The 71,669-nt window shown below is 45.7% G+C and overlaps 1 protein-coding gene and 1 long non-coding RNA gene across 4 annotated transcripts; one reads left to right on the top strand and one right to left on the bottom strand.

The window, feature by feature from the left end:
* Nucleotides 1–38,794: 38,794 nt before the first annotated feature.
* Nucleotides 38,795–43,191, bottom strand: LOC136381364 (uncharacterized). Its single transcript, XR_010747060.1, has 3 exons — nt 43,062–43,191; nt 42,253–42,324; nt 38,795–39,056 (listed from the first exon to the last, which is right to left on the bottom strand). It is a non-coding gene; the product is annotated as an uncharacterized lncRNA (long non-coding RNA).
* A 1,542-nt stretch (nt 43,192–44,733) lies between these two features.
* Nucleotides 44,734–59,357, top strand: CXCL12 (C-X-C motif chemokine ligand 12). Of its 3 annotated transcripts, none has more exons than XM_066350083.1 (4): nt 44,734–44,891; nt 48,832–48,949; nt 51,080–51,166; nt 56,347–59,357. In XM_066350083.1, the coding sequence occupies exons 1-4, from the start codon at nt 44,831–44,833 to the stop codon at nt 56,360–56,362; spliced, it is 282 nt and encodes a 93-aa protein (XP_066206180.1). In that variant the 5' UTR covers nt 44,734–44,830; the 3' UTR covers nt 56,363–59,357. The 3 variants fall into 3 exon arrangements, with proteins under 3 accessions (XP_066206180.1, XP_066206179.1, XP_066206178.1); XM_066350082.1 differs by lacking the exon at nt 56,347–59,357 and adding an exon at nt 54,479–56,340; XM_066350081.1 differs by lacking the exon at nt 56,347–59,357 and adding an exon at nt 53,769–54,472.
* Nucleotides 59,358–71,669: the final 12,312 nt, after the last annotated feature.

Below are 71,669 nucleotides of genomic sequence, written 5' to 3'. Positions count from 1 at the left end.
ATGCTGGCATATTCAGCTGTTCAGCCATGGGTTATTCAGGGAGGGAAGAACTGGGGAGGGGAGGAGATCCAAGCAGGCCCCATGGGTCATGCCAATGGCCTGGGTTGTGGCACTGGCTAAACATCACCTCAGCAACAGAAGAGAGGACAACATGGTGGGGGAGAAGCAAACTCTGTTGAGAGGGGTGGCCTTTGGGGGCAGTCACAGGGGTCCTGAGGTGATGAAGATGTGAGCCAGGAGACACGTGCAGGGACAGGAGGACCTTGATTGAGCCACTTAACTAAACCTGGAAGCAGAGAAGGATGAGTCCGTGTATTGCTGGGTAAGCAGAGTTGTTCATCAAGAACAAGAACATGGGCCTGACCAGGCAGTGGTGCAGTGGATAGAACGTCGGACTGGGATGCAGAGGACCCAGGTTTGAGACCTCGAGGTCACCAGCTTGAGTGCGGGCTCATCTGGTTTGAGCAAGTCTCACCAGCTTGGACCTAAGGTCACTGGCTTAAGCAAGGGGTTACTTGGTCTGCTGTAGCCCCACAGTCCAGGCACATATGAGAAAGCAATCAATGAACAACTAAGGAACCGCAACAAAGAATCGATGTTTCTCATCTCTCTGCCTTTTTGTCTGTCTCGATCTGTCCCTCTCTCTGTCTTTGCCACAAAAAAAAAAAAAAAAAAAAAAAAAAAAGGAAAAGAAAAGAACATGGTGAAGAAGGAAGATGCCAGGGCCTTAATGCCAAGATTGGAGGCAGACCCCTGAGTTCCCTGGGAGGCTGCAAGCTCAGTGGGAAGAGCAAAGAGCTCCAGTGATGGGGGTGGGGAGAGTGAGTGGAGGGGCTTCCTTCCAGCCTGCGGGGCTGCCTCATGCTGCCCCCTGCAGGCTGTGATGGTGCTGGAAGACATGCTCTTTGCTTCCCAGAGAGAGGGGACTCAGCTGTGCTGTAGGAAGGTCACTCCTGGAGATCAGGGCCTAATGAGAAGGTGTCAAACAGTCCAAGTTGGGGGAACCCCTAAGCCTAAACAATGGAGAGGGCAGTGGGCAACACTGGACGGGGCTTCTCCCATGGTGGAAGGGGCATGCTCAGACCTGGCAAACAAGACAAGAGGAAAAGGACAGAGCCAAGGTACCAGCATTTGGGCTCTGTGAGTCCTGAACACCCAGTGGTTTACCAACGGTGCACAGCAAAAGCCAATGAGCAGGGACAGCCTGGACAGAAGCTTCTGGTACCGGCTCAGAGCCTGGCTGCTTGGGCCATGGACCACTGAATGCCTCCCTCAGCCCACGGGCATTTATACCCCAGGTCAGTGATGCTTTGGGAACAGCAGGCAGTCAAGTGAGTGGGAAGAGAAACTGTTTTCCTCACTTCTTTAGCTGATTTCTCACTCAGGGGTTGTAACATTTGGGACATCCCAGTAGAAGGGGAGGCTGAAGCCAGCTGCATGCCCGAAGCTGAGGTGCTCAGTGCTGCTGCAGAGGGTGGTCAGCGAGAGCAGAGCACTGAGCCCTGGGGTGCTGCCCAGGGCTGGACAGACAGCAGCAAGACTGAGGCTCCTCTCTTTGCCTTCATCTTTATTGCCCCAAAGCCACACAAAGGAGAGACCAGTCAGCAAAACTGCACATAAGGCACCCATTTCCCTCCTCAGGACCCAGGCACTGATGAAAGAGCACTGTGGATTCTCTAACAGAGACACTCTGAGGTCCAGAACTTTGGGAAGGTCACCCCCAGGACCTATTTAGGGTTGGGATGCTCATGGCCCCATCCAGGGTTCTATTAGATGGGTCCAGAAGCAGATGACCAGGTGATAAGAGATTCATCATGCCACCAGATGATCAGGCACAGACACTCAAGGATCAGTTTTTTGGGGGACAGGACCTTGGCCACTGCCCTTAGTGCACAGGACAAGACACCTCATCATGAGCAGAGGGCAGAAGGCAGAGGGCAGAGAACGTGACCCTCACTGAGAGGGGCCTCCAAACCTGGGGACCTGGATTGAGACATTCACGCAGACTGCAAATAAGTCTTAGGAGAAGGACGAGGTGCACCATGAGCCTCAGGCACTGGAGACCAGGCTCTGGGCCCAACACCAAGTATCACCCTGTGTAGAGAGGAGCATTGTCTGAACCCCTGCTGGGTTGGGGTGGTTCTAAAACTGTGCCTGCAGTGGGGAGGCCATGCCTGCCCTGAGGTGAGTTTAGGACTGCCGGAGCACAGCAGAGTGCACTGTTCACTCTCCAGGAACATTCAGGATGGACAGGCCATGTGGTCTCCAGGCCTCCCATAGCCACTTGGAGCTACTCCTCTATGGCTTAGCTTCCTGGAGAGCAAGGGGAACCAATGTCTAGATATCTCTGGAAATGTAGACGGCCACAAACTGAGGAGAACACATCTCTAACTCAGGAGTAGGGGTCTCCCGCAGTTCCCCTTCCGATTTTATCTGGGACATAGGGCATAGTTCACGCAGGTTCATGTTGCTGACACAACACAGGAAAGAGCTCCAGCATGCCCCCTGTTCATCAGAACCTCTCTCCCAGCCCACAATAGCGGCCTTGCCCCAGCACTTCAGTGCCTGACCTTCCGGCATGTGTCCAGTTCTCTTTCCTCTTCCCTGGCCATCTCCCCACTAGACTGGGTTTCTGCAAAGGCAGTAGCCTGGTCCCAGGGTGTCATCACTATGCCACCAGAGCTCAGAGCAAGGCTCACCAGACATGTGTGCGAAATATATCCCAGTTCATGTTTGTGGTTTCTAAAGGACTTCTGTTATTTCAAACCTCATAACAAGCCAGGGTCATGTTTATTTCTATTGTCTCCTGTTTGCTGCAAGGAAGCTGACTCCAGGAAGTTATGTCCTTCACTGGAGGTTGCAAACCTTGAAGATGTCCACACTGGATTTTGAGTCCACATCTGCCTGTATCCAAACTCAACCCCTGTTCACTGCTGTGCAGCCTGCAAACATGCATGTCAGAGAGACACTCAGATGATGGCATTTGTGTGCATTTGTGAGGTTTGGGGATGGCAGATTAGAATCACAAAAACAACCTCAACTTCATTCTCACAGAAAAGCAAGGTGAGGCACCCATTTCAGACAAAGGAAGAGACTCAGAAAAGGCTAGAAGGAGCCATGGGTGCCTCTCTGCTCTGTTCACTCACCGTGTCGTGTGTCTGTTGGGTTCTCGAACCTTAGTCTCCTCCCATCAGTCTTCACCCATTTTTCCTGTGAGTGAGGGCTTCTCCTCTTGGGGGAGAACTCTTCGATCCAAGAGGTATCCATTGGAGCTGGGGTCAGGGAGACAGGGTCATGCCTGTTTACTGGCATCCTAGTATATTCCCTGCCCAGAGCCTCAGTTTCCATGTGAAGAAATGTTAAGGAGGGAGTAAGAACAAGCAGCTGGTTGTCAGACTGTGAAGCTTCAGTGGACACGTTCAGGACTGGGGACAGAAATCGCACAGAGCAAGCACCAAAAATGCTAGCTAGTGTTGACTCTAGAATGACTTTCTGGTTCCACAGCTCACCGAGTGTAACATAGGAACCCATACGAAGGCCTAGGCCCAGTGAGGCCTGACCATCTCTCCAGGATCTGCTGCGAGGTATTGCTCAGACCCATGTGGCCAGGCCACACCGGGCCCTCTTGGCTCCTGCTTCATCTTCCACAGCAGTCACAGAGTAAATGCTATAAGAAAGGAGACCAGGTGGGTCTAACCCTGAAGGACAACAAGACAGGCCCGTAGAAAGGAAGGACCTCAAACTGTGTCACAGAAGGTCGTGTCAGCTCAGGATGCAGCTGCAGCTCTAAGTCCAACTATCTACACAGCGCTTACCAGATGAAAGGCAGCAATGCCTGCTGCATGCTCCCTTTCCTCCTCTAGGCGTCTCCTTTCCCACAACTGCTTGGTGCCGCTGGCCTCCTGTGACCCATCTCCAAACACTGGTCCCAACTTAAGATGTGAGTGAGCAGGTTTTAAAGGAAGGAGTGGGCCAGTGGGCTCTGTGGGGCTTCTCTGCCCACAGCCCCTGACAGCCCACCCTGGGTCTGGTGGTCAGTTTGGCCCCGTTTCCTAATGGGTAGTGAGAGGAAAAGGAGGATGTCAGGAGAGGAACCTGGCATCTGCCAGGATCAAGACCGGAGACCAGAGCCACCTTTGGGAGAGAACCAACTATGTACGAGCTCTAGGCAAAAGACCCTGGTTTCATGTCCTGAAAGCCAGTGAGATGCTGCCACCTCTGTGGCCCCAAAGTTCAGTGAGCCTCAGGGTCCCCCAGAGCCTACCAACATCCATTTCTGACAAATGGTGCCTCTTGTCTGCTCAAGCATCTCATGTTCATAGCCCCTTCCCACAGCCTCACCTGAGACCCTAATCCCACAATCCTCAGGGCATTAGGAAGGCCCTGGAGAGAGATAGATCTACTATCCCCTCAAAACACTGGGACCTTCTTTCTGAGAGGAACAAATGTGCAGCCACGAATAGTTCCTGAGATCCTCTTGTTTTTTCTTTTGCTTTTTTTAAAAAAAAATTGTATTATTTTTAATTTGAAAGTGAAATGAGGTTCAGGCTGACATCCTGAGCATCAGCCCCCCACCCCACCCCCATCCTGTTTCACCACTCAGTACCAGAACAGGATCAAGTACCCTCTGGGCTCCAGGCACGTTGCTAACTGTACAACTGATCATACTTATGACCAGAGCAGCCTCACCCATAAGACAACTCAGACATGGGAGACCCACCCCCAAACCAGGGTCACTCTGACTGTTCCAAACTCCTGCTCCTACTCCTCCAGTCCAGGAAGCAGAGTGGTCTCTCAGTGACAGACTGCTGGGTGTGGGGCTGTCAGAGGAAGTCCACCAGTCTGGTAAGACACAAATCAGACACCAAGAAGCTGGGTAGAAACAAATCCCAGGAAGCCTGAGTTTAGCTGCAATTCCCATGTGCCAGACACTCTGCTGGGTCTCACCAGTCTCACCACAGGTGTCAGCTGCACATGGGCATCTCCTTACCCTGTTTCCAGAGCAGCTTCAATGCTTCACCCAGGAACAGGCATACAAGAGTTTAAGCTGTAGCTCATCCCTGAACCATCACCACAAAGCCACGCTCTTCCCCTGCCACTGGCCCTCAGTAAGGGTTCGTGGTGATCTCGTAAGTGAAGCCTCACCGGTGGGGTTGTCTTCATAGCCACTTCCCTGGAAAAGCCATCCCCTGTCTGTGTGTGGATGCCCTAGTCAGGGGGAGCCCCTGCCGGAAGGGCAGGGTTCCAGCAGCTGCTCCCAGGGTGTCTGTCATTTGCAAGCCCTGTAAAAAGGTGAGCTTGAATCTAAACTCGAGTCCTGTGTGTCCATGATATGCATTTTATCAAGTTATGGAATTTAAGCGAAGAAGTAATAGACTCCAGCCTGTGGGCTGTTGTTGGACAAAAGCCACATTTGGTGCTGGGCTGTTGGCGAAAGTAATAATCATTTCTGAAATGGACCCTGGTGGAGGAGGCAGCCAGCATGGTAGTGGTGGGCATGTAGTGGAATTTCTACCCTGTGATCCATTAGCACCGGGGCCTGACGAGACTCCATTCCCCATGTTTACAGTTGACACCCCCCCTCCTCCGTTTTCTTCATAAGCAGTGAGGTCTCAAGAGTGAGTCCTAGGTAGGACCAGATACCTCAGGGTTCTCTATTTTAGAAGTTTGAGAAGACTGCTGGTAGTACCATCAGCACACAATCTTCCTGATTCGCCTGTAGACTCTGTGCTTTATATAATCATGCTTTTGATCGCTTTCAAGAGAAAAAGATTTTGAAGACTACATGAGCTCCCAAACAAGGATTGTATCCTGGTCACTGTGGGGCATGTGTGGGCTGGTCAAAGTGGGAGGGTAGACTAGAATATTTAGAGATTTGAGGGATCCTCTTCTCACTGCAGCTCAGGGTCAGGAGGCAGAAGACTAAGGATGAAATAAAAGTGCAGCAGCTGTTGTGAGGAGCTAGGTGCAGGAAAACAAGGTGTCCTGAGCAGTACAGCAGCCGGGGCCAGGGAGGGCTGTCTGGGAAGCCTGGGAGGCCTGGGATAGCAGGCCTCCGCCAGCTCTAGGCGCACTTCTGGGGGGGGGGGGGTTGGGGGGGCTGTGTGCAGCAGCTTTAGTCTGTTTCATCTCACTGTGATACCTGAAGGGAAGGAGATGAGGAGGGCCATCTTTACTGTCTTTCCTATCCCTCCTGTCCCCGCAAAAGCACTAGCTGTGTGGCTTTCCTGGGTCCTTAGTCATGCTGCCTGGCAGCTCAGAAAACCCAGCCCCACCCTCTTTGTGAGGCAAAGCCCAGATGTGTCACCCTCAGGATGCCTCCAAACAAGCTCCAGCTTCCTTCCTCATGTACCCTGAGCTATAAGCTACCCCTCAGCAAGTCCTTAGCACCTTTGTCCTTAGACCTGTCCCAGTGTGGCAGGTCTCCTGAACTCCTGTCCACTCTGCTGGGAGCGTCTATGGACAGGCATCGACTCATTAACTTACATGTGCCTGGTGCTGGGTGCACATGAAGCAGGCTGTTAGTCATGCTTGTGGGATGAGTGGAAGAATGGATGAATGAATCATGAGAAATCAGCAGTGGCTGGAGAGCTGGCCCCAGCAGCTCAGGGAGAAAGAGACTGTGGGCTGAGGCATATATGCTGATCTGAGCAACTCTGCCATACCTCCAAAGTGTGAAGGTGAACCTCTGAATTAAAAGATAATAAAGATATTTAGGTACCTGTGTAACTCCATCTTTAACTGGCTTTTAATAAATGGTTCTGACTGAAAACCAGCTTTGTGTCCCCCACGGAAGCATAGAAAGACCCCATGGGGAAATCACAGGGAACACAAGCATGTCCTCGGACTTTGCTTACAGACTGCTTGTGTCCCGGAGGCCTCTCCCTGCCCCTCCCACCACTGTGCGGCTGCTCACGCACATCCTCCTGCTATAGTGCTCAATGGGGCTCATGGACTTGAGGGTACAACAAGGGTAGGAGGATTTTCAATAAGGAGGGAAAACACTTTTTTCTCTAAACTTTATGATGACTTTGATTTTGAAACTCAGACAAGAACTACTAAACCTGATCACGTGAAATCTCAACATCTGTGTGGAGACACACTGAACCAAGGTGTGCTGTGAGTGTGAAGGGAACAGCTGTACCTGACTCTCTTGCTGCTGTAAACTCTCTTCCCCCACCCACGGCCTTTGCTCAGAGTCACGGAGGTCAGAAAGGCCCTATAAGGCTGGGACCCTTTGAAAGCTAAATGTGTTTTACTCTTCACACACATCAGAGTAGCATGTGTAAACCAGGATTAGTTTTAGACTGTAATAAAGAATGAAAAGCATTGATTTGCACAAAACGAGCTGTGGTCTGGGGAACACAGAGTCAGACAGCAACTTAGATTGTGTTCTATGAAGACAAAGGGGAGGCCACTTTTACAGAGAAACTTTTCCTTTTATGTAAATGAGGTATCTGAATTGTGCATTTCTGATCTGTCTGTGTAGATGCAAACAAAGATACAAACTGTGCATTTCTGACCAGCTGGGTGGGTGTCAGTTTGTTCATCAGAAGAGGAAACCTGGGTGCCCCATTGTTGTTGACTCAGCATAAACCAGTGGGGCAGAGTGCAGAAGCCAAGTTCAGTCTGAGGCTCTTCCTGGTACACAGAGTACAGAGCAGCCCTGTCAGCAAAGGTGACACTCTTATTGGTGATCAGATGTGGGTCTTCTATTTATAATACCATTAGGAGGCCATCTCAGTGAATAAATTCCTCCTCGGGGTTCACGTCTAATGAATCTTTTTTCTTGGGATGCACACGTACAATTATTGCCCCTCGACTGTAAGCCTCTCTCCTCTCTACACTTGTGTGCTGGATTGCTCTGTTCTTTGGGTTCTAACTTCCTCTGTTCAATTGCCTCTTCCTTTGAAAGGCATTGAGACAGTAGTGACTCACACGAACGCATTACAAAGGGGCAGAATCATCCTCAAAGGTGTAGAAAAAGTCCTGGCAGGATAAGGGCTGGCAATTTTGTTGCTACTCCATTCAGGGAATTCTCAATAAATAAGGTTAAGGGACCTGAAAGATCTGGGGCCTGGCTGACTCTCATGCAGAGGAAAAGGACTCATGAATATGGGTGCCTCCATTTAGATGGTAAATCTTAAAGCAGACTATCCCAGGGAGTTATCAAGATCATTGTCAAAGATAGGCAATTATGGAACTCCCTGTTTTCAGGGGAAAAAGTTACATCATCTGACCCCAAGGGGGAACGTCCAGGGAGACTACTCAAAGGAGCAAAAGTAATGCAGAGAGAGAAAACAGGGCTTGCAGCACCAAATAGTGCAGTCAGAGAGACAAGGCCCCTGGGGTCTGGAAAGGATCCTGGGCTATGGATCCCGAGACCAGTCTCCAGACTGCTGTTCCGAGATCTTGAACTTTCTTATGGAGGAGAAAGTTGCAGGTAAGACACTGAGAGCTCAGACGCAGGCCCTACTCAAGAAGTCCAGCCTGACCTGTGGTGGTGCAGTGGATAAAGTGTCAACCTGGAAACGCTGAGGTTGCTGGTTCAGGGCCCTGGGTTTGCCTGGTCAAGGCACATATGGGAGTTGATGCTTTCTGCTCCTCCCTTCTCTCTCTCTCTCTCCCCCCTCTCTATAATGAAAAAAAAAAGTCCAAAATGCCTACCCTTGTGTTTCTAAGTGACCTTGCCTTGGCTAAGACATAAATGTTCCTTTTCCTGACCAGCCTGTGTGAACATTGACCCTGTCTTTCCCAAAATCAGTGCACAACTTCTTGTCAATAATCATGTATATTTTTATTTCTTAAATTAAACCCAATCTAATGACATAGACAAGATGTGTATACACAGAACCACATTTAGAAGGAAACTTAACTGTATATAATAGCAGTCCTACCCAGGCAACCAAGCAGATAAACTAATCTGTGGAAAGTTAAGGTGGCATTCTGTGTCTGCCACTTCGGAACGACTAATGGCCAAAGTCCACAAGACACATCTGTGTCTGCTAGATGATGCGGGCATCCTAACAGTGGGCATTGCCACCATAGAGCAGGACAGATGAGGAGGTGTCTTGTTTAGCTCCTTGCTGTCCCAGTGCCCCCCCTTTCCTGGAACTGTGCTGATGGCATTCCCATTAGTGAATCAAGAAAACTTCCTTAGCCCAGACTCCAGATAAGATAGCCCAAGAAATTTGCCTCTGACAGTGGCTTCGAGCTCTGCATTTTTCTTCCTGTTTTCTGACTGCACAATCACCTGCTTAAATTTAGTTTTAGCTATAAAAACAATGATGTCTCTTTAGTGTTTTCTACCCAGTAACCTAGCACAGGGAACATGCAGGGGAGTTGGAGCCTGGCGGGTGGCTGGGTGCCCAGCCCAGACTCTGAGAAGGGGCTGATTTTCTGTAAATGAAAGTAAGTGGGAGGCAGATTTGCAGAGCTATAAAGCCCCCATAGACTGAAAGAGTAGCAGGAGAAATGCAACATTATAAACATGAAACTTCAGCCTGACCAAGTGGTGGCACAGTGGATAGAACTAGAACGTTGGCCTGGGATGCTGAGGACCCAGTTTCAAAACTCAGAGGTTATCGGCTTGAACACATGTGAGTTTACCAGCTTGAGTGCGGGATCGCTCAAGCACAGTGAAGAATTGATGCTCTCATCTCTCTTCCTTCCTGTCTGTCCCTGATTGTTCCTATCTCTCCTTCTCTCTATTTCTCTCTGTTTCTGTCTCTCTCTCTATAGCTATAAATAAATAAACAAACAAATAAATAAATAAAAATAGAACTTCAAGGACTCCTGCCACCTTCCAATGTGTGTGTCCCCCACTTTGTGTAGTGGTGAAAATAGAACACTTTTTAAAAAAAATTTTATTGATTGATTTGAGAGAGAGAGGAAGAAAGAGAGTGAGAGAGAGAAACATTGAGCTATTTCTGTATGTTCTCCGACCAGGGATTAAACCCGCAACCTCTGTACTTCAGGATAACACTCTAACCAGTCGAGCCATCTGGCCAGGGCACAAATAGAACACTTAATTGTGCATTTAGGTAGATTCTGCAACCACTTCCTCCTGGTCCTGCAGAAGGCCCAGCATGACTGTCATCTGGTTTTATAATATAGTAGCACTTCATACTCCCAAATGCCTCCCTTGGAGTCTGTAATTAATAATGCCTTTCATTAAAGTTGAGATGGTAGAGGTGTTTGTTAGTATGCCCTCCCACCAGACTCACCAGTATCCCTGCATGGTGCCAAGCATGAGCTCTGGTTTTCCAGGCTAGTGGCAGACCACACTGGTCCTGGATACCAGCCTTGGTTTGGCCATTTTCTTAGTAGCTGTGTTATCTCAGGCAACTTGCTTAGCTGCTCTGAACTTTATTTTTCTCATCTATAAAATAGGGATAACAACTTTGCCTATATTAAAGGGCTAGTCTGAGAATTAAGGTGATGTATGTAAACCCCTTCAATAGTGTCTGCCATGTGATAGTTGTCATTGAATGGCAGTTATAGGCCATGGTACAGGAAACAGTTGGTTGGATAAGTCTAGAAAGACCTTCTGGAGAAAATGGGTTTCCAGAAAAGCACCAGTGAGTAAGTAGCACTGAGAACGGACCACGCTGAAGGTAAGTGCTGTATATTCTGAAGCAACCTTCCAGACACAGGCAGTGTCTGGGGAACACCACAATGATTGCCATTCTCATGAGGCCTCCCTGTGATAACTGTGTTATAAAGTGTTGTAAGGTGGAGTCTCATCACCGTCACTGCAATCCCATCTCTATGGGGAAGTTCTCGAATATCTGACAGAATAAAGATACCTTCTTTAAAGTTAAGTGAAGGAGTTGCCTCACTAGAAACTGCGATACAAGACAAATAGCAGACATTAACTGAACAGACTTCATAAGTGACTCAACCTCAGGCTGCAAAGTTTGTTCATTTTACCTGAAATCATTTGTACTTTTCCTAAGCAGGATGTTAAATTCTGGCATGTGTGGGTCCTATGTGACACTCCTGGCCATTGCTGTGCACCCCTTCATCCCCCAGCACCCCGCTCTTTTCCACTGCCTGGGAAGATTAGACATGAGTAGGAGTTCCTGCTCAGCTGTGCTGGTGCAACCTACTTTTTCTGGTTCTTTGGATATATTGGCTGTTACGGCCTCCACCTCAGCCTTCCAGAGGCCTCCAACGATGCCCACTATTGCCTTTGGTGGGCTTCTGGGGTGGCAGGGACCCTCTCCAGCTTCTGTCCTCCCCCTGATGGCTTCTCTCTCAACCACCCCTGCTCTGCTTTTCCTGAGCAGAGAGACACATCCTTCCTCAGTCACACCTCATGCTCGGCCTGCCCCACCCCATCTTCCCATCCTCAGCTGCAAAGGAGGTGCCACCCTGACAGCCTCTGACTGCTGCCCATGCCTGGAGGCCCAGGAAAACTAGGCTCTTTCATAACTGTGGAACATTTCTACTCTAGCAACCCAACACTGTGCAGCCCAGACTTAACATAGGGGAACTTCACATTTATCCATGAGACCACTGTCTTAAGCAGTGACCTAAGCACCTGTCACAGAGGCCCAGAACTGCTCTCAGAGGTACTACACTTCTCTATGAGTCGGTGTAGAGGGCTCAGGGGCCCACAGCTCACAGGCTCACCCCTGGAGAACAAGGCTGCACCAGCATCAGAGAGTCAGGAGGGGAACAGAAGAGCATGTCCTGCCCAAGAAGGACCTCAGAAGAGGACAGCTGGCACTCAGAGAAGAAGAGAACCACCATTTCCCACTCATTTGTTAATGTGCCAAGGAACTGACACCTACCTGTGGTGCTGCATGGAGGGACTCTGCAAGCATTTCGAGCACTATCTCAGTGTCTTGCTCCTCAGGGCTGCTGTTACTAATGGTGTGGATGTGCCCACCCAGTGAGGTAGAAGACTAGGGAAGAGTGAGTGCTTATTGTAAAACCACATCAGTACTTCATCTGGGATTCACAGAAGCTGGTGAGGGAAGTATCATGGTGAGAAACCAGGGTTCTCAGAGGTTCCCTAACTTGCTAGCTAGTGACAGAATTAGGATTCCATGTCAGGACAGACTGGCCCCTGAGCCTGGGGTACTTGCACCAGCCTGCAGAGCCCTCGGCGCTGAGCTCCTGCATGTGCTGGAGCAGTGTTCCTACCAAGAGGAAGCAAGCCCAGCCAGATTTCCTGTGGACGAATAACATTCAAGGATGTGTTTATTCCACAGTGTTTTGGCTTTCAGGACATCCTGGTGAAACACGGTAATGTGTTCTCTTTCAAGCAAAGTAAAGAAAAGGAGCTTAGGGCAAGGCAGAGTCATGATAGTACATAAGGTGTTGTGTGTAACCATCAGGGCCTAATTCTTACTGCACTGACATTTTTTGCCACAACCCAATGGGATAGACAGTCACATTCTTCTTGTGTTGGATAACACAGATGAAGCCCAATAGAGCTGGAGTTCAGGCCAACCAAGGTGACTCGGCATCGCTGCATCCCACCCATAGTTCACTGAGAGCACAGGTGTGCCATCTAGAGGTGAAAGATGCCATCCCCTCACCCCCAGACAGCACACACAGGCCCTTCGTAGATTTTCATTGTGCCAACTTAACCCTGTAATGTGGCAGTATTTGATTCACATATACTCTTCCCTTCCTTCTTCTTTCCTCCCCTAGTCCAGCCTCTGCCACAAGAAGAAATCCAAAAAAGGTCCTGGGCACTGCAGAGACCAGCCCCAAAGATGCTTTCCTCCCAGGGGGACAAGCCACACACAAAACTCAGCCACAGGGAAGGATGTAAATGCCAGGAGTGGGGACCATGTGCTCCAAGATTCATGGAGAAAGGACTTGGTCACTGGCTGGGAAACCAGTGAAGTGCCACTGAGGCTGGTCCAAACAGATACCTAAAGGATAGGTGATATTTTGAGGGAGATGGGAACAGAAGTAGCTAACACCCCTCTCCTTGCACCAGAAGTGAAGATAAGATGGAATCATGGGATGTAATGGCTAGGGGGAACCTTAAGGACCACTTTGTCTATGCATGTCAGAATGGTCTTTTAAAATAAATAACCTCAAGTAACCAAATTCAAATCTGTCCACAGGCTCCCTATGCATGTACATGACAACCATGTTCTTTCCTGAGCCCCTGCAGCCCTGTGTGATCTGGCCCCTGATACATCTCCAGCCTCATCTCAGTCAGCCTCCCTGTATCCAAGGCAACAGGCTTTTCCACTTATTTTTCTCAAAAGCGCCAAGTGTGATTCCACCTTAGGGCCTTTGCACAGTGGTTCCCACTCAGCAATACTTTCCTTCTGCATCACTTTGTGGCTGTCTCCTCACCATGATTTAGGTCTCACTGAAGTACCACTTCTCAGCAAGTTCTCCCCAACCACCCTAACTAGAGGGGCTCCCCGCAGCACACACACAGAGGTCATGTCTACATCTAGAGCATCACCCTTTATTTATTTGGGTTTTTTTTAGGAGAGAGGAGGGTAGATAGTGAAGCAAACTCCCACACGCACTCCAACCAGGAGCTACCTGGCAACTCCATCTGGGGCCAATGTCTGAGTAGTGAACTATTTTTAGCACCTGGGGATGATGCACTCTCAGTGGGCCATGCTGGAATCAATCAAGCCACTGGCTGTGGAAGGGGTAGAGGGAGGGAAAGGAAGGAGGGATGGGAGAGAGGAGCAGATAGTTGCTTCTCATGTGTGCCCTGACTGAGAATTGAACCCGGGACATCCATACACCAGAACGATGATCTGTCCACTGCACCACCTGTCAGAGCCTAGAACCATAATGGCAAACCTTTTTATAAAAGCTGCCCACTTTTGCAGTGCTGGTCAACCTGGTCCCTCCCACCCACTACTGGGCGATCCAGCTTTCATGGTGAGCCAATCGCAGCACTGTTTGGTTGCTCTGCTACTGCCCACCATGAAAGCTGGAATGCCCACTAGTGGGCAGGAGGGACCAGGTTGACCAGCACTGCAAAAGTGAGTGGTTTTTATAAAAAAGTTCGCCATCACGGGCCTAGAGCATCACCCTTTTTAAGTTTCTCAAAATACCTATCCCTCCCTGGAACTGTCTATGTTATTTTATTTATTTATTTATTTATTTATTTATTTATTTATTTATTTTTGTGACTTGTCACCATCTCCTCACTGAAATGTGAGCCAAAGAACAGGAATCTCATTAGATTAGACCAGAGGACCCCAACCCCTGGGCCGCGGACTGGTACCAGTCCGTGGGCCATTTGGTACCGGTCCGCAGAGAACGAATAAATAACTTACATTATTTCCGTTTATTTATATTTAAGTCTGAACGATGTTTTATTTTTTTAAAATGACCAGATTCCCTCTGTTACATCCATCTAAGACTCACTCTTTTTTTTTTTTTCTGTATTTTTCTGAAGCCGGAAATGGGGAGAGACAGTCAGACAGACTCCCGCATGCGCCTGACCGGGATCCACCCAGCACGCCCACCAGGGGCGACGCTCTGCCCACCAGGGGGCAATGCTCTGCCCCTCCGGGGTGTCGCTCTGTTGCGACCAGAGCCACTCTAGCGCCTGGGGCAGAGGCCAAGGAGCCATCCCCAGCACCCGGGCCATCTTTGCTCCAGTGGAGCCTCGGCTGTAGGAGGGGAAGAGAGAGACAGAGAGGAAGGAGAGGGGGAGGGATGGAGAAGCAGGTGTGCACTTCTCCTGTGTGCCCTGGTCAGGAATCGAACCCGGGATTTCTGCACGCCAGGCCGATGCTCTACCACTGAGCCAACCGGCCAGGGCCTAAGACTCACTCTTGATGCTTGTCTCAGTCACGTGATACATTTATCCATCCCACCCTAAAGGCTGGTCCGTAAAAATATTTTCTGACATTAAACCCATCCATGGCCCAAAAAAGGTTGGGGACCACTGGATTAGACCATGGTGCTAGCCCCAAATACTGCCACATGATTGGTCCTCAGTAAATATCTGTCTTTGAATACTCCCATCCACCCTCACTCTTCTTCTGAGACTCGACAATACAGGCCTAACATGAGGAGTCTAATGATTTGAAATGTGCCTTTTAAAAATTTGTATGTTGAGGACATAATCCCACTATCTCAATATGTGATCTTATTTGGAAATACTGTGAGGTCTTTACAGATAGAATTAGTTAAATCAGCATGAGGTCAGATTGCAGTAGAATAGGCTTTAATCCTACACGATGGGAGTCCTTATAACTAGATGACATTTGGACACTGAGACAGACCTGAAGGGTAGGCAATGTGAAGACATGAGAGAAGATGCCCATCTTCCAGCCGAGACAGACCTTCCCTCACAGCCTTCACCAGAAACCACCCTGCTGACGCCTCAGTTTCATACTCCAGAACTGTGAGAGAACAAATTTCAGCCATTTAGGCCACCATTCTGCAGTATTTGGTTACTGCAACCTTAACAAACTAATATACAGAGAATGTATAAGATGATCTCTAAATTCCTATCCTCTGAATCCCAACTCTCTGCTCTCCTCTGGTCTTTTGGGAAGGGCACTTTTTTCATCATTCCCTTGGCAAGGGTACATGGCAAACAGTTTAAAGTCCCTTCCTGAGCTGGCTTATTTAACTTGCTTCAACAACTGGACAAATTCACTTCCCTCAGGTGAAATTAAATTCTTTGGCTGGACAGAGTTAATCTCCTAATCTCCACACACTGTTGCTTAAATAATATTTGTTCTATCACTTCCTACAAACAACATTGCTGAGGGAGTTTATGACACAGATTAAAGAAGAAGCTTTCACTTCCTTTCCCTAAACACTGTCACAAGAACTCCACCTACCCTGAGCCCTTGCTTCAGTCCCAGGCCAATCACAAGCCCCTCTTGGGTTCAACTCGACAATCCCAGCAGCCCCGCCTGGTTCTTGCATTGGCACTGCTCCATTTGTAATGACTCTTCCAGCCAGCACCTCTCATGTCTGAACACATTAGTTTTGGTTAAAGCACAACTCAATCTTCATTCTTATTTTCCAAAGTTTTCCCAAAATGAGAACACTACAGTGCTCAGGAGACTGGCTGAACAACTTGAGGTTTCTGGCAAGCATAAACATGTGCAGATGTGTTTTTCAAAAAGAGAGCAAATCCTCACAGGCCAGTTCACATAGATCTCCTTTCTAGGAGAAAGAAGAAAGCAGTAGTTTTGGTATGTGTATCTGAGAAAGGACTGCATTCTACATGTTTAGATTTGAGGACAGGGTCTCCAGTTTCAGCTCAAGGGATGGACATATCTGAAGAATCACCCCTGCAATCAGAAAACAGCTAGAGAAACTTAATATTAATGGCATTTCCTGAATGAAAGCCATCAGAGAGTGGAGGATACAGGCCAAGCAACTAGCCCCAAATCTGGGGAGACACAGATGCATGCAGACACCACCAGGCTTCATATAAGCTGGCAAGAAGTTTTAACTCGAAAATTCTAATGAATTAATGAATACAACATCTGAGCTAGCATGAGAAAGTGAATCCCGGGGCAGCAGGGAGCAAATGTAGACGTAGGGGGTGTAGACAGTCTCTTGCATGCTTTTCCTCCATGAGCCCCACTGGGTATGGGGAATACTTGAAGAATACTGTGAAAGTCTCACTCAGCATGCCTGACAGAGAAGGGGCACAGCAGCCTCAATCTTCCAAACGAGAACAGTGCACACTGCCACCTTGGGCATGGCAGAAACCCACAGCAGCTGGGAGAATGGAGCAGCAGAAGTATGTCTCTGTCCCTAGAGAAGGCCAGAAATAATCTGGATCTATCTAGCCTTAGAGCTGGAGGAGTTAAAGAAACACTTGTTAAGACTGCAGCCCTGAAACCCAGCTTCACTATGCCTATCTAGGACTAAGACTTAACCAGAACATCAGAGATCACCCATCTGTCCACTCCCCACCACCATGCTAACAAACACTGAGTACAAGTAACCATGGACTCTATCTGGGAGAATGACAACAAACAGATTTTCTCTGGGAAGTAATACAAAGCAAAGACCCAACACCAACCAACTAGATCTCAAACCAAGTATGGCACATATAGTGGAAGATTAGCCCATGCCCTAGCACAAGGCATCAGCAAGGGAATCTGAAGTCTCTGGTGCACTGTGGTAACCAGAGGAACAACAGACTTTAAGCCCAATCCGACTTCTGACTATTATAACACAAATAAATAATAATAAAGCCGCAACCCAAAGAAAGACATGCTCATATCAAAGCATAAAAAATATATTTACTACCAACAACAACAAAAACAGGAAGCATATTTTAAAAAGCAAGAAAAACATACTGCAGGAGACAAAGAGAAGTACCAGAACCAGAATGAGATATGACACACAGTTGAAATGGTAAGGCTAGCAATTTAAAATAACTATGATTAATATGTTAAAGGTTCTGAAGAAAATGTATGACATGCATGAAAGATAGGTAATTTCAGCAGAGACAGAAATTCTAAGAAAGAATCCAGTAGAATGCTAGAAATGAAAAGCACAGTAGCATGGATGAAGAATGCTTTCAACATAGGTAAGATGTCAATGGATATGACACAGCTGAAGAAAGAATCAGTGAATTCAAAGATAGGCTGATAGAAGTTATCTAAACTGAAATGCAAAGAGAAATGAAGAGTAAAAAATAAATAAATAAGTACTCTCAAGAGCTGTGAAACAATATAAAATATTTTAAAACATGCAGAGTTAGGATCTGGGAGAAGAAAAAGACAATGAAGTAGAAGAAATATTTAAAGAAAATGCATCTAATAACAAGCATTTTCCCAAATTAATGACAGATACCAAATCATAGATCCAAGAAGCTCACAAAACACCAAGCAGGATAAACATAAAACAACACAAAAGAAACAAACAAAAACACTTAAACATATATTCAAATTGCTGAAAATCAAAAGCAAAGAAAAAGTCTTGAAAACAGAGAAGAAGCCACATTACCTACAGACGAACCAAGTTAAAAAATTACAACAGATCTCTCATCAGAAACAATTACAATATAGTGATATTTTTTAAATGCTGGAGAAAAAAAAAACTGTCAGCACAGAATTGTATAGCTGACAAAAATATCCTCCAAAAATGAAGAAAAATTAAAGACTTTCCAGACAAACAAAACTGAGATACTTCACCCTAGCAGACTTCCAAAAGAGATGTTAAAGTAAGACCTTTAGGAAGAAGGAGAAGAGTATAAGATAGGTTAGAAAATTGGGAATGAAGAGCACTGGAAATGGAATAAATGAAGATAAAATAAAATCTATTTTACTATTTTTAATTGTTCTAAAAGGTAACTAAATAGTTAAAGCAATAATAGTAACAATTTATTGTGTTTTATAGCTTTTTTAAAAGTAATATATATGACAATAGGAGGAAATATTGGGAATAAAAATTCTTATATAACATACGAGGTGGTTAATATTATTTGAAGTAGACTCAGATTATTTTAAAATGTATATTGTAAAACCTAATGCACGTATTAAGAGAGTTTTTAAAATCTTATAAATTTTTAAAATATATAAGTTTTTAAAATCTATGTATTTCAATAGAAGAGATAAAATAAAAAAATAGACTAAGTAAAGACTTTTTTCCACTTAGTCTATAGACAGCTGGAAGGCGGCCAAGGGCGACTGGCTGGACGCAAGAGTGCCACTTGAGACCAGCATCCACAGTTGCCTTTGTACCTTAACTATGCAAAAGTCAGTACTTCCTCCTTTTACTCCAGAAGTTGTTTAGTCATAGAATAATTTTTATAAATAATTTCATTTATCTTTCAGTTCTGTGTCTAGCTAGTTCTTCAAGTGAATAGTTGCCAGGGGATTACAACAAAAATATCATAAATACTTGATAAAACTTTGCTAACCAAAGTAAAACCTACATAATGTGGTATATTAATTAATAACAAGTAACACTATTCCTAATATTGTGTATTAGATTGGTGGCTTTTATCTTTTTAATCCATCTTTTGCTTCTATCTAAACAATGAAAAATTACCAAATAAAGAAAATAGTCTTGAACAGAATTATCTTCTTACTGGTGGAACAGCAATTCCTTTATATTTATTAATCCACTGATCATTCATGACTACTAAGCCAGGGAGAGAAGAAGAGAAGAAAAAGAAAAGCAAATGTGATTTTTGCATTTTTCAGGGTTATTAAAATGCAATCTAAGAGTAGTCTTTCAAATTTAGGACAGCAATTTCTTTTGGAAAAAAAATGGACATCAATTCTCAGGAGATTCAATTCCATCAATAGGAGGGGCAATCTACATTTTAGTAAGGCGTTTATGCCCTCACAATGAAAATTTGGAAATCTGGTCAGCATGCAAGCTATATAAAAATAAAAATTTAAACAACTTCACCAAGAGGAGAAAATTTCTCATGAGACACCAGAGCCATGCAACTGTGAATGTCACATGGAGGCTGCTTCCCAGATGGCTGGGGCTCTTGAACACAGTGTTATTGCTCCAGAGGCAAAGTACTGTCAATATAAAATTAATTGACATGGATCTTTAATGAAAGTTAAATTTCCATTCTGAATATTGGCCATTAATTAGTCTCCCCAAGGAATTTCTGGACTTTTTCAAAATAAAATCAAGATCACAGAAAATGTGCCTTACATGTTTTTAAATGCTTGCTTTAAAGAAGTAAATCTTTTCTGTTTTGAATAAAACATTTCTAATTGTGAGATATTTTTTCCCAGTTCTTTTTTTATTATTTGGATTTATTTAGGGTGATAGTGGTTAACGTAATTATACAGGTTTCAGGTGCTCAGTTCTACAACACATCTCTGTACACCGTATTGTGGGTGCACCTTTCTGCAAGTAGTGAGCTCTGGCAGAGGGAGGGCTGAATGGACTGGAATTGTCTGAGGAGAGTCTGTGACAAACACAGGAAGACGGCTACCAAAATCCCTGTGCTGAATCATTCTCTTATATTGTGAAGTATTTTTAATATTTAGTTATCTGTAATAAAAATTGTGTATATTTAAAATGTGTAACATGATATTTTGATAGGGACACAGTCAAGGTAATTCTTATATCCAGCTTCTTCATACAGTGAAGCATTGTGTGTGCTTCTGTTTGTAAAAAGAGCGCCTGAGACACACTCTGAGCAAATTCAAGTATACAATGCTTTATTATTGACCATAGTTATTATCCAGAACATTGTATCTTTAGAACTTAGTCATCCTATATGACTGACATTTTGTACTCTTTGATGTTGATCTCCTCATTCTCTTTACCTTCCTAGCTCTTGGAAACCACCATGTTGTTAAAGGTAGGCAGGTAGCTACATATTGATGGAGAAAGAGAGCAAAGGGAGTTGGATATCACAGTTTATAAAACTGGAAAACCTGCTTCAGTAAGAAGCTTCAGCGTCCCATTTAGCTTACTTTGCTAGGAGGCTAAAATATCCACGGGCCCAATTACACATTCTAGGAATCCATTGTGCTCTCAGTGTCCACTGAGCCCTCAACCCTCTGGACTCAGGTTTGGAAGGAATCTTTAAGGCATGGGCAGTAGCAGTCTGTACGGCAAACATATAGGCCTGTCTATCTAGCCTAGAAGAAGGATCTGATTGGTTAGTGGGAGGAACAAGCACAAGCCCAATGAAATTTTAAAGAAAGTGATTGGTTGGTTTAAGAAAACTTAGTCCTTCCCAGTCCAAAATATAAATAGAAGCTAAACAGTAAGCCAGCCCTTTTGCCTCTTTGCCCTTTATGCCCTTCTCACTGCTTTCCTGCTTGGGCATGTGCGTTAGCCCCATTTGCAGCCATGCCACCTGGGCTGGCAGCTGGATGGTTTCCCAAGTACAGGCTTTGAGCAGCTCCTGGACTGGACTAAGTTTTGATATGGGCTAAGCAACAGTGCAGAATAGCTGGACTTTGCTCTTGATACTGGGCTTAATGAAGACAAGATGGGACTTCTGTTTGATAGGATGAGACATTGAAAGCCTGTGAGAAATCTTCTATTTCAACTCTGAGTAAATCTTACTGTAACACCCTCAGCTTCTCCAAATGCAGTTGCCTGAAATTCCTTCTTTTTGACACCACAACAGAACCATATCGGAACCAGCATCAAAAACAATATCAATTCTACTCTCTACTTCTATGAATGCAACTTTTTAAAAAAATTCCAAACATAAGTGAGATCATGTGATATTTGTCTTTATGTGTCTGGCTTATTTCACATAACATAACCAACAGCTTCTTATCTCAAAAAAGCACTAAATAATGATTAAAGTTAAACAAAGGGTCTTTGTGTCTGAATTGGGTTTTTGTAACAAAGAAAGTACATATGGCCTAGCTGGTAGCAATCATGACAGGAATTCAGAACCTGCCCATCAACTTTCTGTGCTGCAGACCTGAGGCTCCCATTTAATGGTTTATCCTGCACATGGGCTTCCAAAAACACCCTGAGCCTTTCTGTTCTACAGAATATTAGGCTAGGTGCTAGAGCCTCTAACATGCCAATGACACTACTCCTGCTTCAAAGAGTCATATTCTGGAGAAGACAGAAAAATGTGGAAATAATTAAAAATGGCATTTCAAAGAAATGTTGCCAAGCTTTCTGCCTAGTAATTCCTCAAATGAACCAAAATAACTCAAGCTAGAAAAAGAAATCATCTTTACAGCAAATCTCACTTCATTCTCCAACCTCTGTAGGCTAGCCCTCAGATAGACTACATGGGACTTTGCTCAGATACAGAGGTCTTCACATAACAATCACACATAGAACACATCTAGGACAGATTTGTGTAGCTGAGGGAAAGAATTCTGAGTGTTCCCAATACCTCCAGTTCAGAGGAGTAAGGACCAGGTGCTCCTGTGAAAGTAAAGAGTAAAATCTTATTTTAGCTCCTCCCACCTTATGCCAATCAGCATAGGCAGAAAGACTGGACACCAAATAGGAACTTTAATTTCTGTGCGGGTTTCACAGATGAGGGGTGAAGTCAAGAGACATTTGACTGTAACAATAGAATACAGGTTATTCTAATTGAGTGGGGGGGTGCTAAAATCAAATCACAGAATGTTTAGAGCCACAAGGCATTTTTCTAATTTAAGTTTGCACCAATATTTAAATCTTTTAACTATCTGTAATTTTATTATTTTAGGTTATATAATAATAATACTAAAAATCAACTATTTTTTTCTCCAAATCCCTGGTGATCGTTTTTGAGGTGGGAAAATAACAGAGCATAATCCAAAACGTAAAAAATAAAATTAAAAACACCAAGTAAGCATTAAAATAGAACACTAAAGCTGTGTTTTACTTACAGCATATAATTTATGCAATTCATATAAATGTATAAGCTTAACTTATACAAAAGGCTATTAATCATGACCAAAACAAAATAATATAAAAACAAATCACATGCATTCTATTAAAATATTCAATTAAAATAAAGTAACTGAGAAAGGTTGACAGTAAAATAAAGAGTAAAAATATTCCAGTTCAATGTGCATAATAGAAATATGGGTATTAATATCATATTTATACTTAAAGGTAAGCACCATTGAAAAAACCACCACAGAAGCACATGATTTAAAAAAGATAGCAACAGAGAAAAGATGTATGGAATACAACCAAATAAAAACAAAAGATAGAAAATGAAAGAGAAGGATCAAACAAGACACAAAACTAACAGAAAGCAATGTATAAAATGGCAATAGGGAACTTACAAGTGTCAATAATTACACTAAATGTAAACGGATTAAACTCACCAATAAAAAGGCACAGAGTAGCAGAATGGATTAAAAAAGAAAACCCAACTGTATGCTGCCTACAAGAAACTCATCTAAGTAACAAGGATAAAAACAAATTCAAAGAGAAAGGCTGGAAAACAATACTCCAAGCAAATAACATCCAAAAAAAAGCAGGCGTACAATACTCATATCTGATAATGCAGATTACAAGACAGCAAAAGTACTCAGAGACAAAAATGGCCATTTCATAATGGCTAAGGGGACACTGAATCAAGAAGACATAACAATTCTTAATATATATGCACCAAACCAAGGAGAACCAAAATATATAAGACAGCTACTTATTGACCTTAAAACAAAAACTGAAAAAATTTAATCATATTTGGAGACCTCAATACACTGCTGACGGCTCTAGATCGGTCATCCAAACAGAGAATTAAAAAAGATATAATGGCCTTAAACAAAACATTAGAGCACCTGGATATGATAGATATCTACAGAACATTTCATCCCAAGTGACTGAGTATACATTTTTCTCCAGTGTACATGGATCATTCTCAAGAATTGACCATATGTTGGGCCACAAAAACAACATCAGCAAATTCAGAAAAATCGAAGTTGTACCAAGCACATTTTCTGATCATAAAGCCCTGAAACTAGAATTCAACTGCAAAAAAGAGGGAAAAAATCCCACAAAAATGTGAAAACTAAACAACATACTTTTAAAAAATGAATGGGTCAAAGAAGAAATAAGTGCAGAGATCAAAAGATATAAACAGACAAATGAAAATGACAATACAACATATCAGAATCTATGGGATGCAGAAAAAACAGTGATAAGAGGGAAGTTCATATCACTTCAGGCATATATGAACAAATAAGAGAGAGCCCAAGTGAACCACTTAACTTCACACCTTAAGGAACTAGAAAAAGAAGAACAAAGACAACCCAAAACCAGCCGAAGAAAGGAGATAATAAAAATCAGAGCAGAAATAAATGAAATAGAGAACAGAAAAACTATAGAAAAAATTAATAGAATAAGGAGCTGGTTCTTTGAAAAGATCAACAAAATTGACAAACCCTTGGCAAGACTTACCAAGGAAAAAGGAGAAAGAACTCATATAAACAAAATCCAAAACAAAAGAGGAGAAATCACCACGGACACTGTCAATATACAAAGAATTATTGTAGAATACTATGAAAAACTTTATGCCACTAAATTCAACAACCTAGAAGAAATGGATAAATTCCTAGAACAATACAACCTCCCTAGACTGAGTCAAGAAGAAGCAGAAAACCTAAACAGACCTATTAGTAGAGAAGAAATAGAAAAAAACATTAAAAACCTCCCCAAAAATAAAAGTCCAGGCCCAGACAACTATACCAGCGAATTTTATCAAACATTCAAAGAAGACTTGGTTCCTATTCTACTGAAAGTCTTCCAAAAAATTGAAGAAGAAACAATACTTTCAAACACATTTTATGAGGCCAACATAACCCTCATACCAAAACCAGGCAAGGATGGCACAAAAAAAGAAAACTACAGACCAATATCTCTAATGAATACAGATGCTAAAATACTAAACAAAACACTAGCAAATCGAATACAACAACATATTAAAAAGATAATACATCATGATCAAGTGGGAATCATCCCTGAATCTCAAGGATGGTTCAACATACGTAAAACGGTTAACATGATACACCATATCAACAAAACAAAGAACAAAAACCACATGATCTTATCAATAGACGCAGAAAAGGCTTTCGATAAAATACAACACAATTTTATGTTTAAGACTCTCAACAAAATGGGTATAGAAGGAAAATATCTCAATATGATAAAGGCCATATATGATAAACCATCAGCTAACATCATATTAAATGGCACTAAACTGAAGGCTTTCCCCCTTAAATCAGGAACAAGACAGGATTGTCCACTCTCTCCACTCTTATTTAATGTGGTACTAGAGGTTCTAGCCAGAGCAATCAGACAAGACAAAGAAATAAAAGGCATCCATATCAGAAAAGAAGAAGTAAAGGTATCACTTTTTGCAGATGATATGATCCTATACATCGAAAATCCCAAAGAATCCACAAAAAGACTACTAGAAACAAGAAGCCAATACAGTAAGGCCGCAGGATACAAAATTAACATACAGAAGTCAATAGCCTTTGTATATGCCAACAATGAAACAACTGAGAACAAACTAAAAAGAACAATCCCCTTCACGATTGCAACAAAAAAAATAAAATACTTAGGAATAAACATAACAAAGAATGTAAAGGACTTATATAATGAAAACTATATACCATTGTTAAAGAAAATTGAAAAAGATATAATGAGATGGAAGAATATCCCCTGTTCTTGGTTAGGAAGAATAAATATAATCAAGATGGCCATATTACCCAAAGCAATATACAAATTTAATGCAATTCCCATCAAAATTCCAATGATATTTTTTAAAGAAATGGAGCAAAAAATCATCAGATTTATATGGAACTATAAAAAACCCCGAATAGCCAAAGCAATCCTAAAGAAAAAGAATGAAGCTGGAGGCATTACAATACCTGACTTTAAACTATATTATAGGGCCACAGCAATCAAAACAGCATGGTATTGGCAGAAAAATAGACACTCAGACCAATGGAACAGAATAGAAAACCCAGAAATAAAACCACATATATATAGTCAAATAATTTTTGATAAAGGGGCCAACAACACACAATGGAGAAAAGAAAGCCTCTTCAATAAATGGTGCTGGGAAAACTGGAAAGCCACATGCAAGAGAATGAAACTGGACTACAGTTTGTCCCCCTGTACTAAAATTAACTCAAGTGGATCAAAAATCTAAACATAAGACCTGAAACAATTAAGTACATAGAAGAAGACATAGGTACTAAACTCATAGACCTGGGTTTTAAAAAGCATTTTATTAAACAGACAGCCAACTAAATAGGAAATGATATTTTCAAACAACAGCTCAGATAAGAGCCTAATATCCAAAATTTACAAAGAACTCATAAAACTCAACAACAAACAAACAAACAATCCAATAAAAAAATGGGAAGAGGACATGAACAGACACTTCTCCCAGGAAGAAATACAAATGGCCAACAGATATATGAAAAGATGCTCAGCTTCATTAGTTATTAGAGAAATGCAATTCAAAACTACAATGAGATACCACCTCACCCCTGTTAGATTAGCTATTATCAACAAGACGGGTAATAGCAAATGTTGGAGAGGCTGCGGAGAAAAGGGAACTCTCATCCACTGTTGGTGGGACTGTAAAGTAGTACAACCATTATGGTGGTTCCTCAAAAAACTGAAAATAGAACTACCTTATGACCCAGCAATCCCTCTACTGGGTATATACCCCAAAACCTCAGAAACATTGATACGTAAAGACACATGTAGCCCCATGTTCATTGCAGCACTGTTCACAGTGGCCAAGACATGGAAACAACCAAAAAGCCCTTCAATAGAAGACTGGATAAAGAAGATGTGGCACATATACACTATGGAATACTACTCAGCCATAAGAAATGATGACATCAGATCATTTACAGCAAAATGGTGGGATCTTGATAACATTATACGGAGTGAAATAAGTAAATCAGAAAAAAACAAGAACTACATGATTCCATACATTGGTGGAACATAAAAACGAGACTAAGAGACATGGACAAGAGTGTGGTGGTTACCAGGGGTGGGGAGAGGGAAGACATAGGAGGGAGGGAGGGAGAGAGTTAGGGGGAGGGGGAGGGGCACAGAGAAAACTAGATAGAGGGTGACGGAGGACAATCTGACTATGAGCGAGGGGTATGCAACATAATTTAATGACAAGATAACCTAGACATGTTTTCTTTGAATATATGTACCCTGATTTATTAATGTCATCCCATTAACATTAATAAAAATTTATTAAAAAAATAAATAAATAAAAAGCATTTTATGAATTTGAATCCAAAGGCAAGAGAAGTGAAGGCAAAAATTAATGAATGGAACTGCATCTGTCTAAGAAGTTTTTGCTCAGCAAGAGAAATTGATAACAAAATAAACAGACAGCCAACTAAATGGGAAATGATATTTTCAAACAACAGCTCAGATAAGGGCCTAATATCCAAAATATACAAAGAACTCATAAAACTCAACAACAAACAAACAATCCAATAAAAAAATGGGAAGAGGACATGAACAGACACTTCTCCCAGGAAGAAATACAAATAGCCAACAGATATATGAAAAGATGCTCGTCTTCTTTAGTTATTAGAGAAATGCAAATCAAAACTGCAATGAGATACCATCTCACACCTGTTAGATTAGCTATTATTAACAAGACAGGTAAAAGCAAATGTTGGAGAGGCTGTGGAGAAAAAGGAACCCTCATACACTGTTGGTGGGAATATAAAGTAGTACAACCATTATGGAAGAAAGTATGGTGGTTCCTCAAAAAACTGAAAATAGAACTACCTTATGACCCAGCAAAAACTCAGAAACATTGATACGTAAAGACACATGCAGCCCCATGTTCATTGCAGCATTGTTCACAGTGGCCAGGACATGGAAACAACCAAAAAGCCCGTCAATAGATGACTAGATAAAGAAGAAGTGACACATATACACTATGGAATACTAGTCAGCCATAAGAAATGATGACATCGGATCATTTACAGCAAAATGGTGGGATCTTGATAACACTATACAAAGTGAAATAAGTAAATCAGAAAAAACCAGGAACTGCATTATTCCATACGTAGGTGGGACATAAAATTGAGACTAAGAGACATTGATAAGAGTGTGGTGGTTATGGGGGTAGGGGGGGAGAGAGAGAGGGAAAGGGGGAGGGGGAGAGGCACAAAGAAAACTAGATAGAAGGTGACAGAGGACAATCTGACTTTGGGTGATGGGTATGCAATATAATTGAACGACAAGATAACCTGGATATGTTATCTTGGATATATGTATCCTGATTTATTGATGTCACCCCATTAAAAAAATAAAATTATTTTAAAAAAATATCATATTTATGTAGTTACATTCAGGGCCAAGAAAAGAAAATTATGTCATAAAAATATTGAATTATACTCAATATAAAAATATTGTACTCAACACAAATATTCAATCTAAAAATATGAAATATTATATAATATTTTTAAATTGTTAGCAAACAATAAAGATATAGCTGTCAAAACTTTTATTTATTAAACAGCATAGCATTAATAAATCAAGCAAGGGCCAGGGTAAATAAAAAATAAATTTGGCAAAACACAAAATTATTAGAAGACTTTAATGTAGCTACCTCACTCAATCCTGTATGTCAAGAAACTAAGGAAGGGTAAAAGATAGAAACTCTAAATAATATAATTAATTCGATTGAACACATTTATACAAATCATGTTTATATATAAATGTTTCCATGCCTTACAAACAGAAAGTTTACATTCTTTTTTTGCCCACTTTCTTATATTATTTTACACAGAAAATCTCAAAAATTAAAATGAAAACAGCAGAATCACTTTCTCTTACATCAATAGAGTCAAACTAAAAATATATAGTAAAAGTTTAGTCATTGCCAGTAACAGTGGGAAACAATTTTGGAGTGATAAAAATTCTCCCTTAAAGTACATTTTTGACCCAGAAAACCGTAAGACAGCTCATGAAATTTCCTTAAAACAACTCTTCTCATCAAAATCTTTGTGATGTGGTTATAGCTGCAATCATAGAAAAATGTATAGCCATTAATATTCATAGTCATACAAATGAAAAAATAAAGACAAGTGAACTAAAAATTCTATTCAATAAAATTTTTTAAATTGTCACGAAAATAATATTAAGCATAGAATCATAAGTGAATTAAGAAGCTGAAATGAAAAAAAAGCGTATAATTAATAAGGATATAAAAGGTGGTTCTCTGGAAGGGAATAGAATAGAATAGAATAGAATAGAATAGAATAGAATATTAATTAGTTCATTAAAGAAAAAACAAAAATAAACTAATAAAAGAAAAGGAAGAAGGAAGAAAGAAGGAAAAATATAGAGTAAGAGAAAGCACAAATATCTAAATGTGGATATAAAAAAAGAACAGAATTATTCAAACATATTAATGACTCTGAACCTTTTCTAAGAAAATACAAATGATTAAAATAAACTTAAAAACAAATAAGAAAGTCTAAAGAGCAAACCAAAACAGTGGTCAAAGAACTACATCCTATAAATTACTTCATTCAAACTTTTTCATGATGAGCTTTTTAAAACATTGAATCTAATCTGACCCAGAGCAGAAAAATAGAAAAAAGAAAAATAGTCCCATGATTATATTTTAAAAGCTAATATAATTCTGATATCAAAATCTCAGAAATAGCACAGGAAAAAAAAAAAACTACAGACAACTATTCCAAATATTGAAGCATTAAGTGCTAAATTAAACATTAACTTAATATTTAATAATAATAATAAATACCTTAATACAAAAATGACAAATGGGGCAATGGCCCAATATCAGCCAATACTCCAAGTATCTCGCTTGGTCATGGGGTCCAGCTCCATTTCCAAGGCTGAGAGCGGGGTCTTATCGGAAAGGACTGGAAGTTTCTACTCAATATCCTGAAGCAGGAGTATAGTACTCAGAACAGGGTGCTAGGACCCAGGGTGTGCACACCACAGTTTGGCCAAGTTGGGAGAGTTTATGGAGGAAGGGCTGGAGCATATGAGTGCCTAGGCAGAGAAAGACCCTAAGTAGGTCTGGCTCTGGGAGATTGGAAACTACTCGGTAAATTGTTCAGTGGGGTGACTACAGTGGCTTAGGTGCTAGTCCACCAGAAATTTCATGCCAGTAGAAAAAGAGTCAACTACCCTGATGTTTAATGAAGATTATAGACCCAATGATCTTAGTCAAATCCACTTATGTTCAGGGGGATTGCCATTTATCAGCCTGAATCATCAATGAAAATACTATCGAGGTTGTCTCAGATACCTTAAAAAGTTTGCTCATTCAAAGAAACTTTTGCACCAAACAGAGCATTTACAGATTATGTGCAACAGACAAAAAGCATTTGCACAAACATATGTAGTATTCAATGCATTGTATGATACATGTGGGGTTCGGAAATCAAGCACCAGCTTGTCCCTGTTGCTCTGTTATGTACAATAAGATAAAACGTTATTTGTTGCATGTTTCTGTTTCTGGCTGGCTAGGTCACTGGCCTAAAGGAGAAAGAACTCTCCTCTGAGGAGGAGCAGGGTCATCAGCAAGTCAGGAGCCTGGAGTTGGGGGTGGAGAAGTGAGGGAAGGAGCTTACAGTTCCTGAGCACTCAGGAGAATTCTCTTAGATGGCTAGAAGGCATTTGGAAGGAAAAATAAAGTTATAAAAAGTGGGAACATCAAAGCAGTGTGAAAAGACAAAGAGAACTGTTCCATGTGTCACAACTTATCAAGCTTCTTTGCAGCTTTTAGCCTGTTTCTTATCTCTCTGGAAGATGACCGCCCCAGGGACATGTCTCAGGCAGGCTGGGAAATTAGGGGATGCACCCCTCCCCTCCAATTTGACAAGTCACAAAATAAGCTGTTTGCCAGACCCCTGCCATCCGCCACTGGAGTTTCCTAACCTGAAATCTAACCTGGATTGGTTGCATGAACTCAGGTCAGCTCCAGGGTCTTCTGAATCCATCCAAGCTGGAACATTGTCCTTCTCTTCTTTGTCCCTCTGCTTCTTGTCACATTTAACTCCACACATTCTGCATCCTCCTCAAGGCTTTGGATAAAGTGCTTTGTGCATATGATGAAGTACACCGAGGTTACAGCAGAGCATGATTGATTCCCTGGTGCTTTATTGTAATAACTTTATTCTTCTGGAACTCATCTGGTATGAATTTAGGAACCACGCAGCATTTTGCTGAAATTCCCCCTTAATGTGACCCTCACACAGCTGGCCTTGGCAGTTGCAGTTTGCCATGTTTATGATTTGGCCCCAGGCTCCTCATTAATGGGCCTTGAAAAGAGGGTGTGGAATGACTAGGCGCCTTTGGTTGTGCTTTTCTTGGGAAAGAAAGAAATAGAAATATATAACTTGAGGTGCATCTGGGCTCTACCTTCTTTAAAAATATAGATAGATAGATATAGATAGATGATAGATGATAGATAGATAGATAGATAGATAGATAGATAGATAGATAGATAGATAGATAGATGTAAGTTGACTTCACTTCCCAGACCCCCAATGTGGTGGAGGAGGTCCTGACACCTATAAAGTCTCTAAGTTCTTGGTGGATGCAAACTGGGAAAAGGGGCAGGATTTCTGCTCATGTCTTTATACCACTAGACCCACCAAGTTTGACAAAAAGGCCATGAGGTTTAGGGCTCAGTTTTCTCTATGTTAACAATATTCTCCTGGTCAAATCACTAAGCCTTGGAAGACCTGGGTCAGATCTGCTCCTCATTTTACCAATCCTGGACAGCTTACCATCCTCTCTCCTTACACCCATCCTTTTTTTAGTCCATTTAGCAAGGAATTCTTGGAGTGACCTTATAGATGTGTCCTCATGCCTTGTATCCATTGGGAATTGGTTTACGAAGGTCAGGAGAACAGAGGCTGCACCCCAGGGATTTTGAGGTCTAGCGCCCTCTGTGCTTTACTTTCAGAGTCTCTGCAGAACCGCCTGCATGTAGATGAAATAGGTGCTGCACTAGTGGGATGAGAGGCCAGTGGTCCACATTAGACCCTGTGCCAGGGCACCTGTATAAATACATAGAAAACAAGCAAACAGACTTCCCTGTTAACTCTGATAGTGCATACTGTGACTAGCTGAGATCCTAAGAAGCACTCAATATGTAACATGCATCTCCCTTCACACTTTACTTACTCTTTGCAGCAAGAGGCTTTGGTTAGCCCCATTTACAAGTGAGGACCCTGGCCCATAGGCCCAGCACTGTTAAGTGACTGCCTGGGGCACAACAGGTGGAGACAGGCAGTGTGGCCCTCACATGCTTCAGACAGCTCAGATCTTAATCCTGGCCACTCACCAGCTCTAGGGTAGGACACATTAATAATGTCTCCTGCAAATCATGAAAGCAAATTTAAAAAAAAAGACATTTACTAAGAAGGTTTCCTACTGGCTAACTGGGCTAAAAACAAAACAAACAAAAAAGGCAGAGCCTAACAACCATTTCTGCACAGGGACCTCTCAGCAAACCACACTTCATAGAGAAGTCTCTGAGCTGACCAGCTTACCTGCATTTTCCTTGCCATCTGAGCAGCCCTTATAATGTTTCCTGGAATCCTATTTCAACCAATAGAGCTGAGGCTTTCTGCATCCAATCTAAAGCTGCCCAGCTATGAACGATCAGAGCAGCTCTACGCTAACCAATGAGGATAGAGACTTTAGATCTATCAAAGTGTGAATATTCAGGTCCTCATTGGCAGGAACCAGGGGAAGGGACTTCTGTCTATATAAGCGTACTCCCCTCTGGCTCTGGGAGCACTGTTTCACCAAAGACTGCTTTCTTTGGCTGGGGTGAAACACCAAAGGTTTCTCTCTGAAGTGAAAGGGAGCAGACCTGAGGGGAATGGACAGGCCATTCTGAGTGGAGCTGTCTAGCTGATCAGGACCTGGCCCAGGGCAACCTCACAGCTTTGCTGTCCTCACAGCTGTGCTATATTACTGTTGAGTTGTTTTCACTGAACAAAATTTCCTTCTTCACCACACCCCAAATTGGGGATTCCTGTTTGTATTGAATTGATGCCAAGAACCATCACTTGATATCCTTAAGCCCATTTTTTTCTCAGGTTAACAAATGGCAGAAAATGTTGCCTGCTTCATAGAATGTGTTTGTCAATTAAAGTAGGTAGTGTATGACTATTTCCAAGGCAACATATAGTACATGCTCCCTAAACCAAAGTTCAACTCCCCATTTCTTTCCTCTACTGTGTTTCATACACTGAAGAATTTCACTGATATTAAAGAACAGTGGTAACCAGAAGAGAATGGTCAGTCCATAGACTTGCTGGCATGTCTGGGTGAATGTTGGCCATACTCAGACCTTGGCTCTTGGTGGCAGTGTCTTCTGTGCCCTCATTGTCTGGCACAGTCTACTCTGTGCTCAAGATTAAGGGGCTTATGTGGGCCTGAAATTCCAAAACCCACAAAGCAGTCATGTGAGTCCCCCTAGTGCCATACTTTGTCCATGCTGAGCCTTGCCAAGTCATATGACTATGACCCAGAGGAACGACATTATTGCCTCTGACCAGACATTCTTTTTTTTCCACTTTTTATTTATTTGAGAGAGAGAAAAAGAAGAAAGGAGAGAGGAAGAGAGAGCACAAAAAGCATCAACTCACTGTTCCACACAGTTCTGCACTCATTGGTGGCTCCTCATATGTGCCCTGACCGAGAGTCAAACCTGTGACCTCAGTGTGCTGGGACTATGCTTTATCCACTGAACCACCTGGCCAGAACCTCTGACCAGACATTCTGAATAATCTACTAGGTTAAAAAAAATCAGCACAAAGCAATAGAGATGGGAGAAAAGCCAGTTGTGAGAGCCCAGATCAGATTCTGGACATGACAGCTCCCTGCTCCTATCCCTGCTAGCTTTCCTCTGGATCTGTGCCTCAGCTACATCCCAGCAACTGGGGTTAAAGGCCAAGTACCCTCCATCCATCAGGGTCCTGACAACAGCCATACAACCCAGATGTGCTGCAGCCCTAGTTGAGCCTCTGTCACCAAGATCATTGAGGTCCGAACTCTGTGGGCAGCAGGGGCTGGGCTGCTAGGTGGTCTTCAAGGGAAACCTTGAGCCAGAAAGTGCTCCCGGCCATCCTCTCTTCTCTAAGCTGCTCTATTGCTCTCCCTGTTCAAGGGCCACACCTCTTCTATGAAGCAACTCAAATATGGAGGAGGGGAGAGAAAGGGAGTGAGGAGTAGAGGAAAGGTGAGAGAGGGGGAAAGAGAAGGCAAGAGAGGGAGAGAGAGGGCAAGAGATGGAGAGAGAGGGAGATCTACCTTCCCTGCATCAGGTCCATCCTTCCTTCCTTTGGTCTAGTTACAGGAACTAGCAAATCCCACCCCCCTGCCTTGAATTAATTCTGTTGGATTTTAATCACTTGTGATTATAAAAATTGACTAATACAGAAATCCTAATACAAGGTTGGCAGTCCTGCTGCTCCAAGCTGTGTAATTTTTATATTCCTGTTGTTTTCATTTTAGAAGTTTCTTAAAATTACATTTCATCTAAATCTAGGTCAAACCACTAGTCTGAAAGATCTCCCATGACACTCGGTTGGCCACCCTGAGATTTCACAGAGACCCCACCTACCCAGCTTGTCCAAGCTGGCTACCAACACCTGGGAGCCTCCTGTGTGCACAGTTTCCTAGCGCCTTAATTAGCCAGATCCCCCTCTAACAGAAAATCCTTCCTGAGACATGGCTTGGCAAGGCAAGGGGTAAACTGTAATAGTGGCTGTGATGAGTCACAGGTTCCCCTTTGGACCTGAAGGACTTGTTTCTCCCAAGCACTAAGTGCCACTGGTTGATGGCCACCTGGAATCCACCCTGTCGGAAACTGACTTCTGCTGAAGAGAGCAGTCTCACCCGCGGGCGCTCCTCCTCCCAGAGAGCAGCGACATCCCGCAACCTGTGTTGTGGGAGCATGAGGTTCAGGGCTCCTATGGGATTAACTGGTCCCCATTTAAAGATGTGTTACAGCTCAACCTCTCCCTCTGCTCAATATTAATTATTTTCCTCCCTTCCACAAGTATTAGCCCCAGAAGTGCTTAGTGCATGTTACAAAAATACATGGATAAAAGACATAGTATCTGATCCCAATGGTTCTGAGCTCAACCTTCTAAGAAACTCTCTTTGGCCTTCAGAACTCAGCCATATTCCTAGCTATGGACCAGTGGGGCCAACCATTGAGGTTCAGGTCACCCTGGTCATGTCCTACCAGAGCTCGAATGGCTGAAATCAAATGGCTGAGAGGGCAAAGTGACATTAAGCTGTAGGTGAAGGGATGGGAGAATTGCATGGGGACATTCTGGTCCCAGGCCAGGCCCTCTGCTTGAATTAAAGACTTCCAAGGAGTGCTGCAGGTAGACGGAAGCCGCGATGCATGCCATTCTGGTAGCAGAGCATGGCACAGGTGAGAGAGAAGGGCTTGCTTCACATTACACAGGGAGGAGCACAGCTTCTGCTTGGTAACTAGAAAATGGGCCTCTCAAGAAGGGTGGGGCTCAGGCCATGGCACTGATGGCAACTTTGGGGTTGACCCAGCAGTATGACCAGGGAACATGTCCTCAAATAGCCATGAGGTCCCAGCGTGAAAGAGTACATGAGTGGAGCTGGACAGCTCAGGCTCCTAAAATGCCCTCAGGAATAGGGCCATTGTGAAGTGTGGGCTCCAGTGACAGGGAAGAGAGCTACCATTTCCTGCAGATGCAAACCCATTTGTGCCCACCACCTGGAAGGGAACCAAGGACTGAAAACATCACCCATACCCTCTGGTTAGACACTCAGGGTCTCTGTGCCCTGGTCACAACCTGCCTTAACTGCCTAGCCCTCTCACCCTCTCTTTTGCTCCCCCCGACCCTATTCTTCCACCCACCTCTTCTCCAGTCTTCAGACCTTTGCAGTCTTCAACATTGGCTTGAATATGCCCTTATGAACCCTGAGAAAGATGACACCTTCTAAGAAAGGCTCCTCGTCTCTAACTGAGCTCAAATTAAACAAACAAACAAACAAAACAACCTAGCAGCCATTTCTATGCAGGGGCTTTTACTGTAGACTGCACTTCAGAAAGAAACCTACACTGAATAGCCTCCCTGCCCTGTGTTCCTACCATCTGAGCCAGCGCTTATGCAAGAGTCCCCAGAATACTATTTCAACCAACAGGACTGACATTTTCCCACATCCAGTTGGATCTGTGCAGCTGAACTTTGCACCAGCTAAGCTAAGCTGCTCACTGGGTCATGCATTAGACCCTGCAGTCCTACACCTGCTAAGGAGACAGAATGGGCCAGGCTAGGGAAGTTAGGGCTCTTTGCTTGAGCACACTGGGTGCTAGCTATCTTCTCTCTGGGCATGGGCCATGTCCTTATGAGCCTGAAGTGGGAAGCAGGCCACTGTGAGGCTGGACAGATGGTTCTCTGTCCAGTGCAGATTCTTCCTTTTTCTTATCTGCAAGCTAAACACATCTATCATCTGGTGACTTGGGAAAACCTAGGTCAAATTTTGTACACACAAAGCATTTCTGCTGAATAAACAGGGTTCTCTCTCTCTGGACCCCTGTCATTCCCAGAATCAGTCCAGCTGTTCACAGCCAGGTTACCTTCTGGCCAAGATATACTCTGGGGCAAGAACAGGCACAGTGCTGAGTGGGGGGAAAGAAGCCTGGGAGGACATGGCTGTACTTGCTCAGGAATGGGGGGAGGGAGAAGTGGAAGGAAGAGTGGTGGCAGCCCCCACAGCCTGGGCTGTCCTCACTGCTCTCCCTGGGTCTTGGGATCAGAGGCTTGCTCCTGCAAGGTGGACAGACACTCTCTCCCTTCACCAGAGATGCCATTCCTGGATGACTGTTCCCTCCCTGGACCTCCCCTCAGCTCAGCCCTTCCTCCTGTCTCTTCTATCTCACCCCTCTTCCTCCATGCTAATGGGGAGCTGGCCCAGGTAGAGAGAAGTTTTATCTTTCCTTCTATCTCCCACAGATCCTATGCCTGCAGCCATGCTGGTCTCTCTAAAACCATGATTGCCCAAATTCCAGAGGTTGTAGCCTACAGAAAACAAGCTCCCATTTAAGAACCTGTTAACGGGCCAAGCAGAAAGCAAAGCAGCAAGATGATGAATAGGAGTAGGCAGGTTTGACCCCTGAGGTCAGTGTGTGCAGGTGTACTGCCTGAAAATCCACATTGAGACCTAGGTGGCTGCAGAAGCATGGGTCCCACAGGAGCCAGGTCAGTGATGGTGGGAGTGAATTGTTTTTCCAGTATCTTGCTAGGTCAGTCTAACCCTGTCTGAGCTGCTCTTTCCTGATGGCACTCCCAGCCCTCTCAGCATCTGCACCACCCTTTAGAAGTCACTCAGCCAAAGGCATGGCCAGTCCAGAGCCCACATCTCCACCGGAAAGACCTGGATCTTTGAATCTTTGATTTCTCATGGGCAAAATGGAGATGAGAACTCCTCACTTCAGCTCAGGAAGAGAGAGAAATATATATGCCTGCTGCTTAGTAAACCAACAAGGCTGGAAACTGAGATAACATCAGACATTTAAAAAGTATATAATAATATGCATCACATCTTCTTTATCCAATCATCTATTAAAGGCCACTTTGGTAGTTTCCATATACTGACTAACCTGAATAATGCTGCAATGAACATAAGGGTGCATATATCTTTGCAAATAAATGTTTTCAAGCTTTTCAGGTAAGTAAGTACCCAGAAGAGAAGTTGCTGGGTTATATGCTAACTCTATTCTTAGTTTTTTGAGAAACCTCCACAATGGAATACTACTCAGCCACAAGAAAAGGTGAAATACTACCCTTCGTAAGAACATGGATGGATCATGGGAAATCATGCTATGTGAAGTCAGTCATCAGAAAAAGTCAAGAACCATATGATTTCACTTATATGTCAGATATAAAACTAAAAGCAACAAATGAACAAACTAGAAAAAATTTGTAGATACAGACAACCGTAGGATGGAAGAAAAGGAAGGGGTCGGGTAGGAAGGATAAAGGGCATCAGATATATGGAGACAGAAGAAGACTTGACTTTGGATGGTAAACACAATGCAATATGCAGATGATGAATCATAGAATTGTACACTTGAAGCCAACTAATTTTATTAACCAATGTCACCCCAATAAATTTAATAAAAAAAGAAAATCAAATGTATATTTGATATATATAATAAATATATACAGGATGGGGTACAACTAGGTTTACACTTGTGAATACACAAAATACAGTTTATTCTTATATTATTATTGTATTATTTTCCATCCAAATAACTGCATATTAAATATATATATACAGGGTGGGGCAAAAATATACTATAACACTGGCCCTATCATGAGCCCTGGTCAGGGTTTAGTCTGCATTGTCAGTTCACATCATGTTGGAAGTCCCTTCATGCTCCGAGCCTGGGCCTCTGCACCTGAGGAGTAGGGGGAGCAGCCTCACCCTACAATGTTGCTGCAGAGCCAGTTCAGCTAGTGGTGTGTCCTGTCTATCTAATCACCTGAAACCATCTGACATTTGGCTGTATTGCAGTTGTCATTGCACACAAGACCTACAAGCTAACTGTAGCTTCCCCAGGAGGTAGCTTTGTGTTTGGTTTCTGGGGAAAGACACCTGTCCTCATGAGTTTTAGCTTTGATTTTTCTTCAGACCTCAAGACCTTTGCCAGCTTTAGTGGGATTTTTCTGCCAAGGTTGCATAAGAAGATCATACAACTAGGACAGCCATTTCTGTACAGTGTTCTATCAAAACCACGGGCCTTTTGAGAGTTCTGGGACAAAGCATAGCCAACAGCAGCACCCACCAGTGAGGCTGTTGGCCCAGGCGCACCCTGAGGTCGCCCTCTGGGTTTACAGTGGCTGGCTGTGCAGGGATGCCTACTCCATATGGCCATGGCGGTGCAGTGTGCTTTTCTTGGCACTCTCCAGGCAAGGGTGCTTGACTCTTCTTGTTATGAGCACTTGGAGTTTGGGCTTCTTGCTCAAAATCTCAACTACAGTCAACTGGTAGACAAAATTATGCCCACACTGACCTTCTGAAGAAGCCACAGAAGTAAATATCGCCTCAGGTCAGATTCCCTCCTGGAATCTCAAGATTCTTTTGAAAGCTGCCAAGACAGAGCTAATACATCACCACCGCTGGCCGCTGTTTACGACCAGGTAATGACATTTATGACTGCCTCACTCTATCATCAATATTTGTTTTATTGCCCCTGTAGGGGGATTTTTCCATTTGGCAAAGATCATCACATGTTTTCAGTCATGTTAACAACTCATTAAATGCAGAGAGGTAAACAGAGAAACAAAGTCTTGTTTCTTTGCTATTTATTTATTTATTTAAATTTATGAAAGAAAATCACAGCTTGGCAATAGAGAGTGAAGAGTGCTCATCTGTTGTTCTTCTCAGCTCCTGCCTGGGTGGACCTTCCTCAGGAGGCACCCCCTGCCCTTCAGAGAGGTCATACCTTCAATGAGGAGAAGGGCAAGGATTTCCATCTGCTTCAAGGTAAGGGTTTGCAGTGTGAACTGCAAGTTGTGGCTTCTGATGCTTGATTAGTCTTTCCCTGTGGTCCAGAAGGCAGGAGGTACATCTGTCTATCCTGGTGGAGAGGAGTCCCAGGGCTGCAGCACCTAGAGATGAATGATGGAAGTGGTTGGAGGGGGGAGCCAAGCAGATAGGTAGGTGGATGGATGGGCAGATAGGTGAATAGATGGGTAGGTCAATAGACAGGAAGATGGTTGGATGAGTGAAAGGATGGATGAATGGGTGGAAGATTAGACTGCAGATCTATGAAGAAAGGGTAGCACCTCTTGGTGGTACAACCTAGGACTCTGAAGCACTGAGTCAAAACTCTACAGACACGAAGATAGTAGCAGTAATCAGTTGGCCTGGCTGCATACCTAGAAGCTTCATCCTGAGAATCTGAGAAGAGAAAGATTTCTGGAAGCTGGAAGCCAATTAGACTTTATAGGTGAGACCCAAACTCCCAGTCAGCACCCTGGATTATACTGTCATAAGGATGGAAGGGAGGGAGGAAGGAAGGAAGGAAGGAAGGAAGGAAGGAAGGAAGGAAGGAAGGAAGGAAGGAAGGAAGGGAGAAAGGACCTTAATTTTCAAATTCTTTATGTGATAAAATATCCCTAAACAAAAAATATCTTTTAACAGCCAATTTGTTTAAGCTCCCCAGTCTGCTTCTGAACACTGAGATGGAGGAATGGTTGCCTTACAGGCCCTGAGCAATGCCTCCACCTTACTTCATCTCCCTGGGCCAGGCTGCCAGTGGAACCCCCCTTTGCACTCTCTAGGATGAAGGCCCCTTCTCTTTTATACAGAGCATGTGTGCTGCCTAAAACAGAAGGAAGAAGAGGCAGGGACTGGGCTTCATGTCCACCTGCTCCAACCAGAGAAAGGAGGGCTGGGGATGCTTGGGGAGCTTCTTCTTGCCCAAGTTATGACAAGTACTATCTCTAGAAGGTCAGGGATGGGGTTAAACTGCTGACAGCAGAGAGGAGAGTAAAAAAATATCATCCCCACACTGCTTTACTATACCACCTTCCAACATAATAAAATCCTGTTGCTTAAGAAATTCTCTCACTGAGAAAGTGTAATTCAAAAGCTTGCCTTCCCAGGACTCCCCCCACCCTCTGGCCGCATGGCCTGAAGGCCCAGGCAGAAAGCTCACAGAGAGGGAGTCCAGTGTGTTGAGAAGACTCTGGAGGAAGGTTGTCAGACTCAACAAATGAAAACACTGAAGACCTAGATCCACTCGAAATCCAGGTGAACAATGGATGACTCTTTTTAGTCTAAGTATGTCCCACGCAATACTAGGAACACATTTATACAAAAGAAGAAAAAAGGTCTAGTTTATCTGAATTTCAAATTTAACTGGATGTAAGATGTTTTATGTGACGCACACACACTCTTTCACTCTTCACCAGGAACACCCCTACTCTGGAGCCAGTCAGGGTTTACTTTGATCCCAACTCTGCCAAAGTGTAGCTGTGTGACCTTAGCCCCCAAATCTAAGGAATGGGGTTAACATTAAATGCATTTCCAGACAGATAAGATAGAAGATGAAGGAGGTAAAAGGTACAGAAAATGGATTAACTCTGTGTAAATGTTGCATATCCTCCACGACTCACACTTCCTATCACCTGGGGTTTATGTTAGGGGCTGATGCTTGCTTCAATTCTAGAAACTTCCATTGAGCTCCAGATGCTGAAAGCAGTCTGCCCAGAGGCAGGAGTACAGGAAAGAGGGGTGGGGTTAGAAACAGCAGAGCAAATCTGGACCTGAGCACACTGTTTTTGTGAGGGGTGCAGGCAGAGTTGAGTTAGTGTGTGAAGGTTGTGTGGGAGCTGGAGTCATATCCCTAAGCCCTTGGAGCACTTGGGTCTGATCTGACCTATACCATGAGCCTTGGTAGTTCATGCTTCTGAAGGACACCACAGAAAATACCATCCTGTTTTAGGAATGCCACTTGAGGGAAGAGTCTTTGGACACAGCCCCCTTAGACAGAAGGTCTGACTTCTGGATATGCTCATTCAGCTAGAATGAGCCATGCTCGGGCCAGCAGGGACCCAGCACAGAGTGCTGCACACAGGACCCCTGGCTCAGCCTCTGTGGGTTCTTCCCTCAGTGATAGCCTGGGGCTTGTGAAACTTGCTCCTGAGGTCAATTTGGGATCACATATCCAGCCCAACATCTGTTGAGCCCTGGCCCCAGATTCAAGATTTGAAAGGCACCTTAGATCTCTCTCATGAATGTGACATACATCCCTGCAAAGGCTCCCAAGGCCTTGCTGATGTCCCAGAATCCAGATGCTGAGCTCAAAGAGTTGTGCCTTTGCCCCTGGCTGGCTCTGCCATGTTGGCCAAGGTCTCCCACTACTCCGAGCTTTGGGCTTCTTGTCTCCAGAGCTGAGATATTAGGACTCATTCTGTGAGTTCAGTCTTTGTAAGAAGCAAATGTAACAAATCCAGAGAAAGCAAGCTAAACTACTATGTAACTATCTTCCCCAGGGCCTTCTCTGTGTCAAGTGGTTTCAGACTTAGTATATCCCAGTACCAGCTCTGGGAGTTAGTATACCCATTCAACAGATGGCAGTATTGAGGCTCTGAGGCTTTGTCTTTCTCAGAGGGACTCCTGGTTCCCAGGGCAGGACATCTAACTTCTGCACCCCAATGCGAGATGTCAAAGATGGGAGAGCAGAGGTGAGAAGGTGGGGTACTATTCCTGCAGCTGTCTCTTGGCTGTACCCCTCCTGGCTACACTTAAAACTGGAAGAAGGAGGACTCATAGTTGGAGTGGAAGCGACACGGGTGTCCAAGGCCAAGGGATCTCATATGTCCCCACACTCTTCCTGGACCTGAGCACTCCTTAGTGAATATTCTTGGGTCTCACCTGGATGACAAGAGGGAGGAAAATGTCATCCTTCCCCATATGATTTTATTTTATTACATCATGGCCTAATAGTTTGTTTAAAAAGGGGGAGAAAGTGTCAACACACAAAAACGTTCTTTATTTAGACAGCATTTTCAACTTCAGATCTCTTTGTATCACTGATTTTATATATATATTTTTTCAACCACCTATACTATTTTATGTTGTTAGTTTTAAATCTACTTTTTTAAAAAACTTAAATCATATATTTAAAAAAACAAACTCAATCTTGAGTGCTTTAATGTGCCAGTTATAGTTTTAGTTTTTTCATATATATATATATATATATATATATATTCTTTTTTATTTTTTAAGTGAGAGAAGGGGAGAGAGTGAGACAGACTTCTGCTTGCACCCCCACTAGATCTACCCAGCAACCCCTACCTGGGGCTCGGTTTGAACCAACCAAGCTATCTTCAGTGCCCGGGCTAATGCTCGAACCAACTGAATCACTAGCTGTGAGAAGAGAAGAAAAAGAGAAGGGAGAGAGGGAGGGGAAGAGAAGCAGATGGTCACTTCTCATGCATGCCCTGACCAGGTATCAAACCCAGGACATCCGCACACAGGGCCAAAACTCTATCCACTGAGTTAATCAGGCAGGGCCATAAATTTATATTTTCAAAAATACTGTTTCAGAGTTCCATCTAAAGTTATCTTGTTAATTATACACTGGAAAACAATGATCTGGTGCAAATCTTCAACCGTGCCCTTCCACTAATGCCTACCCATTGAACCCTGAAGGAGCCAACAGCCAGGCTGGGCAGAGGGCAGGTGCCTGGGGTTTGGAGATGGTAACACACAATTGGGCTATGGAATACCTCAACAGCTAGATTCCCACCCCTCCCACCTGAATTCATGTCCAAGGTGTCCCTGAGGGGCAACAACTCTGAAGGTTTAGTGTCATTTTCCTCTCCCCTCATGTAAAATCCAGGAGAACAGGGCCTTTGGGGGATGGGGAAAGGGATTCTGCTTACTTTACTAAAATATTTCAATGTTAAAATGTGTCTGGCACATAGTAGGCGCTCAATAACTATTTTAGTAAGTGAATAATGGAGGTGGTGGGCTCTGAAGTAGATCCTGGGATTTCAGGACACCGCAGGCCAGGAGGCCCTAGCTCCCCTCTGCCTCAGCCACATACCTCCCTCAGGCCTAGGGCAAAACCTGATAGCAGCAAGGAAGCGAGAGGCTTTGACCTTGGCTTTGGTCAGACTGGCGGGCGAGGCTCCCCGCAGCGCGCCCGGGTTCCGGAATCTGTAGTGTGCCCCTAAATCCCGGCCGCCGCGCCATTGTATCTGGCTGCGCAGGGATGTGGGGAGAGCGCGAGCCTTGATCTTCCGTGAAAGCCGCGGGACCCGAGGCAGGGGGAGGGCCGGGATAAGGTGTGCGGAAGGAAGGGGGGGGGGGGGGGGGGAGACTTCGCCACCAGAGGGCGCCTGGGCCCGGCCGCCGGCCAGACTCCGGAACTCTGAGACAACCGGCTCAAGCTCTCCATCAAGGAGATGGAGGCCGGGCCCACGAGGACTGTCTTCTGCATTAGACTCTTAGTTCTTCACAGGCAGGAAACAAGTTCATGGGGCTCCCAGCTCTATGCCCAGTGCCCAGGAGTGGGTTCGGCCCAGAGTGAGTAAATGAATGAATGAAAGAACAATGCGTGCAGGTTCGCAGCGCATCTCACCGGGCAGGAAAGTAGCTTTGGAAAAAAAGACACGCTAGAGTCCCCCTGGAAGATTCCTGCTGACCTCCCCTCCGATGGCGCCAGCCTGGTGCCCCCCCCCCCCGGTGGCCGGGGCTCCTGGACTCCTCAGGGACAGAGACCTGTTCCCACTGCGCGCCCCTTGGATAGTTGCAGGGACAGAATCTGCTCCACTGTGTGGCTATGCGGGGAAAGGACAGAGAACCGCCTGTGGTCACTAGGGAGGCCCCAAAAGAACGCCCTTCTCCCCCTTTACTGCACGCCTCGCTCCACGTGCTCCACTGAAGCCGTCCAGGGTGGGTAGCGAAGGGCGCAGAGGCCTGCCGGACAGTCCTGTCCGCGCTGCTCCCCGGGCCAGAAAAGCCAAGGTCAGAGGCCTATCAAGGGAGGGCGGGGAGGAGAGAAGAGTTTCTCCTGTGGCACTTCGGTCCCGCAGGGCATTCTCTGGAAAGGGAGAAACAGTGACGTTTGCACAGTTATTCCTGGCTTCCAGACACTGGGTGCTGAGCTCGTCTCATTACCGAGGGTTCTCTGTCTCTTCTCTGGTTTTCTCCAGAGGAATAGAGGTTAGCCCATTTCTCCAGAGGAATAGAGGTTAGCCCATTTCTCAGAGGACAGAGGTACAAAAGACTGAACTTAGCACAGTACCAAACTGTAGAGCCCCAGTTTGCCAGTTGAGGAAACTGAGGCTTGACTTGGAACCAGAGTTGATCTGACTGCAAAGACCTGTCTCTCTCAGGTCGAGCTTTGGGGCTGCTGCTCGGGGAGCCTGGGCTCGTGGTTCCACGCCCCGAAAATCAAGACCATCTTAGCTGCGGTGCAGCCGTCCGTCCAGCCCTCAGTTCTAGGCCTGACTTTGTTCTCATGCAGATCCCGCCTGCGGGGTTCAACGTCTCCACCTGAACTGTAAGAGCAACAATCCGCCCTTCAGGCTAGCCTCATTGTGTCGCTCCGATCCCCACTGCAGATCAAGGCAGGGCCCACTGGCACTGCGACGGCCAAAGGCCTGGGCGCACTGGAGCCCCGGGAACGCTCCTGGAGCAGGGGAGAGTTGTAGCGGCCTCGTGGGATCGGACGCTTGTCGGAGCCCCAGGGTCGCGAGGATTTGGCTCCAGGCCCGCCCCTCGCGGCGCGTCCCGCCCCGCCCCGCCCCGCTCGGCTCCATAACTAAAGCTCCCGGCGCGCGCCCCCCGCTGCCGCACTTTCACTCTCCGCTGCCGCCTCCACTCCGCCCCTGGCTCCGGTGTTTCCACTGCCTCCTGCCGTGCCATGGATGCCAAGGTCGTGGCCGTACTGGCTCTCGTGCTGGCCGCGCTCTGCCTCAGCGATGGTGAGTGTGCTTGGCGGCAGAGACCGGACGGGCGCCGGGCTTTGGGCTCCCAGCTCAGGGCTCCGGGCTCCTCTGCCCCGGCCCGCGCCTCCGGGACCGAACCCAATACACACCGCTTTGCATAGAGCCGCGCAGCCCGTTTCGCAGGGCGCGCTCTCTCCGGTGCGGCGTCCAGAGCCCCGCGCGCAGCAAGGCACCGAAGCTTCGCGCTCAGAACCGCGCTCGGGGTCCGGGACGCCGGAGCTCCAGCGGCTGCAGAGCGAGGTCCGGCGGGACGACGGGGTGGGTGCCGAAGGCGCATGGGGATGTGGAACCGAGCTGGGAGCCGCGGGTCTGGGCCCGTCCACTTAAGAGCTAGTGCCATTCCGCGCTCGGCTTGGTTTCCAGAGGCGGCTGGGCTCACAGCGTTGGAGACGCGGTCAGCGGTGAGTGTAAGCAAAGAGCTCTTTGCGAGGCCAACTCGAATCGCTTGTGCGATCGATTGTGGTGGCTGTGCAATCCGGGGCAGCAGCGTGGCGGTCCGTCCACGAGAGGCGGGCTCTCACTCTGCTGCCACCCAAGCGGGACTCCGCGGGCTAGGGGTACCGAGCAGCTGTTGGGGTTGCACCGCCCACCTGGCCGAGCTTCTACACAGCTTCGAGGTCCCAAGCGACGCGATGAACCTGGGCACGAGTCCAGTCTTGGCCTCCATTCTCTTTCCGGTGTCCCCCTAGAGAGGCCCTAGGCCATCAGAGTCACGCATGCCCTAGCCCCCAAAACACACCTGCAGACAAGTGTCTTTGTCGCAGCCGAGGGAGCTCCCCTCCTCAGAAAGAGCACTGCAGCAAAAGTTCAATCACCAAGGCCTTAGGCCATTGTGTGAGGTGGTGTCCAGTTTCACTGAGAGAGGGAGAGAGCTTTTTTTCTTTTGAAGCTTGAGAGAATCTCCCTCTCCTGTCACAGGACACCGCTGTTGTTGCTGCTAACCAAAATAAACTGTTGCAAAAAAAAAAAAAGGAAAAAAAAAGGTAAAAAGTTCGGCCAAGCTGCCTGTTATGTCCTTGGTTGCAGAGTTTATAACAAACTCTACAAAGGGTTGAGGACACTCTGAGTGCTCTTGGTGCAGCTAGCTGAAGTCCTTGCAAGAATGGAGCTCCTGAGCACTCTGCTGGATTGCAGGGAAGAGCCCCTACTGTGTCCTGGCAGGCAGTGGTGATGCGGAAGCCAGTGAGGATAAGGGGAGCATGCATGCAAATGGACAAGGCAGCAAGCAGCACCTGGGCTAACAGGGGTTCTTGGCTTACCCCTGGGAAATGTTCTTTAAAAGTGTAGCAAGTTAATGATCAGAGCTGCAGAGGAACACAGTCAAGGGCAATTCAGAATTTTTCTGCTGGCTGAAGAAGTATCCTAGGCTGTGTCTCCACATTGACTCCCCAGGTCCTGGAGGCACTCTGGTTGGGAATTAACAATCGAGTGGTCTGGTGAGAGTGGAGTTGTCATCACCTGACTCCTTCTGGAGAAATGGTGCTGCTCCTAACTGCAGAAAGAACTGGAATGCAGAGACTCAGGTCATTGATTGCTGGGCATTAGTTGATCTGGGGGAGCACAGCCACTGACTCTTGGAAAGGGTTGGTCGCTTGCCTCTCTTGGCAGCCAAGTGGAAGTCAGGGTCCTGGGGCTCCAGGCTGGTCTGGCTCTCCTTGCGTACCTACGCCAGAATGTATTTTTGAGCTCCTAGGGCCTGTGTACCCATGCTGAGTTCCAAAGCTGCACTTCAGAGATACCCTCGTTCAGGCTCAGACTCAGGATCCTGCTGTTCCTCCACCGGTTGACCTCAGCCAAGGAGCTGGTCTCCTGGGTATCCCCGCTTCCAGGGATTAAACCTAGGATTGGCCCTATTCCCAGACCTGGTTGGAGAGTCTGGCCAGGGACTCTCTCTTCAGCAGAGTGGAAGGTTCTCTGCTAACTGCTCCCAAATAAAGTCAAGGTAACTAGGACCCAACCCTCAGCAACATACAGGCTAATCAGATGCCGTTCCTATATGTGGAGTCATATCCCAAAACAATTGGAAAAGTTACTAATATTGACAAAAAGTGTAGGGAAGGACTCCAGGTTGGACACACCACTGTGTTTTCTCAGTAAGGACAGTTGAGCTTTGTCACTTTAAAAAAGCAATTGAAATCCCACACTTGATAGGCCGACTACTGGGTCCTGACAACAGGAATAGGAGTTGCTTTTAAAGGAATGGGTAATCCCAGGGGGAAAAGGGGAACAGAGGAGGAAAAGAGAAAGCCTGTGTTAGTCCAGACTGAGCCTGATCATCACTGCTTTGAGCCAGAACACCTCCTTGGACACTAGAGAGCAGCAGCCCCCACCTGCCGCAGTACTCACACCATGCTCCATCCAGCTCCCTGTTTCTCCAGGGTTGAGACCTGTCCTTGCTCACTACTGGCCCCAGTCCCTGCTAGCTCAGAAGGACCCATAAGAACCTAGAAACTGGACACTCAGAGGACAGACTTGGCTTCTCCTTGACCCAGGCTGCCTCACCTAGTCCGGGGGTTGCTTTCCCAGGTGATCTGGCTACCAGGTAATACAGATAGGAGATGCCCGTGCAGTTGTTGAAAGCCAGGTTCCAGCAGAACCTCCAGGAGTTAGATCGGGGGTAGGTGAGAAGGCTGCTCAGTGCTGTCCTGCTCCAGAAGAGTCAACTGAGTGCCCTGAACCAGACTTTCTTCCTCCTGGTTTTCAGTTTGTTGAATTTGGTCCTTGGGGGAAGGAGGGGAGTGGGGATCTGCCCTTCCCCAGATTTGGTGGCTAAATAGATTGCTGTACCAGGTCATTTTTCAACTGAATGCTGCCTAAAGAACAAAAAAAATTAAGAAGTCCCAAATTGTCAAGATTCCCTGTAGCTTCCACAGCTCTCTTGACCAAAAGTGCAGAACTTCAGAACCACCAGGAAGCCTCTGGGAATTCTGCAAACAGAGCACTTAAAAGAAAAAATCTCTGGCCTAACTATTCTCAGACATGCCTTCAATCCCTGATGAAAGGATCCACAAAGTCCAATTATTTGGGTTATTAAGTAGGACTTGGATAAAATCTTCAGGGAAAACCCTCACAAATCCTAGCCTGCAGTTCTAGACCTAAAGGTTGAGGGTGGGTTCCGCAGGAGCCCTTTGCTAATTTACGCTAATGTGTGCCAATTATGGCATTTTGTAAATTGCTGAATTTGCAAACAAAGATGTAATACAATCCAAGAGGCTATAGGGTCCTTTCACAGGCAATGAAAGCCACATTTGACTCTGGCTCCTGATCATCTCCACACCTTTTGGGAGGTGCTGGAGAGAACTTGGACCCTCATCCTGCTCTCTGGGGACTCCCAGGTGGGAAGCCAGCTCATATTCTTTTGTGGTTACCTGGGCTTCAGGTAAAAGTGAGGCGAGAAGACTGCAAGTGGGAGAAGGCAGTGTTCCCAGAGATCAATGGTGGCCCCTGGAATGAGGCCTGTGACAGAGGAGGGAGGAGAGAGACAGCCTGGAGCCTCCTTACTTCCCCTCCCCCTTTCTGAGTAGAGAAGACTTTCTCCTTGGCCCCGAGGAGTTAAGTTTGCAAAGATTAACTGGGAGCCTTGGTTATTCTTTGACTAAAATAGTTCTCTCCTGTGATTCACATCCTTTACCTTAAAAAATCTGAGCAGGGGCTTCTTATTGTAATTTTTCCAGCCTCCTTCCTAGGGTCCATCCCTCCACAGGTCCTTTTGGCCTCTGGTCCTGTAGAAGTTGAGCCTGAGCCCTCCAGTTCTCCCTGTGCTGCCCAAGGAGGGGGTCTTTGCCAGGATACACCAGCATTGCTCTCCATCCTTCCCTCATTCTACCATTTTCTCCCCTAGCTGCAGACCCAAACGCGCATGTGTCTCTGAGGTCCAGCAGGATAATAACAAGAACCTTGTACTTATCTCTTATAGGGAAACCGGTCAGCCTGAGCTACAGATGTCCTTGCCGATTCTTCGAGAGCCATGTTGCTAGAGCCAACATCAAACATCTCAAAATCCTCAACACTCCAAACTGTTCCCTTCAGATCGTGTAAGTCTAAGAATCGTCCTTCAGGAATCTAATCTAGCAGGCTCAGTAACACCCACCTGGCAGACTTGGTAAAGCTGGAGAAATGGCAAACGCCATGTGTCCAGCCCTGAACTTGGCGTGATTAGAGGCAGTTGCTGTTGCCACTGGGACTTTGAGTATACCACCAGGCAGGAGTCTGGTGCCTTGCCCCTCTAGTGGTCCTTGTGTCTTCTTGCCAAGCTTCCTCCCTTCAGTGCAGGAAGTGGCGCCACATGTTGACGCATCTCCAGACTAGAGAAATGATGGCTTCACCAAAGTCTGTGCTCAAGTTCAGTAAATTAGCCAGTCCTTTACTGGTAACATTTCTGTCCTGCCAGTTTCAGGGCTTCAGTGTTATAAATAAATTAATCCTTTCTCCCACAGCAAACTCCGATGATCCAAATTCACTGAAGCTACCTTTAACCATTATTAGCTCACTTAACTGCATTTTCTCAAATACAACACATATATTTTTGTTTTTGCTGGTGCTAACATTTGATTTGATTTCTGTTGGAAATGAGACAAACCAAAATCACATAGACTTGAGACAGAGATCTGCGGCCTGCAGAGGAGGAGGCTGGCCCAGGCGTGCAGGAAAGCCACATGTGGCTCTCCGTAGCTTGGACACTGGTGCTCCTGTGTACCTGTGTTGGCACACAGTAAGCTAGCTAGTGTGTCTAGACTTCAGGGAGGTAATGCTAGGGGTCTCATGGGGAGAGCTCGTCTCCTGCAAAGTCCCATTGCTAACAACAGATGGGGACACAGCGGTTAGAATGAAAGCTACAACTTCCTGAAGACTTTCTACACAACACCAGCAGTTTTCAGGTTTGATTTTTCTGTGGTTTTTTTCTAGTCTTGATGCCTTGATGTCTGTGTCATTTTAAAAAGTTTCAGGGTCCTGAAAGATTAATGTTTTACTTATTTTTCTTATAATAAAATACTATCTGTCCTTTGAGGGGTATCTTATCAGGTGTGGGATTTAGCTGGTGTGGGCCTGCTTTATAGTACAGATTGTGGTGGCTCCCTTGCCTAAGGACACACCTGGAGGTTGAAGAAGCCAAATATACTTCTCAGCTCTGGGCAAACACAAAATTGCTAAACAGTGGTACCCAGATTGGAACTTCTATCCACTTTCTCTCCAGCTACACCCCTCAGCATGCCCCAGGAAGGCTGTATGGAAACTCTCATGGGAGTCCTGGAGCTGTTTTGTTGGCCTTCCTTATAATTATAGACTCAGGAGTAACTGGCCATGATCCAAATTCACTGAAGCTACCTTTAACCATTATTAACTCACTTAACTGCATTTTCTCAAATACAACATATATATTTTTGTTTTTGCTGGTGCTAACATTTGATATGCTACGGTTATGCAGATTACTTGATAACCACAGCTTTAGTGGGGAAAAGTCCAGGTCCTCTTCTCAAAGTTTTCAGATGAAGTAGCTGTTAGTGGAGGTGAAGGGTGGGAAGGAGTTTTAAAAAACAAATGGGACCATGGAAGATTCACTGAATTTGTAAAACTCTATGGAAACTACTTTCAGAAAAATAACCTACATTATGCATCTCCAAACAGTGCTGGCTGCTCATTGCACTCTCAACCCCCACCTGTAATGCCCCTCCCCCCACTGCAGCCTGCTCCCTCCCCTGGGCTGGCTGCACCTCTCTGCACCTTCCTGCACTGTGACCTCTGTCCCTACCCTAGGTCAGTGCCTCTGGGTTGACTTTTCTGTCTCCCATGTACTATCAAGACAGTTCACCAAAATAAAAACCTGCTTCTGTTGCTTTCCAGTTATAACCCTCCCAAGTCTCCACAACCTTGTGGATAGAACCCCACCTTTTCTCCTCTTACATCTGGCTGCAGGCTCCTGAACATCTTGTCTCTTATGGTTGGTTCCTTCACGGGCTCTGTCCACCACCTCTGGTGTCCCTACACTTGCCTTCTCCCCCTTTACTTTGCCTGCCCTGCTCCCATGATCCCTGTGGGAATGATCTGCCACACAGGTGTCTGGCTGCCATTGGGCCCTGACAGGGTCTGGTGAGCACCCCGGGGGGTCCTGTGAGCCCATGCAGACCGCAGCAGGGCTGCTCACTGTCGCCTCCTCTGGTTTTTAGGGCAAGGCTGAAGAACAACAACAGACAAGTGTGTATTGACCCAAAACTGAAGTGGATTCAGGAATACCTGGAGAAAGCTTTAAACAAGTAAGCATACCAGCCAAAAAGGACTTTCCACTAGAGCCACTGGAGGAAAGCTAAAACTATGTGAAAATCCTGCAAGGGCACAGGTGGGGGCAGGAAAAACTGGACATAAGGGCCAGTTGTGCCCATGGGGCAGCATGTTTACCTGGGGACGGGAGAGGTCCACCCAGCACGTAGACAACTGCATTTATAGCATATGGTACAGTATCACAGCTTATATCGTTCACACCCCGGACCCTGGCACACTGGCTGTTTATAACCGGGATTTTCCCAAGAAACTGTATTATCCTGCCAGCATTTCCCACCGGTCACCTCCCTCATGATTGTCACAGTCATCATCATTCTCATTATCCTATTTTAAATCAGTGATTACTTTAAGATCTGTATTTAGTTTGTTTTGCATATTTTCCTCTTCTCTGCTGGGGTGTCTGGGTGCATCAGGTGATGGCCAAGCATGGAGCTCAAAAAGGGAGGGATCCTTCCTGCAGAAGCTGAGACTTGGAAGGAGGCTGTCAGGTGGCTCCCACAGGGCATGCCCCTCCTGGCATAAAGGCCAGGGTAGCTCTCAGATGCAGACCATACTGGGCAGGTGCCACCACCAGCACCACCTATTTCAGTCTCAGTGAATGAACCTGTGGGCTTCACACAGAAGCAGCCATCACTAGATACTATGCCCAGACACACCCAGTGACCCTGGCCTCTCCTTGCCTGCATGAGCCTGCTTTCACCATCTCCTCTGTTTCTCCATTTTGTATGTGCTCGAGGGAGGGGGTGACCGCAGGGCCCCAGCCCTGCAGCCCCTCCCAGCTCTGCCATCCCTCCTGCTCAGGCCCTCTGTGAGAATCTGCTCTGGCCTCCTCCAGAACAGGGCTGGCCTTCTCCTGGGCAGTGTGCGAGACCTCGTCTCAACCTTCCCATGAAAAGCAAGTCTTTGCAAAACCAAATGCAGTTTCAACCTGAGAGCTTTCTTGGAGGAATTTGGCTTCTGTGAATGTCTCTGAAGCACCTATGTGCCATGGAGGCTCTACAAATGCTAAGTTTTCAGAAATCCGAGGTGAAAAATTTAAGTCAATAAACAAGCCTCTTGCCACTAACCCCTGCTCCTGAAGCCACAGTGGTTCCAATCAGAAATGTTGGCAAGATAAAATTTTCATGCAGAAATGCGATCCACAGATGGGCCTGGTGGTGTTTGTAACTTTTTGCAAGGCATTTTTTAATATATTTTTGTGCACAATTTTTTTAAACGTTTCTTTAGAAAACAAATGTATTTCAGAATATATTTATAGTCTAAACAATTCATATATTTGAAGTGGAGCCATATTAATGTCAGTAGGCACATTTCTCTATTATCTTAAACTACTGGCAGCTTGTAAAGGACTACATAGAAATGTGATCGCAGCGCTTTAATGTTGGCCACAGTGTATTTTTTCACTTGTACTAAAATTGTATCAAATGTGATATTATATGCACTAGCAATAAAATGCTAACTGTTTCGTGGTACAAATGTCCTACTGCATGTGGGAATTTATTTACCTGACCTAAAATCCAGTAGCTGTTAGCCGCCGAGCTCTTCTGCGGCTCCTGAGTTTGTGAAGCGAGAGGGCCTCCGGGTCAGGTGCCTCAGATCCCTCCTGCGAATTCACGTGTGAATAACAGCACATGGGCCTTGCTCAGGAGCAAATTAAATCTGCGACTCAAGTTGTTGTTGTTGTTTGCATTTTTCTTTTCTTTATTTTTATTTTTAACCCAATGGAAGCTGCAGTGCTAGTTTACTAAAGAATAATATTTGACTCACTAATTCCTCTTCCCCTTCCTTCTCCTCAGTTCTCCTAACATCCCCATGTAATCTCTAGAGATTCAACCCTTACACTGTCCAGCTCTGACATTATCCCATGTAAAAATCCCATAATTCTAGCCTATGGTTAATATCAAGCTTTCTCAGGAGGAGCAGGTGGCCTTATCCCATAAATCATTAAATACCATTCAGCTTGAATCATTTTAATGTTGACAGTCACAAGCCAGTTCCTCTAATAAAATTCTGCTAACCAACTCTGTCCCTCATTCACCAAAACAATCTCAGTTATTCCTGGGGTCCCCTGGGGTACCTAGAGAAAAGGTGGGGTGAGGCTGCCTTCTTCCTCCTCTACTGGACAGCCTCCTGAACCTCAGGCCTCTAGCCTCTGATTTGCAATGCGGAGATTTTTTAAGATAAAACAGAGCTCAGCTCTGCATTGAGAAAGAAGGAAGCCTGGAAAAGCAGGTTGGGGTGAGCCAGAAGATCAAGTCCATCCTGGGCCTTCACACCTTTTTAGATGTGAATTCCTTTCCCCACTGGAAGCCTCAGGTGATGGTGGGAGCCAGGGTCAACTGGCCATTGCTGTAGCCAGTTCACAGGTGGGGTGGAAGTATATCTTTTCTTTTTAATCAAGGCAAATGTCTCATTTATTGCAATAAGGTATTGATGGGTCGTTTTGTGCCCAGGGGCCTCTGGGCCTGAGACAGAAGACAGTGAGACAATACATGGGCCATTGTTAAGTATTGCACAGACTGAGACAGACTCTCATTTATCTCAACATTATTAATGGTTCTAATAATTTTATCAAAGGGGGCGCAGAGAAGAAAAAGTGGGGAGAAAAGAAAAGATAGGAAAAAAGAAGAGACAGAAGAAGAGAAAGGCCGCTCAGAAAAGGAAAAACTAGTTACCTACCCAACACGTGGAGAAAGACTGCAGTGCACTCAGCTCTCGTTGCCCCGCACTTTGTAAACCTCTCTGATCCTCCTCCAGAGCAGGCCCTGCCTCCTGGGGTTCTCTCAGACTTCCAGGGGGAACAGTACTTGGCCACCTCTGGGCCCACACTGGTCCCTGCATTTATGTGCTTATTAAGGTCCTTCCTGGTCGGTTAAATTATGAAGAAAGTAGTTACACAGAGTTTGGGGCTGGGGTCCCAGACGTGGAGACTGTGCTCAGGGCTCTATGTAGAACAGCTCAGGACTCTAGACTAGAGTGACCTGGGTCTCCACCATCGCCCCAGATTTCTGAGCCTCCCACCCTGCCCTTCACTTCCTGTCTTAGAAGGCCCATGGTCACTCTGGAGCTCATGCAGCTCCTCACACTTGCATTCTGCCTTCCTGTCCAAGACTGCCCGGCCACCACAGCAAGCCATCTACTAGTCCAGCAGCAGAGCCTCAGCCAGCAGAGTGCTTTTACCTCGTGCCCTTGCATTTGCTGCCCCGGTGCTACCCATCCAGGCCTTCCTGAAGCAGAGCTGGCTGTGGCCATTACATTTGCAGGTGATAACCTACTCTTTTTCCCAGGTGTTGCCTGGCCCTCCACCTCTGGTGGCTGGGGTGAGACTTCTCCAGCCCTCTTTCCCTAGGCCTGGGACTGGGTGAGTGGCTTTACTTCCAAGCCCAGGTATGTTTCTGCACACCATGCAGGGAGAGCATTGTGAGCCCCATGGTCCCAGAGAGCAGATGTGGAAGTGCTTCCTAGGGAGCCTGTTCACCAGTCATTCATTCTGTAGATTCTCACACGGATCCCTGTCTGGAGGAACTTGGTGAAGGGCCTGCAGCTCTGGAATGCTTAGCCTTTCCTTCCCCTCCTTCTAGAAGAGTCTCCGTGACCCTGTGCAATTAGGTTGCAGGACACAGCTATCCCAGTTCTCACTTTTGGGAAATGTCTGCTTAAAATGACAAGATTTCAAGTCTAGAACTTTTTTCACTGCCCTCTCTACAGAATTATGTCTGAGAGATCTTGCCAAGTCTGTCTAAATTGGACCAGGAGGAGGGATCACGGGGGGAGCAGAGCCTCAATGTCAGTGGTGCTCTGAATAAGGATGTCTTGCATGCTTGCCCTTCTCCTTGACCCCCAGAACACACAGCACACACCCCAGACCTCTCATAATTCTAGTACTTGGATTCAGACTGAGCAGGTGGATGGAGGACACAGCAGGCAGATTTCAGGAGGAAGGAACTCAAGGTCCCTGATCAGACTCACCTATGTCAATGAGTGCTGTGTCCCCTCGTGCTCTGATGGCCACTCTCACTGCAGCATTGATCCCACGGCAGAAGGATCTTGTTAGGGCCCACTGCTGTTTCTTTTAGCTGCTAGCTCTCCCAGCGTAGGCCCCTCTTGCCAGCACTGGGGACACAGGCCTGCTCCTAGATGAGTGGGGGCTCACTTTATACACCCTGACCTCCTGCCTCTGAAGGCATCTGGATGCCATCTGGACAGCCTGGGGCCGTGTTCCTTTCTGAAAAAGCAGCAGCAGGTCTGGTCTTCAGGAGCTGGGCTGCGCCATCTGTAACCCTTTCAGAAGCAGCAGCAGGTGCCATCCTATGCCCAGAGAGCGTGGCAGGTCCTTCCTGTGCACCAGGATTGCTGACTGCCCTCAGGCAACAGTGGGCCAAGCTGTTGCTGATCTGAGGTGGCAGGCTGCTTTGTGCAGTGCTCAGGAGGACAGTACCCCCCCACACACTGGTCCTGGGGGAGTGGGAGCCATCAGGACTAAGAGAGCTGGCCCAATGTTAGCAAACGCAGGCAAGCGGCACACATCACCCTGTTCTCACTTGACTCCGCTGGTCCTGGGCTTCACTGTGTCTGACCAGCAGGCGTAACCCAGGCTCCATTGAAGTGTCCTGGGTCGTGGGGGAAGAGCCGAAGTGCTGTACCTGGTGGGTGGACACTGGGCAGTGGTCATGTGTCTGTACCAGGTGAGTCATGTGCGAGCCACCCCTGCCGTTTCACTGAGAGGTCCTGTGGAGACTAAGGGGAGGGTGGAAGCAGTGGGTGGTGCCAAGGCTCTGGTCGCGCCCATAGCCCACGCCAGACTTTGTGGGAGGCCGGGCCCAATGCTTGCACTGGGTAAAGGCAGTGTGCCCTGTGCAGTCGTGCGACCACTGTGCTAGGGTGGCTCCATGCTCTTGTTCATCTGCTGTGAGCCCCACTTGCTACATCCGTCTGTCCTATCCACTTCCCACCTTCCACCATCCCTATGCTTCGCCATCCTGTCTCTCATGTCCTCCCTACCCAGGGCCTCAGAAGAGAGACGCAGAGCCATGCTGACTTGGAATTCAGAGGTCAGAAGTGGGGGCCCTGCCGCCGTGAGCTTGGCATCTCAGCGTGAGGCCTGGCCACTGTGGCCACCCGCCTTAATTGTGTCTCCCTCTCTTCTTGTTAACAGGAGGTTCAAGATGTGAGAGGCGCAGGTTGGGTCAGACGCCTGAGGAAGCCTTACTGTAGGAGACCGGGTCTGAAGCTGGGGTTAGGAAGGGTGTCCAGGGTTTCCTTGAGCAGCCCAGACAGGACCGAATGCATTTCCCAGGGCTTTGTTTTGCACAATTTGCCTTACTTTTATCGTTTGATTATGTAGCAAATATATATATATATATATATATATATATATTTTTTTTTTTTCATTTAGTTTGATTATCCAATGTCACTGGTGACAGATAGGAACTTAGACTAACTCCATTATTTTACTTGCTTTATTATCTTTACCATGGAGTCCCTGGTCTGACTAGGGATTCCTGAGCTTTATATTCCTTTGAACTGCACAGGCTGGAACCCCAGACCGAGGGCCCCTTGCTCACATTGTCGTATCCTGGGATGGAGAGCCCCCAGGAGGTGTCAGAATCAGTCAGCCTGGGCAAACCCGAGTGAAGGTGGCGCTGTGCCTCAAGGGGCCGTCGGAGGTTATGTTCTAGAGGGCCAGGCCGCCCCCCCCCCACCCAAGTGAGCATCACTAGCTTCCCTGAGCTGAGGCAGGTAGGAGTGTGAGGCCAGGGTAGGGGCTCATCCTGAGCTCTCCTCTCCACATGTCATCCCACTCTCCTCATCATCCTCTCATCCATCATCATGCATCCGCGACTGTATCCATGACCCTGGAAAAAGACTCTCTCAAGACAAAAGCTTTAATTTAAACTGGGCACCGAGGAGCCAATCAGAATGTATTCTGTCACCAGGTCCCGGAATCTCTGTGCATATCTCTGTCTAGTCTAGAACTGTCTGGTGTCCAACCTTGTGTCTTTGTCCCGAGCCTCAGAGCTGTGCTGTCTGTTCCTCGTATGCAGAGGCTGAGAGTATGGAGATGCCCCTGGGGACGGCTATGATGGCTTTGGGTGGGTGACCTTGTTCTCCCCACTGCTTACAAAGCTGGGGGGGGGGGGTAGGGGGACCCAGAGCCCAGGAGAACGCAGTTAGCAGCAGCACTGACTTCTGGGGATGTCAGTATCTCAGACTATGATAATTTTGTCTTTCATGTATCAAGCTCAGACTGGTTTTAGGTATAAAAGGAATAATAGGGAAATAATTCTTTTTGTTTGTTTGTTTTGAAAACACAATCCATAAAGCAATGAATTCCAGGATCTTTTTCCTGATTAAAATCTCACCGCAATCACTTTCACCATTTGGCAATCCCATTACCTTTAGCCTTGTACAAGGGCTCCCCGGCGGAGAGTGCTGCTGCCCTTACTTTGTGCTTCCAGGATGCCCAGCTGGGCAGTCCTCTTAAAAATAATGGGACAGAAGAGAAAGTAGGGAAGCACTGACATTTGGGATGTTTCCCCTCACGGAGGGCAGTTGGTAGGGTTAGTTACATTAAACAGTCTTAAAATTTCACTTTTTAGAAAGGTAGGCACTGAGGGTTTTTTGCTTGTTTTATTTTTTATTTGATCTGAATTTACTTTTCCCCTTTGATTAAAGATAGAATTTTTTTTTTAACTAAGAATGTGGGAAGAAAAGAAGGTCTACAAGGAAATGTGTTTTTATTTTTAATAATCTTGGGTTATCAGTAACACGTGTTGGGCATTTCCTTAAGCATTTCTGAAAATTGAATCTTCATGGTAGAAAGGCAACCAAACAAGTAAGTTCTCCAACCTGCCATATTATATTGAGAAAATAGAGTGTAGGAGACCTGGATTAGTTATAAGGGATGCAGAAATGGTATCAAACCCCTCTTAAAATTAAACTGTCACTATAGGGCTCCTGAATTATGCATGAAATTATTGAATTTTCAGTGGGAGAGTCATTTTGCAGGTAATCCAAGATATTTAAAAATCTCATGGGAAATTTGGAAACATCTTTTTTGGAATCCACAAATCAGAGCCATTAAATCTGTTACTCCCAGAAAATAAACATGCCCCTAAATGTTGACTCCAAGTTTAACAAAGAATCATTTCTGTTTCTCCCCTACAGAGGAATAACAAGTAGGGAGTAGAAGCTGCAAGGAAAATTATTTGTATAACAATTTCTCTTCCTGCAATCTCCCCCACCTCGCTAAATGCATTTAAATACATAGTTCATTTGCAAAGAAAAAGGCTCTCCCTATTGCCTTCAAAATAGGAGTCAAGTGCATCATGTGATGGGAGTCACCCAGCTGTCCCTCCCTGTCTAGTGCTGCCTCTCGCTGACCTTCCCTTGGGCTCAGTGTCTCTTCCTGGGGAGGTGTCCCTTGCTGCCAGCCTCCTCACCTAGTGGGAGAGCGGGCTGGGGGGTCTGGGGCCCACAGGTGTGCTGTGTATTGGAATCTGAACCTGTGCCATATGTTGTTTGTACTGTTCTTTGTCCTGCTCTGGCCAGATACTGAGACCCCAGCGAGGAGGCTCAGGAGGGGCCCTCAGCTTTTGTGAGCAGAGGGCTTGATAGCAAAATGCTGCAGTGCCTCCTGTGTGAGTTCAGAGGGGTTTAATTTCACCTCCCTTTTCCAAATACTGCCTGGTGTGCCCACTGCAGGCGTCTTCACTGCGACTTACCATTTTTCTCAGGGATTGTGCCCCGCTGCAGCTGGATAAGAGTGGTGGGGTCCTGTCCCACTGCACACCTCCTCTGACCCATTCTGGGGAAACCCCATCTCCGGGAACCACTTCCCAGAAGTGTCCATGCCCTCTCAGCAGAACACCCACACAATCAAGATATGAAGCCCCACAGGAAACTTGTTATTCCCCAGCCTCGCTGGATTCTCAGTCTCTGAGCATTGATGGGTTCAGTGTTAAATGTGATGAATACTGTATTTTGTATTGTTTAAATTGCATCTCCCAGATAATGTGAAAATGATCCAGGAGAAAGTAGCTTCCTATATGTGTGCTTTTTGTTAATAAGTAACAATTCCTCTTGAAAAACAATTTCTACTTTCTTGTAATGAAAAGATGTATATGCACTTATAATTGTTCTAATAAAGACATGTATTCAAATGTAGCAGCCAACGGGTTGGAATTAGTATCAGCATTTGGAACTTTCCAGACTTGGTTTTTCTCCCTCAGACCACAAAAGTCCGTGTAATTCTAGCTTCAATGGTTAGTGGAAAACAGGGCGTTGTAATGCTAAGCATGATTAAGAATTTGGGTGCATACCTGCTTCTCCTCTATTGGTCCTGCTCTGGGAAAAGTACACTTTGGTCTTGATGGAATCCCTTCATTTTTTAATTTTTATTTTATTATTATTATTTTTTGTGACAGAGACAGAAAAGGACAGATAGGGACAGACAGGAAGGGAGAGAGATGAGAAGCATCAATTCTTCATTGTGATACCTTAGTTGTTCATTGATTGTGTTCTCATATGTACCTTGACGGGGGGTGGGAGATGGGGGCTACAGCAGAGCAAGTGACCCCTTGCTCAAGCCAGCAACACCCACGCTCAAGCTGGATGAGCCCACACTCAAGCTCGCGACCTCGGGGTTTCGAACCTGGTACTCTGCGTTCCAGTCTGATGCTCTATCCCCTGTGCCACCTTCTGGTCAGGCTGGAATCTCTACTTAAAGATAAAACAGCTCTCGGCTCTAAAGGATGGTGTTGTGCGAGGGCCCAGTTGCTTGCCCTACAGCTATTGGGACATTCTCCACTCTGTAACTGTCAGGTTTAGAGGGAGACAACCAGCGGCCCCTGGTTGTCTCCCTCTTCAGCATCTCTGAAGGCACTGCTGAAGACTCACACCATGTGCCTTTCTGTCCTGTCCTGGGCCTTCTGAAAGCCAGGCACTGATTCCACTGCTGCCCCCGGCACTGTCCTGCCCACTGTGAATGAAGGACAGACAGGGCTCTGTCCTCACAGAAGTCAGCCCTTTCACACTTTCTACCACATTCTCCCTCATCTAAAGTCAACCGCACTGGACAGGAGAAGCCCACACAAACACCACAAATGTCTACGTCTCGGTTGTTTATCCTCTGTACTCTTTTGCCCACAGATCCAATTGTGACCAGATCATCCCTGTGCCCAGAACCTTCCTGTTATGTATAAGGTGATTGCCATGTAGTTGCTAAGTTGCAGATGGATGGAAGGGAAAGAGAAGGGTTAGAGGTGGCTACGGCATGGTGATCTGAGACACTGGGTATACAGATGAGTAGACCAGCACTTAGATCCTGGTCCTTCTGCTCACTCTGGAATTTGAGACACCACCCCTGGCCCTGAATTTCAGTCTCCCCAGCTACAACCTTGACACTGATATCACCAAGAGATGTGAGGACTAGTCTGGAATAGTATACATAGGAGCCCCTTTCCTCCCTCTGTCAACCTGCTGTTCCCTGGGGTCCACAGAGCTGAAGTCAGTTCTTCTGCCTTAACTTAGACCCATAGCAAAGCTCAGACACCAACTGCAGCAACAAGTGATTCAGTCTTAGCTCTCCTCACTCTCAGGTGACAGATAGGAGAAGCCTATTGGTTGGGGAGGGAGGAAGGACAAAGGAAAAAGGAAAAAACAAGGTACATGGCCTTGCATGCTCTCCAGGGCTGCTACCTCATTAGTCAGCCGATGACTGCGACACCAGACTTGTACTGGGTGGTGTGGATATTGGTGAGCAAAACAGCTTCCTCCTCAGTGTCGGAAGACTCACAACTAAGTGAGCATGTTCCTGAAGCCTGGTAAGTGTAGGACAGGTGTCAAGGAAACTAGAACACCATCAGTGATTCCTAAAGGAACACTGGTGAAGCCGAGACCTGAGATGAGATAGATAGATTCTTTGGAGGTGACCTGACCCTCAAGGATGGCCTTCGTAGCCCATTTGGAGTTCTGCTCTGAGCTGGAAACAGGAGCTTTTTTACTAGGGGTGCAACTCACATGGGAGCCTAGCATGAGAGCATGGGGAGCTGGATTTAAGCCCCCTCCATCCCCTTGTTGCACCCTGTGTGGGGCATGAGCCACACAGACCACACAGCTAGGAGAGCTGGGACCTCATGGGAATGGGGTCCAGACAGCTGGGAAGTGCCATGAAGGAGTCCCTTTGGCACAGCTGATCGTATGGTATAGACACCTGGCCCAAGCTGGCCAATCCAGTTTTCTGTCCCAGGAGCACAGAGGTGTGATTCAGCCTGCTTAGGTCCTCAAAGTTTCTCTGTGCCTACAACTGAGAATCTCATGCATGAGAGTGTGGGTGGTGGGACAGAGGAGAAGATAGAGCTACAGCTAAATGAAATAGATTCAGAGAATAAAGTGAGGATGAGATACCCCTAGAAGAAGAAGAGATATGGATCCTCACAGGGAACAGGAGTAGCTGGGAGGTCCCTTGTGTGGTCCAGCTCTGCATCCTTCTCTTGGGGTCTGTGTCTTGCTTGAGGACTGAAATGAGGATTTCTGCTAATTGCACCTAAATAGCCATTACTGGGGACAATTAAGCAGGTAGGGTGGGCAAGGCAGATGGGGCAAAAGGAGGCCATAGGCTAGTACACACAAGTTATGTTGGAGACTTCCTACCCCCCCCGCCGCCACTTACCCCTGCCCGGCCTCTCCACTGGTCTTTTCTAAGCCCCTTCCCTGGTTTCAATTGAACTCCAAAGAAAGACCATTCAGGCCTGTGGCTGCTGCCCTGTTAGGATCAATAAGTGATTCAGAGGTGTCCCCTAAGACCCTGCCCCCATAATTAGATGCACAGATTTAGTTTAGGACTTAGATGCTCTTCCCTCCTTGAAGCACCCACCAGCACCAAGCCAGCTTGCCCAACATCAGTTATGAGATGGCTGGACTATAGCCAGCCTATGAAAAGCTGCGTTCCAGACCCAGATGTGTGGGCAGGTGATGGGGTCTGACCCACAGCCTGCACATCCCATGAGAAAAACAAACTGGGACAATGAAGTTGTAGGTACCTCCATATCTGGGGAACCCCCTGACAGGCTGTCTTATTGGAAGTGGGGGAGCTTTGTTCCTTGGGACTTAAAGAGTGCTTGTCTTAGTGGGTGCTTAACTAACATTTGATGAGCAAGCTCCTGTCCTCAGGTTGAGAGGCATGATTACATCAATAGGCCCTAGGGAGGCAGTCACCGGGCAAGCAACCTTGGAGCCCTAGTGTTCTTACCTAACACTGAAATTTCAAGGACTTTGCTCTGCTAAGTTTTCAGGAGTTAAACATTTATTTTAGAGCAAATGAGTTGCATCTAACTATTGGCCCATGAAACTAAACAGAAGCAAAGCAGAGAGAAGCCCTAGAGCAGGTGTCCCCAAACTACGGCCCACGGGCCAAATGCGGCCCCCTGAGGCCATTTATCTGGCCCCCACCGCACTTCTGGAAGGGGCACCTGTTTCATTGGTGGTCAGTGAGAGGAGCATAGTTCCCATTGAAATACTGGTCAGTTTGTTGGTTTAAATTTACTTGTTCTTTGTTTTAAATATTGTATTTGTTCCCATTTTGTTTTTTTTACTTAAAAATAAGATATGTGCAGTGTGCATAGGGATTTGTTCATAGTTTTTTTATACTCCGGCCCTCCAACAGTCTGAGGGACAGAGAACTGGCCCCCTATGTAAAAAGTTTGGGGACCCCTGCCCTAGAGGATGAGTCTTGTTCTCCCAGCCCTTCTGTTATTTCTGTGAACAGAGTGGCAGGTGCAGTGGCAAGAGATGCTTATGGACTGGATGCCAGAATGGGAGCAGCCCCAGACTTGTCATGAAAGTGAAGAAATGCTCATTGCTGTATGGTCCATCCCCAGTTAAGTCTGACTAAGTCACTCTACTCCTGCACTCATACTGCTGATGAGAGCTCAGAGAAAAATGCATCTCTGGTCCCTGAGTTCATCACACTGACCACAAGTGCATCCTCAGTGCTGTGGGATCCCACCACACACCCTTGTCCCATTTGCTCCTCTTCTTTTAGGTGCTCACTCCACACTTTCTTCTCTTGTTAAATCTCTATCCTCCTCCTCTGCGTTCTCAGCTGATGGTCTGCCTTCTGTGTCAGAGTAAAAGGGAGCAATAAGATTTCCATGGTCTTCATCTCTTACCTACTGCCTTTTCAAACTGTCCCCATCGTCCCTGCCATCACTGCATGGAGCACCGTGTCCCTGGTCACCCCACACTGGGAAGTGGAGTGCAATGCTTCACACTGTCCCAAGGACATCTCTCCTGACTTTCCCTTCTCTCCTGCACCATAGTTATTTTTTTACTCTCTGTATTAGCACACCAACATGCACATCTCATCGTAAGTGTAATAAAACAAAAATAAAGAGCCCTATACCCTATTCTACCCTATATCCTCCTACAGCTTCTGCAGCATATCTTTGCTTCTCAACACAAAGGTTCTCAAGAGAGTTCCCCACCTTGTCTCCTGCTTCTCTCTCTTATTATTCTTGAGCCCACTCCAATCAGAATCTGACCCTGCCACTTGCTCCACTGGAACCGCTCTTTGTCAAGGCCATCACTGAGCCCTGTGGGGAAATCCAATAGTCAGTTATCAGTTCCCAGCTTACTCAATCTCTCAGCCTCCTTTGAATCATGGAACATCATCCTTGAAACACATTTTCTGGATGGCTTTCAGGAGACCACTCCTGACTATTTCTTTGGCTTCATACAATCTCGTTTCTCTGAGTAGTTTCTTCCTCATTCTCTGGGCATGAAGAAGGCACCAGTGCTGAACCCTCAGACACTCTTCTATGCCGCCAGGTGGACTCACTCACTCCCTTGTTCTTGAACACTGTGTAAAGGCTAACAAATCCAGAAAAATCTTTCTCCTGGACCCCAGGTTGGTACATCCAGCTTCTTCTCTGAAATTTATCATATGCAAAATGAAAGAGCTAATCTTCACTGTCTGCCATCAAACTCTTGATCCCCATTTCTACAAATGACAATTCTAGTCTATCCAGTCACTCAGGTTAAAACCTTATTGTCATTTTTTATTTATTTTATTCTCTTACAACTCTGTGCTAAACCATTAACAAACCCAATTTGTTACCTTCAAAATAAATCCAGAACCCAGTCACTTCTTGCGGCTACCATCTTGTTCCAAGCCACAGTGGTTTTCTATTTGAATCACTTCACTAGCCCCTGAGCTGGCCCACTGTCGTGTCCTGGGAAACCATCAACAGCAGCAAGAGTGGCCTATCTCGATAACATACCAGGTAACCCATACTCAAACCCTCTAGTGGCCAACCAAAGTTAAACTTGCTGACCCATTACCTCTGACCTCAATCCTTTCTTGAGTGTCTACATTTTCTACAATGACCTCCTCTTCCTTCTAGCCGGCCACCCCTGGCAGAGGTCCTCTGCATCAGGTGGTCTCTGCTGAAAAACCATGTGGTTTACCCTTCCTTCCTTTAATCTACACTTACCATCATCTTTTCCAAAAGCCTCTGCAGACTTCCCCACCTATACAGCAGCCCCTCCCCATGCGGGCATACCACGATGTCCTCTAGTTCTGAGATTCTCCTCCCTAGCAGCTCCTGCCACGTTTACTTGTTTGTCAATGGCTTCTCACATGGGGTTAATACCAATGCCTAAAAAAAGGGGCATGGGTTATCTGCTCACTAATTTTCCTTTGTGGCTGGCCCAGAAAGGGTACTGAAATGATATTTTTTGAATGATTGCTCAACAAATGAACAGGATGTTAATACATTGGAACTCTTCTTTGCTCATCTCTAAAATAAAGATAGCTATGCTCATCTCACAAGATTGTACATTTGCTTACATATTCAAGGTCACACTTAAGTCCTTATTGGACCCAAATTCATCTTACTGCAGTGTTCATATATCAAGGGTCATGCACATTGCTCTTTTTCTAGAACCCCTTAGTCCTTCTCCTGGGAGTTCCCAGTACATGGAAAGTGATACTGGTTCACTTCCTGTGAGTCAAGACAATCCTTTCTACATCATATTCAATGGTAAAACATTGATAGCTTTTCCTTTAAAATCAGAAATAAGATAAGACAAAGGTGCCCACTCTCACTACTCTTATTCAACCTATATAGAAAGGTATTGCATGTTCATTGATTAGAAAAAAATAATATTGTTAAAATGTCAATACTACCAAAGCCATCTATAGAGTCAATGCAATTCCTATCAAGATTCTAAAGGTATTTTTACAGAATAAGAAAATCACTCCTAAAATTTACATGAAACCAAAAACTGTCCTAAATAGCCAAAGAAATCTTGACAAAGAAAAACAAAGCAAGAGACACTAAACTTCTTTATTTCAAGCTGTGCTATAAAGATATACTTATCAAAACAGTGTGGTACTGACATAATAGCAGACCAATAGACTAACAGAAAACAGAAGTAAGAGCCCAGAAATAAACCCAAGTGTATACAGTCAGTTAATACTTGACAAGGAAACCAAGAATCTTCAGTGGAGTAAAGTCAGTCTCTAATAATGATGCAGGGATAATTGGATAGTCATGTAAATGACTGAAACTGGACCCAAGACTTACACCACTCATAAAATTAACTCAAAATGGATATAAGACTTAAGTTTAAGACCTAAACCCATGAAATTCTTAAAAGAAACCATAGAAATAGAGCCCTTTGATAAGGATTTTAGTCGTCCCAGCTTCAGCCAATTCATTACACCAGCTTGCTCATGCCAGTGTAACACAGACTGCGATCCCTCTTCCAAGTAAAGTAAGGCAGATGACAGACTGAGCCTACATCAGGGCTCCCCACTTAGCGTGAACTCCTCCTAGAAGTTACTTAAAAGTCTGCACATAAATGTTTACGATGCTTGGAAAAAAACCTCTGTTTTCTCTTCCCCCAACACTCCACAAGCTGTCTTACAGATCAGATCAAAATGGGACACATTTGTGTTTCTTAGTGCTGACATGCTCTTCCCTCCTTGTTTTCATTCAAACTTTCACACTATTCAGTACCAAAGTGAAATTAAATGATACAGAAAGAGGCATCTACAGCAGATTTGGGCTTGGAATTGTGGCAGGAATTCATGACACTTAAGAGGAATTCCATGTCAGAGACCCAGCCAAACCCACATGCTGGATGACCAGGGTCTGGCGCCACCCGCCTTTGGGAGTAGGTCTGGCCTTGACCAGCTACTCTTTGGGCCTGTCTGTGAAGCTGAGCAGAATGAAAGTCAGGTTCCTGGACTTTTGCACATTCCAGCATGCAGAAACAGAGAGATGGACGCTTTCTGACTCCTTGGCCATGGCCAGTAGAGGTCATCTACATCCATAGTGAGCAGAGATATGCAGAGATTTGAAGAGACTCTAAAAAAAGAGAGAAACAAAGTTGAAATGGGTAGAAAATAGAATTTATAAAATAATATTAAACATTTAATTTTAATGTGAGGAGAGCTTTTAAGATGGTCAAGAGCTATCTAGAATTTTGGATGCAATCAATTTCTTTTTTCACAGAAGATTAAAAAGTGTCTCACAGGCAGCAAGGTGTTAGATTCTGGAGAAGGATTGGCCTCACCTTGCTTCTTGGTTCCCATTCTGCCCAGTGAGTTGTGAATTCACACTAGGCACGCAATAGAAATGTTCCTATAGATATTTCCATTCCTTTCTTTGAAACCCTCTGAGAACTTCCTACAGCTTGCCTCTCTGGCCTCACTTCCCCTCTCCATCCCCAATCATGCTGTTCTCCTTCTGCTTCCCCAGGGGTCCTCAGATGCACCTTTCCTTTGCCTCTTCCCAGACCTTCTGCCCCATGACTCTCCTTATCTTTCAGCGGGACTCTCCTGTCCACCAGAGGCCTCTCTGCTGGCCCGTTCAACTCCACCCCATTTCCTCCCCAACCCACAGTCCTCTGCACCTCTTCACTCCTCCACTGAGTATCTGGTCCATCCTCCCCCGGGCCATGACCTCCGAGAAGCAGACAGTAACATCCACAGCTCACCCCAGCTCTTCCTGTTAAGACGCCTTTTGAGGGCCGCTGGCCATTCTGCAGTCTCTCCTCTCTGGAAGTCTTCTCCAGTCACATAGTCAAATCCAAGTCTGTTCGCCTGCCCTTTGATTAAAGCCTGACTTGTATCCTGATAAGGAAGACAGTAAACCTGACACATGTTAACTATTCCTAAAGCATTGCCTGGTTGTTGTCACTGTTCCCTAGATGCCTGAAGATTTTGCTTTGGCCAAATTATCATTATTAGAATTATGAGGCAAGTTAATATTTCTCTAAACACTTTCATTGGGATACATTTGCAAAATATGTGAATATATGTTATATTGACAGAAACTATCATATTTAATTTATTTAAAATAATAATTTAGTTTAGTAAGGCTCATCTAGAGCACTGTAACTCCTCGGGGACTATAGGTTGAAGCACTAGAAAAATGGATTACACCATTTTAACATATTTGTGAAAATCCACAAAGGACTTGCTTACAAGTATCTAGCATTCTGTTTCACACTTTTTTCTCTGCAAATTTCTGGAGAGAAGATTATCACTCTAACTCATTTTCAGTGAGTAAATAAAACAAAAGAAAGCAAACCCAAAACATGGATTCAGAAAAAGAAATGCAGAAAAGCAGTTGTGAAAGCTGGTTTGGAGGTGTGAGAGCTCATGGGGGCAGGCCGGTGGCTTACTGACAGACCTGTGCTTCAGGGCCCCATCTCTAGGCTGTCCCTGAAGAAAGCAAGTCTGGGCGTTGGATCTTCTGGCAGCTCGTTTTTGCTGTGTAGTAATCTCACTGGGAAGTCACTGCTCTGGGCCAGTGGTTTTCAAATTTGAGAGATGATCAGAATTGCCCAAGGGCATTAGGACACAGCTTTCTTGGCTGTACCCAGAGCTTCTAGTCCTCCAGGTCTTGGTGAGAACCTCAGCAGGTGTGTCTCTATAGGTGGTATGATGCTTTGGGTCCAGGACCACAGGGTGAGAGATAGCCTGTGACTCCTTCCATTTCTAACCAACCCTCCACAACCAACCATGATGTTGCTGTGTAAAAGGAAGAGTCATGTTCAGTCGGGCACAATGAGTATGAAAATTTTGATCCTGTTTCTGTCACAGGCTGTGAAACCCTATGAAAGCCCATCCTTGTCCTTGAGCCCTAGTGACCTCCAATGGCCTTTGCAGCCAGATGCTGGGGTGGCTCTGGCCCTTATCACTGAAGGAAACTACCCGCTACCCCAGACCCATTCGGGTATCTGCTCTCTCACCTTATGGAATGAAAGCTTGTGGGGCTGACCCCATAGTTTCTCCAGGCTGGTCCTGAAAAGTCCAGTGAAGCTCCTGTCCCAGAGCTTGTCAATGAGCACAGGGCTGGACTCCAGAATGACAGCTGCTCCCACTCTCCTTTCTTTATGATTTATTTCAACACCCCTTGCTCTTTTCCAAATGCCCAGAAACACAGTGCCCTTGACTCATTTGGTATGTCTCCCCCTTCCGGGCTTCTTGTTTGTCCTGGGATTGCTAGCGTGAGTGGGTTGGGGGGAGTGGGGGTGCCATTTGATGAGGAAATAAGTGAACCTACCCAAACCTCAGCTGCTGGAACCCTCAGGCTGGCACCTCTGAGGTCCAGCTGCTGAAAATCCCACGTGTGTATCTTCCTTCTAACTTTTCAGCTATTCAAATTTATTGATTTAATTCCTTGCTTGGATATCAAGAGCTTCTCAAACTTTGTATGAACAAAACCAAAATTTTGGTTTTCATAATTCTCTTATTCAGGTCGATTATATTCCTTCCTGTGTCCCCATCTCAGGTGTCACACAGTGCTATAGCCAAACCCCTGGGTTCATGTGTGATTCCTCAGACCAACACCTCCCCCCCATCCAACTCAGCAACAAAGCCGGAGGACTTGTTTAACAGCTAAACCAAACTCAAACTCTCTATCAGCTTTCCAGACCCCTCTGGGCCTCCACCCCTGATCACACCTACTCTTGCCTGCTGTCTCACCTGACTGCACAGGGAACTTGCAGCAGGTGTATGAAAAGCAAGCAGGGTTGGCAGGTGGAGGGATGGGAGTGGTGTCCAGAGACAAGGGTGGTGGGGACTATTCCCAGAGCCTTGACAGGGCAGGTGTCCTGCAGACAGACTTGTCACCCTCCTCTCCACTTCCAGCCCATCACTGCGAACCCAGCCTCTTATCACCCTGTTAATGTGTCCTTTGCTGTCATTCAATCAATGCAATTCTCTGAGTGTATTCTGCAGAACTAATTCTGTTACTCAATTCTCTGCAGAACTTGAAAGCCGCAGCTACAGGGACTTAGGAGGGTGTGTGTGGAGGGAGAGCAATCCAGGTTTAGTGCGCATCCTGGGGACTCGGTCCCCAAGATAGTGCTTAAAGGCAATACCCCCCAAAGAATTTACTTTATGGAAAGGCATGCTGGGGAGACTGTGCAGAATGTCTTCTGTGCCCCTCCGGTTCCACTCTCACTCTGGGATCTGACCTCTTCCTGAGAGACCACGCAGCCAACACTACTGTCTTCATCACCAGAAGGTAAGGACAGCAGGAATGGTGAGCTAAAGATGCTTTGTCCCTGGGATCCTCAGACCAGATCACTCAGGCTCCTGCTGGTGCAAGGATGATGCACTATCCAGAATTTGTGCCTGACTTGGTATCTGGTGCCTGCTTCTTCCCCTCCCCCTTCTCACAGAAGGCAACCCCGTCTTTCCTGCATGTTTGTCAAGAGCTCTTTTACTAAACTCTCCTGAAATGACCTTAACTTGAGTGAACCATCTGTTTTCTGCTGGGACCCTAATTACTACTACCCTCACTTTTACATTTTCAGATTATATTTTCCCATGATGTCTGCATTTCTCATAGCAAGCCCATTATAGCAAATGTCAACAGCCTAGATAAAGGACCAGGAAAGACAGCACTGGGCATACTCACGGCAGGGCTGCTTCCTGGCCTGGTTTTCTCCAAGCCCAAGTTTCGTTCCCCACGGGGACACAAAGCTGACCACATACAGCATTCGTGCACAGAAGTACCTGGAGAGTGTGTATGTGTGTGTGTAAGAGGGGGTATTTAACTCACTGAGTCATGCTGAAGTGACCTGCTGAGAAGACACGAGTCACACTCTGGACAGAAAGTGTTGTGGCTGCAGCTGCTTTAATTCTACAGTTGGCATTGAGCTTGGAGGCGCCAAGTCCAGGCTTTGGAAGCAGGTAGACCTGGACTCCAGGTCATGCTTAGCCTGGTGTGACCTCAAACAAGTCATCTAACCTCTGTAAGCCCCAACCTTGTCACTAGCAGACTATTTACTTGTGAAAAAGAACTCTATGAGATATTTTAAAACTATTTAGCCAAATAGCACCCAGTAAGTGCTTAAAACATAGAGAAAATTCTCATTATAATTATGAGTGCTATTTCATATATAGAGCAATTAATGAGCACAGTGAGGTGGGCAAGAGTGGCATACTTGGTATAGATACTCGTTTCCTTTTCACAGGCAAATGTGGCAAGGAGGGCCCAGTGTAGGCCCCTGTCAGGACTTTCAGCCCCTACTCTGTCCATCTTCTGCTAAGTGGCTCAGACTCCCCGAGGTCCGCCTTGATCTACTGTGGTGGCGAAACCTCCAGCCAGAGTCTTGTCCCTGTTGGCAGAGGATCTGCATCCTGGGCTCCTGCAATCATTTCAGGTCTCTCTTCAAGTGCAGAGTGTTACCACCTGATGTCTGAAGAGGAACGATTCTTTGAGTGAGGTCCTCAGTGTGATAGTCCAGGTGTCTGATTTGGGAAGGGCAATTTGCTGACAGTCACCTGAAGCTTCTGTGGCTGGCTCCATGTGATGTCGAGGCCATTTTTAATGTTTGCTGCTGAGGAAGGGTTATTTCCTGAATAAAATTTAAGCTGAGTCCCCCTGCTGGGTCCCAACTTGGACACACAGACAAGTCTTCTGTACCAGCACCCTATCCTTGCTGTCTCTCTGACCATGGCTCATGGCTACAGGGCTCCCCCCACCCATGCCTCTGTGAGTCAGCACAATGCGCTCCCTCGGCACCAGCCATCGGAGGGTCACTAGATGGGAAAGAGAGAAAAATCAAATGTCCACCCAGATGGGTCTGAAGCAAATGCTTCCAAGTGGCACTGGAGGGACAGGGATGCCCCAGAGGCTATGTACTCTGTTTCTGTCTGTCCCCAGCAGCTTTCTCTTCTGCCCATGTAGGACCCAGGTCCTTGGTAAGATTGGAGATGTCAGGTATGCCACCTGCGTGTAGCTTGGGGCTCAGTCCCTGCTCCCCAAGATCCAGCATGGTCCCAGCTGCACCAGGCCTGTGGGGCAGTAGGTTCTCTGTGGCACCAGACCCTCTGCCTCAGGTCCACAGCTCCTGCCAGATGGCTTGATCTTTCAGTATCAACTAACTTCCACCTCAAGTGAGATTCTCCAATATTCGGTAGATTTAGAATAAAACTCAAGTGCCCAGTGC

The sequence above is a fragment of the Saccopteryx leptura genome, chromosome 9, assembly GCF_036850995.1.
Source record: "Saccopteryx leptura isolate mSacLep1 chromosome 9, mSacLep1_pri_phased_curated, whole genome shotgun sequence".
NCBI lineage: Eukaryota > Metazoa > Chordata > Mammalia > Chiroptera > Emballonuridae > Saccopteryx > Saccopteryx leptura.
Note: the sequence above shows the minus strand (reverse complement) of the source record. Positions and strands in the feature narration are given on the sequence as shown.

Coding starts and splice junctions, on each gene's coding strand:
- CXCL12 (XM_066350081.1), top strand. CDS start 44,831: ATGGATGCCAAGGTCGTGGCCGTACTGGCTCTCGTGCTGGCCGCGCTC. Junction 44,892..48,831: donor CGCGCTCTGCCTCAGCGATG/GTGAGTGTGCTT, acceptor TATCTCTTATAG/GGAAACCGGTCAGCCTGAGC. Junction 51,167..53,768: donor CTGGAGAAAGCTTTAAACAA/GTAAGCATACCA, acceptor ATTTTATCAAAG/GGGGCGCAGAGAAGAAAAAG.